The sequence below is a fragment of the Pinus tabuliformis genome, chromosome 5_1 (assembly GCF_031772625.1).
Source record: "Pinus tabuliformis cultivar Carrire ecotype Pingquan chromosome 5_1, CPIR1, whole genome shotgun sequence".
Lineage (NCBI taxonomy): Eukaryota > Viridiplantae > Streptophyta > Pinopsida > Pinales > Pinaceae > Pinus > Pinus tabuliformis.
Genome location: NC_142305.1, coordinates 757,361,008 through 757,433,096, shown reverse-complemented (window position 1 = coordinate 757,433,096; position 72,089 = coordinate 757,361,008).

Genomic DNA, 72,089 nt, shown 5'->3' with positions numbered 1-72,089 from the left:
CAGTTTCATCAATCTGTGCATGCTACATGATGAGCCCCAAAAATGGACAATTATTTGGGCTCATTCAACCTCCTAATTTGACTTAATCCACCATTCTCATTAGTTCATTGCATGTTTTTGATTATATTTATGTTAATAGAGTGAATTTGGTTAGTCATTATGCCAACAAGTCTAATGGCTGCTTTGTGTAGCCTTTTTGGTCAATTTGGAGACAAAATTGAAGGTCTTAATGAGCACTTGGCAGCCAAATTCGTGGGAAGACAAGCTAGAGGATTTGTAGGAAGGTGTCCCCTTCATTTATGGGCCCTTACCTCGAATTCTCCACCATCAGCTCGGAGTTCAAGGGCCACCGAATCAATCAGCACAAGGGCAGCCAAGCAAGTCAAGTAGGACTGCTGTTAACTCCAAGTTTTGGGCAGCCGAGTCCCTAAAGTTTAGGAGGACTGTTGGGTCCTCAATTTGTATAAATAAGAAGGTTTAGGGTCTCATTTTGGTTAGCCAGTTAGTCATTTTGTTAGCCAGTGAATGTTAGCTAGTTAGCCAGTAGATAGTAGCTAGTAGTTAGTCATTTCATAGCCTTGTTGTAGTCATTTTGTAATTCGATTTGTATGCAATAGATTAGCTTTGCTTTCAGCTCATTCTCAAGCTCTCCTTGTGGACAATTTTGATGTAACTCTTCATTCTTGATTAATAAAGATGAATTCAGCTTTGCACCAGCTCTAAATCTCTCTTGGGAGGCTGTAGCTCTTGGGGTTGGGCCCACCTCAAGCGCCCAGTACCTCCCCTGTTTATCTTTATGTGTGTTTGCTGCGTTCTTAAAATAAAATCTGCTCTTTAGATCTTGCTTTGTTATTTTGGTTGTTTTTGTTGGTTAAAGTAGCTTTTTATGTTAGGGAATCGATTGGTAGGAGTCTGTCATGCATTTAGATCTTTTGGAATGTTCTTGCTCACGTGATGTACATGGTTCTCTTTCCAAACGAGGCTGTTTTTTATTCATTTCATTGACAGTTAGATTAAGTTAGCTAGGACTTGGTTTGTTTGCAAGAATTCATTGATTCGGTTGAATGTGCATTGTGCAGGGCATCTCTATCACTCACTCACATGGTCAAACTTCATCAGAGCCATCTGATTCATCCCATATCTAGGCTTCTCGCTTCACACCCATCCTCTTGCCCACGTAAAGCTACCTTCTTCTCCATTGTTGTCTCAACTACCTTAAAGCCAAATCAGCCTTCCACATATCATCTCACCACTCCATCCATCAGTTCCTGGGTCACTTCAGACCCCCATCCTACCTCCATAACCATCCATGCATCTTCCATCAATCACCCATCCTCAAAAATCCCATTTCGAAACATCCTGTAGAAGAATTACAGAACATCCTGTAGAAACCCCTGCAGACTTCCTGTAAAAGTCCATAACCTCAGTTGCATAGCATCCAGACTTTGTGAAACTCTCGGAAAGAATGTTAGGGATCCCTTAGACCCTCTTTGTACCATCCCAACCTTTTCCAAGCATTCCTCCTCCTTGATCCATCCCTGCACAGTGAAAAGCCAGTTAAAAGCACATGCATGATAATTCTAATAACTTAATCAAAAATACAAAAAGATGTTTTTTCAGATAGTGATAACTTAGACACATGCATTTTACCTTCCTAGAAGTAATGGCATCTCTTTTCGTAGTTTGCATTCTCTCCTTCACATCAGTAGGACTAGCTGGTAGAATTAGGGTTTGCTAGGGTTTGTGTTTCTTTTTGGCTTTCAGTTTCTTTTTGCAATTAGATTAACTTCCTTCGAGTTAGCTTTCATCCATCAATTAAAAAGCTTCTTCTAAGATCTCATAGAAGTTGGCTTAAGCTCCTAGTGGACTTGTGCCAGCTGACCAATTGACAGCTGCGGCAAGAGCTAGTACTTGTGCATACAGCACCGTCGCTTCCAAGTTTGTTACGAACTACCGGGTTGATAAAATTAAAGAAGGGAGTTCCAGGAGTTGTAGAATTATTGCTACAATACTGTAGCCCACCATCTTTTTGGCGCCGTTGCCGGGGAAGCGTCAGAGTATTGGTGATTGTCGCTTTTCTTCTATTTTCCACTACAATCTTCTGCTAAGTATTTTATTTCATTTCCATTATGCAATTTCGTTTATGCAAAAGTAGATTAGCATTTCCCGCTTTCATAGATTAGCATTTCAATTCCGCAATTTCATTTCTGCAAGCGTAGATTAGCATTTCAATTCCGCAAGCGTAGACTAACATTTCATTCCTGCAATTTCATTTGAGAAAAATAGATTAGTCCTTTCCTGCTGTCATTTCAATTCCGCATTTTCATTTTAGCAAGATAGTTAGTTGCAGTTCAATCTATTTCAGTTTTGCAAGTAGAAGTAGAAAAAAGCAAAAATCAACCAAAAAGATTTCATTTCATGCCTTGTAGTAGAGATAAGTTAGAAAAATGATTGCACAACACCCCCACTGCTTCACACAGCCAACCTTCTCTCTCTTCTTCGATGGTTGTGATTAAAGAACCCTTAGGTGGACAGCAAGACATATTTGAAGAACCCCTAGGTGTTATAGACATTTTTGTGCCTCGCGACATGGAGCATGAAATGTCAATAATTACAGGGATCCTCAGTCCCTAAACATGTTGTTCTTACCCCTAAAAGAACAAGGTCATCAAACAACAGCACTTCCAATCAGTTCTCCACCTGAAAACACTTCAAAACAGGCTAATTTTGGATCATGTCAGCTGCTCCACTGAGCATCTGCGCTGGAATGCAACTGCTCCTCTTTGTACCTGTGCTGGAAGTCAAATCTAATGAAGGCTACCTGCGCTGGGCGAGATTGGCCAAGTGGCACAGTCATTCTGCAAGGTGTCAACTGCCCAGGAAGCTTCCAAACTGACACTTGGTTCATGAGATTCGCCCTGTGATGAGTAAGAGGTACTTGATCACCATGTGTAAGCAAGGATCTCCAAGTGGACTCAAGAACTGAAGATTAACTGAAGAGGGAGAGGACACTAGTCAGCTCTATGCCAGCCTCAAGCTGACTCATCCTCTCTTCTTCTCTCCTATATATAGAGCTCTTCTATGAGGTCTAAGGAGGCTGGAATTTTGTGTAAAGCAAGGAGGTGCTGTTGGTTTACAGTTAGAGCTATTGGGTGATTGTTTTACTAGAGGTGAAGAGGAGAGTTCTTGCTGCTGGGGAGGTGCTGCTGGATTGGAGCCATCATTGGTTGTAACCTTCTCAGAACCCTGTTACTTCTATCAATAAAGTTTTGCATGTTCTCCTATATACTTGTATTGCATTGATGTATTGTATTTACATGTATATTTGATTCACTCTAATCCATGTATCAGTTATGAGTACTTGTATCTTGTAGTTTGCTCTCTTGTTTTGTGCAGGATCTGTGTGTAGCTGGACCGGCAAAGAGAGCAAGGAGCTGGGAACAAGAGACAAAGAGAGAGGACGAGGATCGACTAAGCGAAAGACACCAGGTTGGTTAATCTTTCTTCATTCTCTCTGTACTTTCATAAAGGAAATCATCAAAACTTTACTTTCAGTTGTTGCTAAAGACTGTCACCTTTAGAGTAGGGATAGGGTCATCCGCATCGGATACTTTTCCCCACAACACTAGGGGAGAAGAAGAAGAAAACATTCCTCTGAAGTAAATGTCTACAAGCAGAAATGTTGGGAGCAGTCCCTTGTCCAAAGATGAATTTGAAAATCAGATAGAAGATTTCAAGAGTGATATGAGGCAGTGTCTTGCCATCCAACTGGATACCTTGCGGATCCAAAAGAAGCAAGAAGAAGCCAAGAGGGCTTTGGCCATTTTTTGTCCTAGGTGCACTAGAAAGCATCCTAGGAATGAATGTCCAATGCACTCCCTAGAAGTGTGTTTCATCTGTGAAGAATACCATCCTACAAATCAGTGCCCTTCCTTGCCTGGACTTAAAGTTGCATATCAGAGAGCCAAAGGAGCCACTGAACTACTCTATTACATGAACCAAAGTTGGCCGCATGGACCTAGATCTTACCAGCAGGAACTGCAAGGGACACCCGAGACCTATTATGACCCCTATCAAGCCACTTTCATGCCTTCTTGGGGTCCCCCTGCTCATCCTTCCTGGTTCACACCTCCTCCTTGTTCCTTGACAGATCCATATTATGCCCAACTAGCTTCTCATTCGTTTCACTCTTATGCTCAGCCACAGCCTCAGTGGAATGCACCTTATCAGGAGTGGAGGCCCCAGTACAACTTTCATCCCGCTCATTTTCCTCCACCACCTGCTCATCCATAACCATCGCCTCCTCCTCCACCAAGGCAACCCCAAATGCCTACCCAACCACAATGCCATCCATCTCCATCTCAATTTCACACCTCCACTCAACTACCCGTACCATTTCAAAAGCCATACAATGGAGTAGCTCAACCCAATTGCAAAGCTGAGGCACAACATGTGCAAATGACTCCTCTTGAGCTCAATGATCTTCACCATAGCTCAGGAAAAGCATTGCAAAAAAGAGATCATCTTGAAAACATTGAAGGATCACATCCAGCAAAAGAAGATTCAAAAGAGGAGATCAAAGAACCATGGGCTGCACTTGAAGAAGAGAAGAGATCAGAATCAGAGATCAAGAAAGCCTCCTCATGGTTACCATCAAATCTTCCATGTATTCAAGAGAAAGATCAACAAAAATAGGAAGATGAGAAAGTCATGTTAGAAGGTGACATGAAACATGATCCAGATCAGCAAAAGAACCAAGGATATCAAAGCCATATTGAGACATGGTTCAAGACAGTCACTAAGTTGCAGCAGTACTCTCTTCCTCAGCTATGTTTGATCCCTTCAAGGTCAGATCATTTGGTCTCTGAGATCTGGATACCTATCCAAGCATGCATTTCGAGCCTCCACATCATCTTGTCTCTAATCTCGATGTGCACATGGCTCCATTGGAAGTTTTCTTATACTTGAGAATGATTTTGTTTTTCAAGTAGGGTAGGGTAGAAAAAAGAAAAAGAAAAAAAAATGAAAATAAGAAGAAAATAAAAATCTAAGGTGAAAACCTCCTCAGAGGTGCTTTAGATTGGCTCATTGATTGAAAACCTCCATGAGGCGGTCAATGGGTTGGAAAAAAAAAGAGAAAAGAGAATAAGATCTTTGGGTGAAAACCTCCCTTGGAGGTGCCCAAGGCAGGCAATTAGGGTGAAAACCTCCATGAGGCGCCCTAGTTGTTTTTCAAAAAAAAAAAAAAAGAGAAAGAGAAAAAGAAAAAGAAAAATAAAACTAATTTCCATTGGCTAATTGCAGGTTGCAAGAAGGATGTTTCATGACAGGAGGAGCACTCAAATCAAGGTTAAAGGAATTTTTCTTGTGCCTTCTACAGGAAGCTTCGTATTTCTACAGGAAACATCCTGTAGAACCTTTGGACGAACCAAATTCAAGTTTAAAATGGAATCTGATGGTGGGAATCTATTGATTAGGCCTACAAGCACTTGTGTGTCCATCCCTTGCCTTTCTCCATCATTTTTTCCACCTCATTGTGCTTCTCATTGTGCTTCTACAGGAACTTCCTGTAGAAATTGTGGGAAACTAGACATGGATTTCAAAAAGTGGTTTGGCGAACATGGTAGCTTCCTCAAGGGTTCAGAAGCCCTCATGCAATCTTCCAACTCCTCCTCCATCATCTCCATACCTGCATCACAGCCCAAGCTCAGTTTTTCCTTCCATGCAAACACTTGCAAAAGGCCTTGAAGCAAAAATACCTAGAACAAAATTTGTTTTTGCCATAACTTGAAAACCATGCATCCATTTGACAAACCGTTTTATGGGGAATTGTACAAGGTTGATGACAACATGCCTGAGCAGTTTCATGCAATTCCGGTGCACGGTTTCCAAGAAATCAGCCTCCATCACCATCAGCCATTTTTGCATTTTCTCCATATCCGTGCATCCATTTCAAAACCTGTTTCATGGGGATATGCATGTGAGTGATGGTAACCTACCCAAGCAGTTTCAGCCGATTTCGATGCACGGTTTCCGAGAAATCGATCTCTGAAATCTTCAGCCATTTTCCATTTTTCTCGAAATTCGTGCATCCATTGATCACCATTTTGCTATGAGAGATGCATCATGATGATAGAAACATGCTCAGCAAGTTTCAGATCAATCCGTTTTACCGTTTGGGAGAAATGGCGAAAACAAGTTTTGGTTTTGTGACCATACAGCAACAACAGCTTGAAGGTGCAGATCTGAACGTGGAAACAATTGCATGCAGCTCAGATCCGGCCAGAGGACACCTGCACAAGGAAAAGCAATCAAAAATCATCAGCCAAGCCCTCATGCAATCAAAGGATCCAAGGATGCAGCAGCAGAATCAGAGCATGCAGCAGCAAAAAGCTTCACAAGCAGCCGTTCGACTTCCAGGTACGTGACTGAAACTAATTCCTTTGTTGCATGAATGTAATTTAAGAACTGCGTGAACAGTGAGATGGTTGTGATTAAAAAATCGGTGGCCAGCTAACTGGCCACCCTCATCCAGTTCAAACAGCGCTCGGTGGGTGAATACGACACGTGTGCTCAGCCATCTCAGGAAGAAAACTGGAAACAGGTAGTAAAACTCCAGCGTGATTGATGGCCATGATTACAGGCAAAGAACAAACAGTCTGGTGAACGTGATGGACGTGATTAGTGGTGGTTGTTTAAACGGTCTGCATGGGGCTAACGTGCACTGGGCCAGCTCACCCTCCATCAACGGAAGTCTCCATAAACAGCCAATCGAACTCTCACCTCCGTTGTTTCCAGTTTATCATCGTCCTTGCAGCTGCAACAAGCTCCATACCACCTCCATAGTAGCAAACCAATCTTTCTCGGCCTTTTTTCAGAACCCTCCTGCTTATCGGCATTCTACAGGGAGCACTGTTTCGTTCTACAGGAAACGAGAGCCACCTACAGGAAGGCGTCTACAGGAAAGGCAGAGAACAGCCCTGCAGAAGGAAAACCCAGAATTTTCATTGAATTTTGAGCTCCAGACGAGGTAGGCTCGAAAAAACTCCTCTATGCATGGTTTGTTTGTGCAAGGTGGTGAATTAAACATGGCATCGGATTGGACAATTAGTGAAAATCTTCCTGTGTATTGGAAATAGAAATTTTGCCTGTGTGTTGCACTGAGTTTCTCAGTTGTGTCTGCATCAAGATTCTTCTCCACGTTTCCTGTTTCTAAAATTCTCTTAAGGAAGGCATATGCAGTTGTGAGAGCCAGCCTGAGGATGAAACTTTTAAAATTTGCATATCTGAATGTGCCCTAAGAAGAAAACTTGGTCTCTATCCTCTGTCTGTAGAAGAAAAACTCTTCCTTTCATAACCAGATCGCTGAGAGCTGAGTCACGACAGTATTGAAACCAGCATTCCCTATTTTCTTCTTCAGTCACTGGTTGAATGTGGGACAAAAATGAATGAAGGGATTCCAGACCAGATGGCCCATCATGGGCTCATCAAATTATTAGTAGAAGATGCCCTGCACACCTACATTGTCCCCATATCATGGGAAATCTTCCAAAACATGTCTAGGGATGACAATATCAGAGTTTTGGCCAAAGATATCACCCCATCCAGCAGTGAGGAAGAAGAACACATTGAAAAAGGTGAGAAAATCGATGGTGAAAAACCGCAAGACATCCAGGCACAACAGGAACAAAGAGGAAAAGGAGAAATGGGCCAGATTGCTAAGCCTAAAACAGGGGAAGAAACAACAGCAAAAACACCAAGGGAAAAGAGGATGCAGCGCAGAACAAAGAAGGCCGAGAAAGTCCAACTGAAGAGTGTCACAGCCAAAGAAACCACACAAAAACAAAAGGAGAAAACACAGTCAGCAAAACAGGCAGAAACAGGCACAGGGATTTCTACAGGAAGCGGGGAAAAAGAGCAGCAAGAGGAGAAATCACCCGAGATATTGGCTAGGGAGGCAGCAACTGTGCTTGTTGCCCTAAGCACATCTCTGAAGCAAAAAAGGGAGGCGAAAAAGGGGAACATCCATGTACTTTAAAGAAAGAAGGAGCACACGGATAAAAGTGGGCAGACCCCAACCACAGTCAAAAGAGCCAATTATCATTGAGGACGCCACAACTAAACAAAAGGAGGAGTCTCCCCCAAAGATATCCATCACCTATGAACGACGGAGCCCGAAAACATCCACCTGGAGAGAAAGGATGGACTCAAAGACAGCTCTACAGGAAGCTAGGATGGTTCTACAGGAAACTCTGGCTAAGCTGAAAGAGACAAAGTACAGGAGGAGAATGAGCTGCTGAAACAGTAGTTACAGCTATAGGGAAGTCATAACGAAGATAGGCCCTCCATTTTGGGAGAACAACAGCAGCAAGAAGGGCCTCCAGCAGACAAGGAAACATCTGATGAACAGCAGAGAGAGGACAAGCAGGCTAAGACAGTGCCGACTGTTTCTACAGGAAGACAAAGAACTGTTAGCAGACTGTTTCTACAGGAAGTTAGCAGACTGTTTCTACAGGAAGCTAGCAGACTGTTTCTACAGGAAGCCAGCGAACTGTTTCTACAGGAAGTTTGAAAAGAGGGAAGCCAAAGGAGAAATCAGCCGAGATGTTATCCAAACAAGCCACCAGGGCCATCAAAGACGAGGAGAGAGATTGGTTGCTCAGAGGATGAGCAACACTTCAGTAGGGGGGTGATGATGAGCCCCAAAAATGGACAATTATTTGGGCTCATTCAACCTCCTAATTTGACTTAATCCACCATTCTCATTAGTTCATTGCATGTTTTTGATTATATTTATGTTAATAGAGTGAATTTGGTTAGTCATTATGCCAACAAGTCTAATGGGTGCTTTGTGTAGCCTTTTTGGTCAATTTGGAGACAAAATTGAAGGTCTTAATGAGCACTTGGCAGCCAAATTCGTGGGAAGACAAGCTAGAGGATTTGTAGGAAGGTGTCCCCTTCATTTATGGGCCCTTACCTCGAATTCTCCACCATCAGCTCAGAGTTCAAGGGCCACCGAATCAATCAGCACAAGGGCAGCCAAGCAAGTCAAGTAGGACTGCTGTTAACTCCAAGTTTTGGGCAGCCGAGTCCCTAAAGTTTAGGAGGATTGTTGGGTCCTCAGTTTGTATAAATAAGAAGGCTTAGGGCCTCATTTTGGTTAGCCAGATAGTCATTTTGTTAGCCAGTGGATGTTAGCTAGTTAGCCAGTAGATAGTAGCTAGTAGTTAGTCATTTCATAGCCTTGTTGTAGTCATTTTGTAATTTGATTTGTATGCAATAGATTAGCTTTGCTTTCAGCTCATTCTCAAGCTCTCCTTGTGGACAGTTTTGATGTAACTCTTCATTCTTGATTAATAAAGATGAATTCAGCTTTGCACCAGCTCTAAATCTCTCTTGGGAGGCTGTAGCTCTTGGGGTTGGGCCCACCTCAAGCGCCCAGTACCTCCCCTGTTTATCTTTATGTGTGTTTGCTGCGTTCTTAAAATAAAATCTGCTCTTTAGATCTTGCTTTGTTATTTTGGTTGTTTTTGTTGGTTAAAGTAGCTTTTTATGTTAGGGAATCGATTGGTAGGAGTTTGTCATGCATTTAGATCTTTCGGAATGTTCTTGCTCACGTGATGTACATGGTTCTCTTTCCAAACGAGGCTGCTATTTATTCATTTCATTGACAGTTAGATTAAGTTAGCTAGGACTTGGTTTGTTTGCAAGAATTCATTGATTCGGTTGAATGTGCATTGTGCAGGGCATCTCTATCACTCACTCACATGGTCAAGCTTCACCAGAGCCATCTGATTCATCCCATATCTAGGCTTCTCGCTTCACACCCATCCTCTTGCCCACGTAACCCTACCTTCTTCTCCATTGTTGTCTCAACTACCTTAAAGCCAAATCAGCCTTCCACATATCATCTCACCACTCCATCCATCAGTTCCTGGGTCACTTCAGACCCCCATCCTACCTCCATAACCATCCATGCATCTTCCATCAATCACCCATCCTCAAAAATCCCATTTCGAAACATCCTGTAGAAGAATTACAGAACATCCTGTAGAAACCCCTGCAGACTTCCTGTAGAAGTCCATAACCTCGGTTGCATAGCATCCAGACTTTGTGAAACTCTCGAAAAGAATGTTAGGGATCCCTTAGACCCTCTCTGTACCATCCCAACCTTTTCCAAGCATTCCTCCTCCTTGATCCATCCCTGCACAGTGAAAAGCCAGTTAAAAGCACATGCATGATAATTCTAATAACTTAATCAAAAATACAAAAAGATGTTTTTTTCAGATAGTGATAACTTAGACACATGCATTTTACCTTCCTAGAAGTAATGGCATCTCTTTTCGTAGTTTGCATTCTCTCCTTCACATCAGTAGGACTAGCTGGTAAAATTAGGGTTTGCTAGGGTTTGTGTTTCTTTTTGGCTTTCAGTTTCTTTTTGCAATTAGATTAACTTCCTTCGAGTTAGCTTTCATCCATCAATTAAAAAGCTTCTTCTAAGAGCTCATAGAAGTTGGCTTAAGCTCCTAGTGGACTTGTGCCAGCTGACCAAGTGACAGCTGCGGCAAGAGCTAGTACTTGTGCATACAGCACCGTCGCTTCCAAGTTTGTTACGAACTACCGGGTTGATAAAATTAAAGAAGGGAGTTCCAGGAGTTGTAGCATTATTGCTACAATACTGGAGCCCACCACTACGCCTCCCGTTGTCTTTCCCTATTGCACTTTCATCTCCTTCCTGCGTAGCTCTTGTTCTTGCCAGAGTTGCTGCTTCAAATCTTGCAACTCCTTCACTATTTCCTCCATCCTCTGTTTATCTATCTACCTTTGTATGTTCCTCTTTTCGCGATGTCACCACTTCACCTCTATCTCCAAAGATGATTTCTCCACAAGTGGGTATGCTTTGAAATTTCAACTTTGTTCTACCTCTGCATTGTCAACAATCTTTCTCTTACCTTTGTCATGCACATATATGTTACCCTCTGTTGTTATTAATGACGGTGCTCTCCTAGATGCTGCTTCACGCTACTTCGCAAACCATTCCATAGCGATGTCGACTAGTTCATTGGACCTGGAGAGGCTTTGAAAATATCTCCATGGGTCTTCCTCAACCCAATGACATGCCCCATGGATCCAAGGGAATTGCAATCTCGTACATTGATCCTTTACAAAGCAATGTGGGTCGTATGGATTGAAGCTTTTGGAGCTGAAAGTAAATCTTTTGAACTCTTCTATCTTGACATCAACATGATTGAGATTCTATATCTTGTACAGCCTGATCTACAAAGGAAGAGTGGGTCAGGGTGCCTTCTTCTTTTGATGCAGTCTAGCTGACATTCCTGCCTAGATGGACGAACTTGTCCATGGAAAACTTTGGTAAAACATGTAGAGGCTTCTCTGTGTTGTACATCCACATGAAGGTGCCAAAAGGTGAGGCACACCAATCTGTTATGTTGATTAGTGCCTCCATTGTTTCCTTCAACATGCAAGGTGGATCCTACTCAAATATCATCTTGTACACTGGGGTGAAAAAATGGTCTCACAACTATGTGATGACTCTGCGGAAGTTGCATTTAGAAAACAACTTGCAATAAGTATGTACAGAGGCTTCCGTTGATGTCCATGACCACTTCAAGCCTGGGAATTTATGATGGGCACAGATTGCATCAAGAATGTGTGCGAACATGTAGATCTCTTCTTGCTGACCTTTGGGTGGCTGTGGAGCTCCTGTTACCTATTCCTTCAGCTTCTGAGCCAACATGTCAAACCAGTTGCATGGTTTACCTTCAATGGAAAGTTGGTACAATGTGATCAACCAACTCTACAGGAAGGTCTCTGTGCTCTCTTGGTCATATAAGCAGCATGCAAAGATGACCAAGTACTGATATTCCTTCTGCAGTATCTTCCTCTTGTAAATCTAGTTGGGTGTCATCTTCAACATGGCTGGTTCCTTCACCCAGCTCTTCAAGATATCCCTGGAGTTTGCACTACTGCTGGGTATGTTCAAGGTTGTCTCCATTATGATCACTGAATTTTGCAAGTGGTACATCTACTGATAGTCATGTGCCCTGAAGGTAGCAATCTCTGTCCTGCTGACACTGTTTAACACCATCGTCTCATGATCAGTGTGCGAGATGATCCAATGTATCATGTCCGTGCATGTTTATGTGGGATACTTGCATGCAATCCAGTACAGACCAAACTTGTGAATTTTCACATAGACCCTGCGATCTTCAAGATCTTCCTCAAATGTGCCTGAGAATGTGTCATTGGTGTCTTGCCATTTCATCTCAATGACTTTGTCTACGATAAGCTTGGTTTCTTCGTAAATTGGCAAACTCATAGATACCTACTCAACTGCTTCTCTAGTTGCGCTTTCGTCGATGTCCTTTGACCCTGCTCTCTTGGAGTCCATCAAACCTGAGCCGCTGAGAGATAGATGAACACTTGCTATACCTGGAAACATGGTGACATGCATGGAAAGCAATCTGTCAGTTGAAAACAAAGCAAAATCGAGGACTGGCATGCAACATACATGGGATACTGATGGCAAGGATTGCACAATTTTCACTGGGAGGCCAGGAGACTAATTACCGGAACTACGCAAAAGGCAGTCTGGACTATCAAGAGGTTGGTTTACTGCTAGAATTACGCAATGCGCAATCAAAACTAACCTACTGGGTGTTGAGATTGCATAATGCACAATTTCAGTAAGCAAGGCATGCAGGCCCAGTGACTATATTGCACAATTTTCTGGGCCAGTAGATCACTACCTCTCATAATTTTGCAAAGCAAGCCTAGAGGACAGTGTCTGGCTGTTGGCTTGAGGGGGCTTGACCCAGGTTCAACATTAATTAGCCAAAAAAATCACTACATTATTGGCCCTTTCGGCATCAGCCTGCGAAGCACGGATCGAAGTCTCACCCGAAGCAGTATGGGGGGATGCTCGAACCAAGTTTCCACACCCTGAGATGGTTGTGATGTCATTTGATTTCTTCTATCCCTGCCTTCGCATAGGTGATCCCGTTCTATGGCTTGTAAGACAAACCCTCTATTCTCGCTTTCAATACCTTTGTGAAAGTATACGATCGACCTTCGCGCAACCCTAACCTAGGGCTCAAGTAATTTCACACTGTTATGGAAGCGCACCGTGCAGATTCCTCAATTACCCTAAGTGATTTTCTTATCTTGTCCAATACTTAAAGTTATCACCACGTAATCAAATATTCATAATTGCATTTAATTATTCAATGTAACTGTATTCATTTGCACATCATGGAAGCATAATAAAGGAAATTCATACACAAAATATATAAACCCATCAACAAAACAAGTACACAGAAATTGTAGAATAACTCGTTTTATTAATATCTTCCAAATGTTACAAACTCTGTCCACCCTGCGCACACAGCTGTAGGGGTCCGCACATTCAACTGCAGACTTCTACCCTAGGCCTCTGTGCACTCAGCTGCAGAGCCTTTACCTACACTACAACCCAAGACTTAGACTTCTTTCTCTAAAGCTATGACTCTCTTACATGTTGTCTCCCAAACTACTTAGAGCTTAGCTCTTTTTATACAATCCCATGGTTTGCAAACCATGGGTATATATATTACAGTCGACTTTACTTTACAAAACTAAGAGTGGACTACCCTTTATGACACATAAAAACTTCACGCTCCATGACCACAAAATGCAGAGTCTTGAAAATAATATTACAAAAATTGACTTAAACATGGGTTTTTAGCCCCAAAACTACCCTTAGGGGATCCCCCTCCCAATAGTCCCCCAAAACAAACAGCGTGACTCACCCTCGAGTCACTCGGTAGGTGTGGAGATCTTTGCGCGAAGCCCATCTAGCTCGACCCTGATGACCACAACTTCAGCTGTGCACTGAGCTACTGCCTAATTCGCATCTTTGACTGTCTTCTTGGTTACTGCCCCTGGGCTGTCATCCAGAAGCTGTTGTTGTGTCGCTTGCAGAGTCACAAGCTTGCCTTCAATGTTTCCTGTGACTCCACAAGCTTCCTCCAACCAGGGCTTTAGTCGCGTCTTCAGCACTGCTTCCTTGTACAGCACTGTGTCCACCTGTTCTTTTAGCTGCTTGGCTTCCTGCAGCTTGACTAACCTCTGTGTCAGCATGATGGTTCACGCTATGCCCTTAACTTCATCATAGTGTTGTTGGAGTTCGCACACTTCTGTCTTTAGCCTTTGGATGTTTGGGTCCTCTTGCAAGCCGATCAAGACCTCAAACAATTGTTTGAACAACTATGTGCAGTTTTCCACTGCACTCTCCACTACCGCAACTACTTCTATGACAGTGGTCGCCCACTGTTCCTTTATCTTTGGTGGTGTTGAAGGCTAAGCCCTCAACTAGAGTTCTGTAATTTGTAGGTTCAGCTCCAACTGAACCTGCACCATCTCTGTCTGAGTGTCACGCACCCCTGTGGCCAATTTACAGATGTGGACCTCGACTGGATCCTCCTCTGGAATGGAAAATTCCGGGACCATTCTACAGGCCTCCTCCACGACCTGTATGTTCTTCTTGCTCTAGCTAGTCGCCTCGACCTCGACGGTGATGGAAGCATTCCTCTGTAAGGCCATCTGATCATTGTTTATTTTCTGTTCACTGATCACCTAGAGGGCACGGTGCTCACAAGCCCTCAGCTCTGCAATGACTCCATCCTACAAGAAGTGGAGTGCTTCACGCGGGAGCGCTGCCAGGTTCAATCCCACTCCCTTCAAGGCACTAACAGTGGGCCTGTCAACCTCATTTTCTGTTGTCAGTGCTCCATCCAGTAGCACTAGCGCACTAGAAGCCTTCGTGCGCAGCATATCGGAAGCCTCTGATGTGTCGATAGCCAAGATGGTAGACACCGTAAAAACTTGCGACGCATGGGTCTGCAACTCCTGTAGTCTTATCTAGATGGCCCCTAGGATGATCTGTTGTTGCTTTTTGAATTATTGTACGGCCTCCCCAATGACATGTTGAACTTTGTCAGCGATGTCATATAAGTCACTCTCCATTAGTGTGATAGGGTCCAGCGAGGTCTTGGTTGCCTTGGATTTCTTTCTAGACCCTCCCTTCTCTAGCTCTCTCGGGTTCTTAATGAAGTTGGACATCTCTTGAGGGTTCGTGCTGTGCTGCTCTGTGTCCTCCTCTTTAGTTTCAGGTGAAGACGACTGTGTGCCTTTGTCAGAGCCCCACTCTGCGCCACCTATCTTTTTTCCTACCTGTTCCACCTAGGCCTTCTCAGCAGCCTCCTTTTTCCTCTTTTCAACCAGCTATGCCATCTTCAGCTTTGCCTCTTCCTTCTTCTTTTATGTGGCGGACTTTCTTCCACCCACCGCTAAGTCTGTCGAGGTGCACCACTCCACCAACCATTTATCCAACATTGCATCAATGGCATCATCTATGGTTAGGTATGGAAAATCGTACCACTTTTGTGTAGGGTCCTTCCACACCTTGATCGAAATTCGATGGAAATCAACCTTAAACTCAACATAGCCTTGCAAGTTAGCATATAACGTGGGCAACAATCACGGCTTGCGATTGATAGCCATCCTGATATTCATTTCCATCAAGATCCATAAGATCTTTCTGTCTTGAACGCACTCCGCATCCTTGGTCACCCACAGCGAAGCGTACTTCACTGCTTCATGAAGGTCAGCATGACTGAGGGGAATTGGATCTCCTCAGGTAGCTCCCATGCTATGAGCACAATCGACAGCAAGAGCCACGCGTAGTGGAACATCTTGCTTTTCTCTTATGCTTCGCGACAGTTTGCCAGGAACTCTTCGCGAAGGTATTCTGACCAGTTAAACTAGACTCCTTCCACGCACTACTGTACGAGCGTGACGACAGGTGCTGATACCTCATCTGTGTGGCACTTCTGCATCACTTTCCCTGTAAGGATCTATGTTGCCACCTTCACAGTGGGGTCGCAGATGCTGGAGATAGTGTACCTGCGCAGCTTCTTGATCAGCTTGAACTTTTCTTTCATTGATTATTTGAGCACCAACTCACCACCCTTACCGCCAAAGATCATAGCTAGATTTTGGCATGCATACGGAAGGCGCGTTATGTGGTGAATCAACATATCGGTGATGGGTATCAACTCCTCCAGCCACAGACACCCATCATGCACCAAGCACAGCAGGTGCTTGATGACTAAAACTGTCACGGGGTTGCGGTTATAATACGACACCCAGAGTAGGTTGAGTAATCCTGCCTTCTCTACTCCACTAAGCCACTTCCGCGCCTCTAGTGTATTCATCCCTGTATTTGTGTCTATGATGTGGCACATCAACTGTTTGGTCACCAGGTGCGGGAACTTCTCATGGTCCGCCAAGTCCCAGTCTTCGAGCTTCAAAATCGGCACCCGTGCCAAACGCAGACCGTCGAAATTGATTTCATCTCATAGCAAAGGGGTTTTCATGGGAGTCTTACTTTCATCAACTTCCTTTGGGACCTTCGAGTTAGGCTTGCACAGAGGGACATACTCTGACAACGGTGTAATAGTTTCCGCGCCCTAGGCTTCAACCTCCTCTATTTCCACTCCCACATCCTCATCGTCCATGGTGATGTCTTCAATATCCTCGTCTCCTACTTCTAGGTTTATAACCTCGCCTTTCTCCTGGGCAACGGGCTTTGGTGGGCTTTGTCTTGGCGACACGTGCACTGGTATGGCAGGATGCATGCCCTTCTCATCTTTCATGGTCTCCTTGGTTGGGGTTTTCTTCGATCTCGGCATTCTCGGGGATTTAGGGACCTCCGCCAATACTTCGGCTACTTCCGGGGCAGCTACTTCGGCCTCTCCCTCCATTCCCTGTGTTGGCTCCTCTACTACTTGCTGTGTATTGATAAGTTTTAGGGGCGCGGACATGATCTTCTGCAAGAATTCTTGTGTGTCTGCCGACAAAGTCGAAAATACCCCAGAAACTATTAGAAGCTCATATTGCTCATGATTCATATGCGCTTGAGAGCTCAACTGCTGAATACTCAAAATGCCAAGTGTTTTTCACTATGTATCCACTTGTAATTTATAGGGCAATTTGAATTCAAGCTGACCGTTCCCCCTAAAATCGGTTCATTAATGTTGGATTGGCAGCATATTTTCAAGGATCTAAGCCATAAATTTTGTCTTAAATGCCATCCGCCCACTCCATTTGGCCTCACTTTTGTCTTCTTTTCATGAACAGTGACTTTAATGGTCACTTTCCAGTTGACCTGCATTATTTCTCCCTAGGTAGTGCAGCTCCCTCCACGCTGTCGCAGACCCAGTGACACATCCTCACTCCACACCGTCTTCCAATCATGAACCTCTCCAAACCGGGCAGTGTAGTTTATAGTCCTGTGCCTCCTTTCAGCTGCCTGGGGTGCTAAGACTGTGCTACTTTCATTTAGTCACATGGCCGAACCGCCAGTGTATGGCTTCAAGTGACTGCCATTCACCTTTCCTAGGAAGGATTCTCCATTTAGCTTGACCAGCTGTACCACTCCTTCGTTAGTAATCTCCTTAATAACATAAGGCCCTAACCAGTGCATCCTGAATTTCCCTGGAAATTTATCAAACTTACTATCATAAAACAAAACTAGGTCATTTACCTTAATGTGCGTAGCTTGATGTGTTGATCATGCCATGCCTTCTCACACTACTTTTGGACTTGCTGGTGAAATCCAGCCAAAAATATTTCCTCTTCAAGCTCATCTAGCTACGCGAGCCTCTCTTCCATGGCTCCATGATCTGTCATACTTGTGAGCACTGCTATGTGCAGACTAGGCATGATGTATTCCATAGGAATTACAGTTTCCACACTATAGACAAGCCTAAAAAGGGTTTGTCTCGTTAATTTCTTACATGTAATTCAATAAGCCCACAATACTGAAGGTATGTGTAGGTCCCAATCACTTCGTTGAGCATTGCAAACCTTGGTCAATGCATTTTCAAGCACTTTGTTGAATGCCTCCACTGTCCCATTAGCCTATGGGTGATACAGTGTGCTCTTCTGGTGATATACCTGAAATTCCTCCATTAGTGCGTTGATCGTCTCATTCAGGAAGTGCGTGCCATGATCACTCATCAAGATCCTTGGACATCCAAATCACGTCAGTACATGCTCAAATATGAACTTTATGGCTGTCGTACCTATGCAATCCTTTACCAGCTGCAGTTCTGCCCAACGAGTCAAATACTCCATCGTAGTGATAATGTACCTTCCTCTAGTCTTCCCTTGTGGCTGAATGGGTACTACAAAAGCTATCGCCCGCTTCTCGAAGGGTTGCAACATCATTTGTGGATTCAAAGGCATTTCATCCCTCCACGATGGCCTACCCGTTCTTTGACATACATCACATGCCTTGCAATATGCTTTTGAATCCTGATGAAGGGTTGGCCACCACAACCTTGTGCATAGAATCTTCTGCATGGTTGATCTCCCTGCATAATGTCCTCCCACGACACCCCCATGAGAGTCTGTGAGGATGCTGCTTCTCTTGAACACAAGTACATATTGTCGTAATATCTCATCAGTACCCATTTTGTACAGATGCCCAACAATGACAGAAAAATCTACCATGTGCACCACTAATTCCTTCTTTTGCTGGACAGAGTATCCTTCTGGTGTAGTTCCTGTTGTTAGGAAGTGTATTATATCCTCAAAATGACCATCCATGACACGTACTGCAAATAGCTCCGCGTCAGGCAATCCTTCTTCCAAGTTAGTAGGTTTTTCCCCTGTTTCGATGCGCGACAGATGGTCTGGTCCCATGTTCAATCGTCCAGGCTTCACAATAACTTCAAAATCATACTCCTGGAATAATAAGAGCCATCTGTAGATTCACCCCCCCAACATAGGCTTATTGACCAAGTACTTTAGCGTGGAGTGATCCGTATACATCTTAAAATGACCTCCTAGGAAGTAGTGCCTATGCTTCTGGAGCGCATACACCATAGTTGGCCCCTCGCACTCAGTGGTAGAATAGTTCTTCTCTGCTTTGGATAACCTACAGCTTGAGAACATGATAGGATGGTCCAAATCCTCTCTGCCAGCCTGTGTTAGTACTGCCCCCAACACTATACATGACGCATCGACATGTACATGAAACTCTTTCTTCTAGTTCGGGAAGACTAGAATCGACGCGGTAACCATATTTTCTTTCAATATATCCAAGCTCTTCTTATAGTCATCGTTCCAGTAGAACGTGACATCCTTCTTTAATAATTTTTCCATAGGCGTGGTGATCTAGGCATAGCTTTTGATAAACTTTCTGTAATATCCCGTATGTCCCAGAGTAGCACACAGTTGTTTCACACTCCTTGTCACTTCCAAGTTCAGTATCACCGCGATCTTCATGAGGTCTACCATCAGTCCTTGTCTGCGAACCACATGCCCCAATAGGTTCCCAAAAGGAACGCAAAACAAACACTTTGTGAGATTGAGCGTGATCTCGTATCTTCGACAGGTATCTAGCATCAGGTGCAAGCTTGCTACATGGCGCTTAACCAACCCAAATACAGTCCAGTCATCAAAATATACCTCTAGGAACTTATGAATAAACTCCTTGAATGCCGTAACCACCACGCATGAAAAGATTGTAGGTGCATCCTTCAATCCAAACGACATTACGGTGTATTGAAAACAACCCAACTCAGTCGCAAAGGTGGTCTTGCTCCTATCCTCCGGTGCAATTTTGATTTGGTGGTACCCAGAGAACCCATCAGTGAAGGAATATGCTTCCTGGCTACCTACATTGTCCAACATTTCATCCGTGAATAGAGTCGGGAAAGGATCATGCAGACAAGTGTCATTCAGTTTTCTGAGATCCATTCATATCCTTATCTCATCCTTTTGCTTCCTCTCTTGCACCACCATTCGGCTTACCCAATCAGATTCTTCTACAGGCTCAATGATGCTTGCCATGATCATCTTGTCTAGCTCTAAGCGGACCTTCTCCTTATATTTCAGATTGAGACGGTAGGATCTTTGCTTAACTGGATTTGCGTCATGCTTTAACGTGATTTGCATCATTCCTAGGTCCCCGATTATTCCTTTTAGATCCTTAAACTTGGTAGGGAATAAGTCCTGGTATTCGCAGAGCAATTCAGCGACCTTATCCAATGTCGCGTCATCCCAGAAGTCTCCAATCTTTGTGAATTTGGGTTCTACCTCCATACCAATGTTCACTTGTTTCGTTCTCAATGATGCGGTTATATCAAGGTTCTCAATCTGTGGTCCTTAAACCTCACGGTGGCCTTTTGTTTCTGGAATGTTAATCTTCTGTGGATTCTCATCCTCTTCTTCAGCAGTTACATTATAACATTCGAGCGTGTGACTCAGTTGAGTAGCCCATTCAAGCTGACTCAGGTCTAAAGGATCCTATGATATCCTAAAGATAGCTGCTTTCACCTCTTATAGCGCTTCATCAATGCTGTCAAACCCATCCTCAAAATTGAATGTCATCATGAATCCTTCACGTAGGATATCCCATTCGCCTGTCCCATGGCGCAGCTCTATTTCTATATACCAATTCATTGGGATAACATCCAGGGTATGACAGAATAGGTGCACCCACTCAGGTTGGGGTTTTTCTCCATAAGCCTACGTCCATTTTTCTAGATGCGCACACGAATCGTTATGCCCATCATACTTGTCTGCCAGTCGTAGCGTAGGCTTCCCAAATCATGTTTTCATCATCCTCCTACATTTGTTCCAATCATCAAATCTTCCCTTGGGCGTACCCCACCATCTTGCGGGTGTAGCACGCAGTGCCCAGTCCAAGGCCTAGAAGTGTTGCTTTTCTGGTACCTCCCTTTCAAATGCATCCAAAAATATAACCACCTCATTCAGACCATCATAAATAGGTAGATTTCTTACCTCTGATGACACACAGTGCAGCGACTAGGTCATCATGTTGCAATTTAGCGTAGTTACTTCATGTAACCAATTCTGCCAGTGTTCTATTTCTTCGTCAGAGTCCGAAGTGCAGGAACTCTCACGATCCCATGTAATCCATCCATCTACGGTGGGATTCACCCAATCTTGGTCTCGCACTGCTATGTTATAGATACAGTCTAGGTCATCATCACTCATAATCGCAGACAAGTTCAGTATGGCGTGATCCTTCAGCAGGATCAAGGGGTACTATTATGCGCAGCGATTTCTTCTCAAAGATCATCTTTCGCTTCTTCAGATTGATTACCCCGTTCATATGAGTAGCTGAGTCAATTCCCATGAGCACTAGATAGGGATTGTTTTCATCTACTATCTCTATTATTTCAAAGTCAGCGAGTGGACTCGCTCCCTCAATATCCATGGTCACCCGCTACAGCCGCCCCATGGGGATGATTTTCTGTGGATTTTCCATCCTTAGCTGAATCAGAGACCATTGCAGCGCAGGTCTCCCCATTCGCCCCCAAGTCTGGTTTGGTACGACATTCGCATCTGAACCCAGGTCCAAAATGACCTGATCCATTTCATACTGTCCTATTTGTGCGGTCAATCTCATCTCCCGTCCCGTCCTTTTTTTATTCTTTCCAATCTTTCGTATTACGCGCAACTCACCTGGCGCGGTTCTAGCACATCTATTGATGAGTTCTTGTAACCCTTTCACAGCCTTACTGTCACGCAGTAACTTCATATAGGTTTCCAGGAAAGTTGTGAGCATAGAAGGGTCCATCTTCGGATTAGGCTTATCCTTGCTTCCTGAGGTGGAGGCCTCAGTGAAGCTCTTCTTAGATTCTATGAAGGCTTCATGAGTGCACTCCAAATTGAACTCAGCCTCCTTTTCCGAGGTTTTGTGAACCCATGTACTGTCTTCTAGTTGTTTCCCTTGTCATATCCTATCGTGGATCCACTTTTGAGCACTATATTTACATTTGGATCTTCCTCGCATGGCTCATATCTCATCATATGCAGGTTCTGAGTCAGCGGAGGTGGTAGCGCCCCTTTGTCATGTATCCTAGCTATTAACCTAGGACAGTATTTTGTTTCATGATCAAATAGTGTTCAATACTTGCACGACAGACACGTTGGATTAGTGTAATCGCGGGCATAGTGTCCTGGTCCTTCGCAATTGTAGCAAATAAATTGTCCTCAACCTCTGCCAGGTCCTCCTCTACCTCGGCCTCATCTACGCCCTTGAAATCCTATCTGTGCCATTCCTGCATTCTGGTCAAGGGGTCACATTTCGACCTGAACCCTATAGGCGGGAGTTCTATCCATCATTAATTCATAGTTCCTGCAAGAATGATCATCATGTCCTACCGACCTACAAAGGTTGTAGAACATTTGTTGCGGTGCTTGTACATACTTCTGTAGCAAGTGACAATTATCCATGGCATGTTTTCCGGCTACCTGACAGATAGCGCACCATAATGCAGGCCCCACGCTAGGTCCTACTTGAGCTTCTAGCCTTGAAGGCATCAGTCCTCCTCCTGCATTGTAGTTTGCAAAGACTTGGCAATGGTCTTTGTCATGACTATGACTCTTGCATTTCAAGCACTATACCTCCTCACGTACCTCTGGTCGGACCGTCCTATCCTGCTTCAGAATTTGCATCTCAAGGCACAGATTCTTTAGCTATGCATGGATCTGCTGAAATCCTAGATTAGGATCTTGCATCAGAGTCTCATGTAGTCTCATGGCAATCTCCAAGGCCTCTTCTTGAGTTGTTATCTTCTACTGCGACAGTGCACTCCTTAAGTGTGGTAGTAGCGAAGCCACAAACCACTCGCGATGTTGTCCATTGGTCAAATTCATGTTGGCTTCATGGATTGTGCATTTCAGCCTCTGATCTAGTTCCCAAGGCATCTCTTCTAGTTGCATCATGATCTAGGCCTACTAAATTCCCTATTTAGTGCTTCCTGGATGTCTGTTACTCCAGCATTCAGGTTATCGTTAGAGTACTTAATATACCAGGGTAGTGTGCAATCTTGCAGAGCACTAACCAATGTTGCCTTCTTTATATGATCATCTGTAACACCTTGAGCTTCCCATATAGCCCTCACAATGAACCAAAATTGGTACGGGTCGTCATTTCCCAACCCTTTGAACAAAGGCAACTTCGTTGTATTTTCCACGCTGAAACGTGGTGGAGGTGGAGGTGAGGGTGGTAAAGTTTGAGGTGGTGTGGGTGGAGGTGGTATTCACATGAATCCTTGTCTTATTAACTGAATAGCACTTCATGGAGAAACCTTCGCTATTCCTTCTTTATCACTTCACGGAGTTGAAATCAAAGGGCTATATTCTGGACACTTTTTCCCTTCATTCCTGTAAGTTTTTCCACTTCGCATAGCTTCAAACATTAAGGTAGCTGCATAACCTGTTTTTCACACAACAACATTTTAATCCAAGTATTCAAAGATTTTACGTACTTGCCTCGTGGTCCTTTGAAAAAGTGTCGCTCCACCTCTCTATAGCTGACTGAGGTGTCAACCGTGAATTCAATCACAAATCCTCATATGACACGATCGAGCCAATGATCAACAACACGGGAGATCTTATCCTCCGATGCTTCCAACATTTGCACTAGCTCTAAGGTCCACACAATAGGACCTTCAAGTTTCCACCTTCCTTGGCTATCTTCTAGCTTTGTGATCCACCTATATAGCTTGATAAGGAAGGGAAAGAAAAATATCTCATGGATCTCTATATATAGGTATCTGTCTAACCACTATTCTTTTGTCAGTCATGGGTTTCCGTTCTCTTGTGCCACGAGTTCGTGGATTTTTCTATCCAACCAATCCCTAATCTCCTTCTTAGTTGGATTCCAATGATACAACATCAAACATCTCTTATGCAGATACCGGTCCTGGCAATGGAACCATTTGTTGGCTTGAGGTGGCTTGAACTAGGTTCAGCATTAATTAGCCAAACAAATCCCTACACTACTGGCCCTTTCGGCATCATCCCATGGAGCGCGGACCGAAGTCTCACCCAAAGAAGTATGGGGGGATGCTGGAACAAAGTTTCCGCACCCTAAGATGGTTGTGATGTCATTTCATTTCTTCTATCCCTACCTTCATGCAGGTGATCCCATTCTAGGGCTTGTAAGACAAATCGTCTATTCCAGCTTTCAATACCTTCGCGAAAGTATATGATCGACCTTTGCACAACCCTAACCTGGGGCTCAGGTACTTTCACGCTGTTATGGCAGTGCACCGTGTAGATTCCTAAATTACCCTAAGTGATTTGCTTATCTTCCCGAATACTTAAAGTTATCACTGCATAATTAGATATTCGTAATTGGGTTTAATTATTCAATGTAACTGTATTCATTCACGCATCATGGAATCATAATAAAGTAAATTCATACACAAAATAGCCAAACCCATTAACAGAACAAATACATAGAAATCGCAGAATAACTCCTTTTATTAATATCTTTCAAGTGTTACAAACTCTGTCCACCCTGTGGACACAGCTGCAGGGGTCTGCGCACTCAGCTGCAGACTTCTACCCTAGGCCTCTCTGCACTCAGCTGCAGAGCCTTTACCTACACTACAACCCAAGACTTAGACTTCTTGCTCTAAAGCTATGACTCTCTTACATGTTTTCTCCCAAACTACTTAGAGCTTAGCTCTTTTTATACAATCCCATGCTCCGCGAACCATGGGTAGATCTCTTATAATCAACTTTACTTTACAAAACTAAGGGTGGACTACCCTTTATGACACATAACACCTTCACGCTCCGCGACCACAAAATGTGGAGTCTTTACAATAATATTACAAAAATTGACTTAAACATGGGCTTTCTGCCCCAAAACTACCCTTGGGGGATCCCTCTCCCAACATTGGCCAATTCTGCGTATTTTCTGGGAGGAAGGTAGATTCTTCCCTCTCAGAAATGTGCAATGTTGTCCGGGCAAGGTAGGGCCCAGGCTAAGGTTCGACAGACCCGCCAATGAGCGACTGAAAACATATGAAGATCTAAATACATGGAGAAACTGAGTGTAAGTGATAGCGAATGATCATGCATGCAAATAGTGAATGCAAGATTCATAAAACGAGAAAACATGCATTTGTGTGTAACAGGTTACTGAATTAGTGACTGTCATTACAAAAACAATGTCGTGCATGCGACAACAGTGAGATGAAAATGAAAACTGAAACGGTGCTTGTATAGACTAACATGCATGCAACTGACAACAACCGTTCACAAAAATCAAGCAAACAACACTCGCACAAGCCAAAACACAAAAAGCGACAAAAATGCTGCAAAAGACATGTGAAGCGGACTTACCCAGAAATAGCTGAGCTGCATGTGTCGAAGACTCCTAAATGTGTTGTGGGATGTCAAAGCTCCAAGATCAATGTGAAGAATGAGCTCTGTAGCATCAAATAAATAAGTTTTAGGCTCGTGACACGCATACCACAAATCTAGGAAAAAGCGACACTTGGAGGGAATTTTTTGAAACGATCTTTGCATGTAACCTCTAGCTGCTAAAAATAGATCCCTAAAATCTAGGGATGCTTTTTACATGTTTCCTTTTGCTATTTCAGGAAAAGCGGCTCATGCATGCAAATCAAGTTTGCTGGGTCCCAGAGGGAACTGGTCAACTTGAAGGCACATGCAACAACCTGCAAGAATGGGAGAGGGATTTATGCAGTTTTTGGGCTGAGCTAAGCTGGTTGTCCTTGAGGGATTGCACAATTTTTGGGCTGAGATGCAGTGCTAGGCCAGATTGCGTAGTTTTCTCTGGGAAGCTTGTCTGACTATTCTGCGCAATTTTGGAGCTTAGCAGGCTGCCCAACATATTTGTGCAATTTCTGGAGGGAATGCTGGTTCCCCTCCAGAATTGCACAATTTTCTAAGGGAGCTGCTCAACCAGAAAATAGCTTAAGTTCAGAATGGTAGCCTGTGAAGGGAGTGAAGCAAGCTAACATGTAGAGGCTGGCAAGCCACTAAAAATCAGCTGAAGCCTATGTACTTGACATGCAATACATGCTGTGAATGTTGGTTGGTAGGGAGGCTCCAAAATGAAGCTAAGGCAAAATTTTGGAGGGTGGTTGTAGCCGCTACAACCGGATGATGTATAATATTACCCTCCTCTATTATGCTCTCTAACCTCCCACTCCCATATGTTATTCTCAAGTATGGAACAAATATAATGACATTGAATGAGATTCCTTCTCCTGCTAATAACCCATTATTTAACATTTTTCAATAGCCATCTAGGGGTGAATTTTTTACTTCCTTAACCCTCAATTAGAGGTACAATTTCATACCTTCTAAAATCTTGTTGAAGTACACACATGGATAGTCCCATATACATGAGTAACAAGGGATAGCATGACATCCTGTCATACAATGATAGTCAAAACAATAGGCCAACTTGGTCGAGTCATAACCTTCCATATGAACTCTAATTGATGTAATTCTTGCATAATTGGAAAGGTGTCTAAGTGTAGATCAATGTAAAAAGGTCTAGGATAAAGCGATGAAAGTTTAGACCTAAAAATATGACATTTGATGCCTCAAATGGATCAAAAATTTTCAAAACCCAATTTTTCAAATTGGGACCTGCTATAAAATGACCTTACAAGTTGATTCCTCCAATTTTGTCCATTCTAAAAGTATCGAGATAGATAAAAAATAACATAATGATCCAATCCATAACACAAATTATATGCAATATAATAATTTAGTGCAACCCAAATAATATATTCAATGTAATAACTGAATAAATAATAAATTGGAAAAATAAAATAAAAATTTATTATGTATATGACATAAATACATTATAATTCACATATTACATTTCATATGAAAGGTATGGTAATGAGGCCCAAGGGGCATAGAGAAGATAGTCATAGGGTGTTTTGTTGAGGTACTCTATGGTGTAAAGGTCATCAGTTCGAAACTTCATGCGCAAAAATATAGCCATGCTAAGGGCTAGTGTGGCCCAGAATAGGTGTGATTCCTGGGTGATTTTGATGACTTAGATACCCCTAGGTCGCAATTACTCAAGCCGCAAGTTAGGTGTGTGAATCACATTAGGGCTCACATTACCTAGAAAAAAAAGTTATTGTAATGAGATGGAAGATGAGAAATACTCATTATTTATTAATGCATTGAAACTATACATGTAATGTAAAACAACATTGAGTTACTCTCTTTTATTAACATCAACGTAAAACATTTACATAAACCAAGAGAAAAATTACTCACATAATGGCATTGTGTTGTATCAAATTACTTTTAAGTCTTATATCTGCAAAAAAAATCTTGATAATGCAAAATTGACAAACAAAATTTGCAATACATTTTGTGAATTTAGAAAAATCTACAACATAATATAAATAACAACAATATAGTATATAATTATCACCAACACAAATCCATCTTAACTCTAAATCTCTCAAACATCAACAAAAAAGAAATCCCTAAAAATATAAACCTTTTTAATAAGAAAACCTAATAAAATTATATATCTCCACGCATCTAATCCTTTCGATAATTTACCTAAATTATAATTAAATAAATTTATTTTAATATAACATACACAATACACATCAATCTAAATATAAAAATCCACACAAATCTTATAATTTACCCAACTTAATCTTATATCTTACTTCAATCCTCTTAAAATAGTATTAAGATGAATACATGAATACTAGCTTATGCATTTATTATATATAATTAGTTACCTATCAACATATAGAAATGCACAATAAATCAATAAATAAATAACGGTTTCTCAATTAATAAAATTTTCCATGAATTCTCAATTTAAAAAAAAATCCCATCACATTAAGGTCAGTGAATTTTGACTTTAACCTTGTAATCCATTGTCCTTTACATGTACAGTCTCTGTAATCCATTCTCATTTACATGCACACTCGACACGTGAAATGTGTTGACAATTTACAGTACACAAATCCTGGAATACATTGCTTGTCCTTAGGGAAGTCTATTAGTGAATCCATTGATGTATGTGATTACATACATCAATAAAATATATTAATATTAGTACTTTTCTACAGTATGTCTCTCTACTTTGACAATAATAAAAATTATTGGTACTTTTAATTTCTTTTCTTCTCAGCTAATAAAGAAATAAATATTAAATATTATTAATTGTAATAGTACTTAGGAAAGTTTCAAAAATGATTAAGCAATAATTAATTAAATGTACATAGTTTTAAAAGTGATTATATAGCAGTTAATTAAATATACATATTTTTATATCTTAAATAAAAGAATTTATAAAATTATTAATTATCTTAATCATTAATTTTATGATTCACATATTTTTATATGTTATTTGTAAAAGTGGAAATATGTAGGATTAGCAATTATTGAACTCCATTGAATCAGGTATATTAGTTTTAATCATTAATTTTAATAGATTAGATAGTGGTTAATTCAGTACACATATTTTCATATGTTATCTATAAAAGTGGAAATTTATAGGATTACTAATTATTGAATTCCATTAACTCATGCATTTTATACGTGTGTTGTAGTACATTTATTATAAAAACAAAAACCTATAAATTTATCAAACATATTAGTCTTAATCGTTAATGTTCTTATATAGGATTACCAATTATTAGTATTAATCATTAATGCTCTTATTTAGAAAAATGCACACAAATGATTTGAATGAACAAGACTCCATTGTCATTAAGTATTACTCATAATAATGATGTGTGAATAGAACACAACATAGATAAGGCAAGTGTGACCTCTTCCTTTTTGTTTTTCATTTTACCTGTCCCATTCACACTTGTTTGGTTGCAAACTTTTCAACACTTTTAAGCAACATAATATACTAATTTATTATATTAATGGGGAAAATGTAACAACAAAGCTTGGAATTGTGACATAATTGCATGGATTTTAAGGATAGCCTATGCACATCTGTACAAAGAATAGCTACATCATATTACCATACTTTTTAGAGGAGTAACATATTCCTTTAGGTAGTTTCAATCAAAATGTCTAAGAAACATCACTATTAAGTAGTTTCAATCAAAATAGCTAAGAAACATCACTATATATAGGATCTAGTATAATTACCTATAGTATTTCATTATTCATGAAACTAATTCTTCAATAATAATGTCATAGCTCTAACAATTTATTATCTAAAATTTCCTCATGAATTTTACCTAACCCTCATTACAAAAAATGATCTAGTAATATAAAAAGGATGATCCATGAAAAGTGAATGTGTTTATGGGAAATAATAAAATCCCCATTTTCCCAACCAACTATCCCCAGTAACAAGGTGCACCACATCAACTTTTGAGAATCAATACCACTTCATCTTAATGTGTGTTTGAACCCTTTTCCTTTATAATATTGTTTTTTATAACAATGTATCATTACAACATGAAATGTCACATATCAAGCATTTTTAACAACAATCAAATTAAAATGGTCTTTCTTAAGTTCATAAATAAGTTCTTTTAGAATTTAACTTACTTGTGCTGACCTCATATGTTCATCCTAGCCCTTTGCGGTTTTTTAATTGAGAATTTATAAAGTCGTGTACTTCATAAGAGGATGGATCTTTACCCTAACACACTATACATTTTTTAATGAATACAAATACATAATCCTATGAAATTATGTATTTTTAATTTTTGTATTTACACAACAAAATCAAAACCAATTTTATTTTACATATAATTAACACTTATGATAAAAATCTTAGAAAACAATGATACCCATGAGTAGAGTCTTAGAAAACAACCAAAATGTATAATTATAATTAGTTGTATGATTATAAATTTACTGGAGTATATTTGTAGTGTATACTTAAGTTATTTTCTTTTTCTATTAGGTCTAACTCAAAAGGGTTTTGATTAGATACATGAAAAAAGTTATTTAAAATTCGATCTCTTCATTATTTTAAAATTCTTTTTAACATTTTGAGAATCTTTGAATCTATGTATAAACTTAATAACATGTAAAATACTTTAAATTTAATAAAATTGACTTTTTTATTATTATATGTTATGATAAGAAAGTCATTTTTTAGCTTTTAGGGTTAGTTCAATTGGTCAAGTCATTTCCATTAAAACACATTTGTTATTGAGAGGTTACAGGTTCAATTCTCTCGGTATTCTCGGGGTCATGTGAAGTGATCCATTTGGGTTGGATTGATGCACATATTCTATGTGATCCCTTCGAGTGGATCTTCCTGATGTTGATCCACATAATCTGTGGGGGTGGATCTTCCCAATGCACATATTCTATGGGATCCCTTCAGGTGGGATCTTCCTGATGCACATATTCTATGAGATCCCTTCGAGTGGATCGATGAACATAATTTGTGGGGTTGGATCTTCGTGATGCACATATTTTGTGGGATCCCTTTGGGTGGATCTTCCTATTCTTGATGCACATATTCTATGGGATCCCTATGAGTGGATCTCCCTGATTCTAATGCACATAATTTGTGGGGGTGGATCTTCCCGATGCACATATTTTATGGGATCCCTTTGAGTGGGATCTCCCTAATGCACATATTCTATGGGATCCCTTTGAGTCGGATCTCCCTAATGCACATATTCTATGGGATCCCTTCTAGTGGATCGATGCACATTATCTGTGGGGGTGGATCTTCTTGAGTCTTGACGCATATATTTTGTGGGATCCCTTCGAGTGGATTTTCCTAATGCTGATGCATATATTTTGTGGATGTAGAAGTCATTGATTTTCAGGTTCATGAACCATTTAAAAAACATAAAATTAAAAATAAATAAATAAATAAAATCATTTTGTAATAGATTTCAAATACTCCTAAGTTGTATTTTTAACATTACATTAAATAATTAAAATTGTAACCTATCCCAAACCCAACATTCCATCACATGAAACTACTAGAAATATTTTTGTAATTGTGCATAACACTTATTCATTTCAAAGGGGGAAGAGGGATCCCGACTTATTAAGAGAAGGAGAGGTTGTTACTTCAGAGAAGTAGTTTGTAGATACCTCTGACATGCTTGTTAAGGTTCCCCCCCTCACCTTACTCTACTTCACTAAGCTGACAAGGATTAAGCCAAAACAACTAACTAGAGTAGGTGATGCTAGTTAGCATGCAAGCATTGTGTTTTCACCAAGTTTCACTACAAACAACACGTATTTTCCATTGATGTATCATGGACTGAGGACAACAAGTTCTTCATATAGAGAGAGTACAACATATAACCAAGTATTGATAACTACACAAGTCCTCTTGTACTTTACCTAGCTTGTTTCAAGAGTCGCACACGATCCATGTGAAACTATCCTACGAACATAAACAAGAAAACAAAATTGAAAGCAAAGAAAAAGTAGAAGTAAATACACAAGAAAAACAAGTAAGCAAACAAAAAAGCAAGCAAGCAAATGAACAAAGTAAGAAGCAAACATGCATGCAAGCAAACAAACCAAAAGAAAACACTACTCCTACTCCTAAGCTAATAGTGCATGGGTCTGCTCACATGAAGTGATACTTAGAATGCAGTCGTCGGTGCATTGGTCGACCCATGTTGGCGAAGGCATGGTTCGTGAATAACACAATTGTGCGAACCAACAAACATGAAAGATATAACGATGAAGACAGACACACTCCAAGTTTAAATGCATCCATAGAACAAAAGTGAGTGAAAGTGCATGATATGAAATTCGTGGACTTACCATGGTGTTGTCAGACAGTGTGTGCAATATCTAAGCATATGCATACTCTTGACTGTGACATGCAAGTAAACAAAATAAACAAAGAAAACTTGCATCACGCATGTGTGCTTGCTATGTCAGATTCCTCCAATGCATGAGCGAAGGGATCGTGTAGTTCGAGTGGAGAAAGTATAATCTATGTGTGAGATTAATCTTCAATGCATACAGATGAGTGATGAGGAGCCTTGGGCGTTTCAACAATTTCCTGATTGAAAGTGAAACCAACCTCAGGATACTGAGGGCCTGACATAACCATCAGCTTGGGCTGAAGTGCCTCGATAGTCTGCGGGTTTTCGACTTCGTCGATAGATAGATCATCATAAATAGGTGGCTTTGAAAAATCAATAGCGACAAAATCATCATTGTAATCGAATACGGGGCAAATAGATCATGACAACTATGATCATCAAAACCAATTATTTCGTCGGCATCCTCATGATCTGATGAATCAAACATAGGGGTAGATGAAAATCAGAAAAATTCACCCTTTGCGTTTCTAAAAAAGTTAGATGAAAAATCAAGTGGATTTTCAAAGAATGATTTGTCTTCTCCATTGTTAGATGATGGACTGACACCAGGTGTGCTCTACAAATTATCAACAATGGGTGCATCCGTAGATGGAGATACACATGCAGAATCAGGGATGGAAGAATCACCAAAGATGTCAGGGAAAAACGGAGGAGGCGCAGACAGAAGGGAATCATCCTTCACCGCTAGTTGATGCTTAGGCTCCCAGTCATACTCTTCATGAATGAAAATGTAGGTTGTTTGTGCAAAACCAACTCCATCGATAGCTTGATCCTCGTTCACAACAGGTGTAGAGTCTAAAATGGAAGAACACAAAACAGTGCAATCTAGAGGATCAATAGAAAACAAAGATAGAGGTTGATGTAAGACATGCATGTGACAACCCATGGGCTTCGCAACCAAGTTTGCGTGAAAATTGAGAGAAGTGATGTTGGGAGGATGTGACAGTTGAACAGATGTGTGTACTTGTTCTCCCACATCACTATGCGATGGTGGAGTTTTTTGGTGAGGGGATGGAGGAAAGTCACTTGTGACAGTGACCATGTTCGTCTGTGATTGCACAACTCCATCAACAAAGTATGCTAAGAAGGGCTTGAGCTTGAAATTCTTCTTGGGATTGACAAATTTCGTAAGACAATATTCAAATCTTTCCATGAGATACTCGAATTTCATCTGACTTTTTAGAGCTTGACACTGTAATACACGGAAGTGGTCCCAAAAATCCATAGGCAATTCTTACGGGGTCTTCCGTTGTTTTAATAGTTTTTTGTCAAGAGGTTCTGGATCAAAATGATGGAACGTAGATTCAATGAGATAATAGACCTGCTCAAGTGAGTGTATGTTGCCGGGTGGCAGACTCCAACAACACCATTGTGGGGATTCACATAGTGTGTATGGAAGTAGCAGGCTAGCCTCTACATCAGAGAACTTAGAAGTCATCTGCATCATCAAGAAATGCATAGAAGTGTTGTAAGTACGTAGGCTAAGCCACTTCGCCTTCACCATCATATGTGAAATCGGACAAGAGATTAGAAAATTCACTCGTGATTTCGAGAGGTTCAGCATGCGAAAAAAATCGCGAAGGGATGAGTATGATAGTATCCATAATAGATGTACGAAGATTCAAAACAAGATGAGAGGACATAACTTGTAATCTAGACCTCCTTCTAGCATCAGAAATTTTGATGGTGTTGGACTCGCCAACATGTCAGAGGATCTCCCTGGCAAGAAGTCCCAACTATACCTCAGACCGTTTGGTGTAGGAATCCCAATAGTGGCTTGTACGGTATTGCCTTGGCCGCGGTTGTGCACAGAGCAAAGCAAGATGTCCTTGTTGGTAGCAAGGGTGTGACATGTCCAACATGCTAAGGAAGTTGCATGAATGGTTCTAACACACGGAAGGTGTTATGAGTGTACCCCTTGGAAACCTATGTAAACACGCAGCATGGAAGGGAACACATGAGCAAATATGCATCACAAACTGGAAGGCAGGTGAACCAATAGTCTAAAGTGATGGTTAAATCAACAACACATCTCAGTAAGATTCATGCATACATATACAAAAAGAGTCTATAAATACATGTGTAAGAAAATAGATACATATATCATTAGAGTAACCAAGTTAACTGAAATACAATAAAAACATATGCATGAAACTTGTTGGCTTTGTTATATTAAGAAGTGAGAGTTCCAATCATACAGTACAACCATGACCAAAAAACTTGTCCCAATAAAGGAACGTTACAGTCACTGCCGCCTGCTCCTCCAAAGAGATGTACTAGCTCTATACTGTGAAGAAGTTAAGGCTCGTTACAATACTCTCCAAGCTTTCTCTAAGATACGCCTATAGGAAGCTTGGCTACCCAAAAGCCTCTACAATGAGTTATGAGGTTTTGTAAATAGCAAAGGGTGGGGTGACCCTTGACATTCCCCTTTGTGATTGTTCACCTACCCACATGACTCTTCAACTACTCTATGACTATTACGTTCAACTATCGACACTTGGACTTTCACTTACAAGATGTTACATACAATCTGCACATGTACCCTTGTGAGACAAAATGGGCTTGAGAAATCCATGCAAGACATCACTAAGACTCAGACAACTGTGTGAAGACAAACTCTTTTACATCCTCATGATGGTCGATGATGGCGAACTGATTCTAAGCTTGGTAATCTGTGATGGTGTCCATGTACTTTATGGTGACATCTTTCTAGAAATGAATTCTTTCCTCCAGTTGCATTCGGGTACATTGATTTGGATCCTCTGTCCAAATCATCTAATAGCGTGTGCATCATTGTCTTGAGTGCAACCTGATAAACAACATACCGATGCATAGTGTCTGCATTGATCGCCAAGTCTGCGCTAGTGGATATGCACATCAACTCGTCAAAGTACGTGTCCAGCTCTAGTCGGACTTGATTCTTTGTCTTTTCCTCGGTGAGTGTCCCAATATGGGATCACATGCGCATGCACAACAACATCCATGCTTCCGAACACATGTGCATGTGAAACCTGCAAACAAGTGATGAGCTACGGGAGTTCCTCATAATTTCGGACCTAACTCTAGATGCGTGCCTTCAACTCAACCACCTTGGGCTTCATCAACTTGGGAAAATTTAATGGGGCTCCCTTGTATCTTATTTTCCATGTTTTCATGTGGTCAACAGTAGTATGTAGATTTGATAAGGTACGTGTTCTCCTAGCATAGCGCTGCTGCCAACCGTTGAGATGGACAACTGCCTTATGCACGGTACCAAATCTAGAATACAACATCCTTATGACTGTCTCATGGGATGATACTTCATCCAATATCACCTTCTTCAACTCTGCTCTGGTGGATGCTATGACGTGTTCTCCTCCCTGCTTGGTCGTTTGTAACTCCTTGGCCATTCTCTCCTTCTATCCTATCAAGAAGTGAACACTCATGCTGGTGGCTTTGGTATATGCTCTGGTAGTACCGACCAATGCTGCTAGATGCTTGCGCACATCAGATATAATTGCTCATTACTCAAACTGCGCATGATATGTGTGGACATCCGGAGTAGACACTATGCTCAATTTCACAACTCTATGTTGCGACTTGTCCAATGATATGGTGTGCATATTTGCTTCCGGATTGTCTCCAAGGATTTTAGTATCTCCTTAGTCACTCAGGACTTGCTCTACTACCGGATTTAGTGAAGCTGGTGGGTTGACCTCTTGGTTGTAAGGCATGAGGTCAATGTCTTTTTCTAACTCTTGCTGCTCCATCTCCATATCCATCTGCTCAATTATCTATTCAATCTCTTGAGCGAAGTCCTGGTCCTACGACTGCTCCCCCTGTCTGCTCTGTGCACACTGCTCGGATGAGTCTACCACCTGTATGGGTGCAGTTTCATCAATCCATGCATGCTACACCTCCTGTTGTCTTTCCCGATTCCACTTTCGTCTCCTGCTTGCGCATCTCTTGTTCTTGCCAGAGTTGCTACTTCAACTCTTGCAACTCCTTCACTATTTCCTCCATCCTCTATTTATCTATCTGCCTTTGTGCATTCCTCTTTTCGCGATGTCACCTCTTTGCCTCTATCTCCAAATATGATTTATCCACAAGTAGGTATGCTTTGAAATTTCAACTTTGTTCTACCTCTGCATTGTCAACATTTCTCTTTCCTTTGTCATGCACAGATATGTTACCCTTTGTGGCTATTAATGATGGTGCTCTCCTAGATGATGCTTCACGCTACTTCGCTAGCCATTCCATAGTGATGTCGACTGGTTCATTGGACCTGGAGAGGCTTTGAAAATATCTCCATGGGTCATCCTCAGCCCAATGACACGCCCCGTGGATCCAAGGGAATTGCAATCTCGCACAGTGATCCTTTACAAAGCAATGCGGGTCGTACGTTTTGAAGATTTTAGTGTCGAAAGTAAATCTTTTGAACTCTTCTATCTCGACATCAGCATGATTGAGATTCTGTATCTCGTACAACCCGATCTGCAATGGAAGAGTGGGTCAGGGTGCCTTCTTCTTTTGATGTAGTCTAGCTAACATTCCTACCCAGATGGATGAGCTTGTCCATGGCAAACTTTGATAAAACATGTAGAGGCTTCTCTGTGTTGTACATCCATATGAAGGTGCCAAGGCACACCAATCCGTTATGTTGATCAGTGCTTCCATTGTTTTCTTCGACATGCAAGGTCAATCCTAATCAAATATCATCTTCTACACGGGGGTGAAAAAATGGTCTCACAACTATGTGATGACTCCACGAAAGTTGCATTTAGAAAATAACTTGCAATAAGTATGTACAGAGGTTTCTATTGATGTCCATGCCCACTTCAAGCCTGGGAATTTCTGATGGGCATAGATTGCATCAAGAATGTGTGCGGACATGTAGATCTCTTCTTTCTGACCTTTGGGTGGCTGTGGAGCTCCTGTTACCTGTTCCTTCAGCTTCTGAACCAACATGTCAAACCAGTTGCATGGTTTACCTTCAATGGAAAGTTAGTACAATGCGATCAACCAACTCTACAGGTAGGTCTCTGTGCTTTCTTGGCTATATAAGCGGCATGAAAAGATGACCAAGTACTAATATTCCTTTCAGAGTATCTTCCTCTTGTAAATCTAGTTGGGTGTCATCTTGAACTTGCCTGGCTCCTTCACCCAGCTCTTCAAGATATCCCTAGAGTTTGCACTACTATTGGGTATGTTCAAGGGTGTCTCCATTATGATCACTGACTTTGGCAAGTGGTACATCTACTGATAGTCCTGTGCCGTGAAGGTAGCAATCTCTATCCTGCTAACATTTTTTAACACCATCGTCTTGCGATCAGTGTGTGAGATGATCCAATGTATCATGTTCGCGCATGTTTATGCAGGATACCTGCATGCAATCCGGTACAAACCAAACTTTTGAATTTTCACATAGACCCTGCGATCTTCAAGATCTTCCTCAAATGTGCCTGAGAATGCATCATTGGTGTCCTGCCGTTTCATCTCAATGTCTTTGTCTACGATCAGCTTGGTGTCTTCGTAAATCAACAAACTCATAAACACCTACTCAACTGCTTCTCCAGTTGCACTTATGTCGGTGTCCTTTGACCCTGCTCTCTTGGAGTCCATTGAACCTGAGCCGCTGAGAGATAGACGAACACCTACTATACCTGGAAACATGGCGACATGCATGGAAAGAAATCTGTCAGTTGAAAACAAAGCAAACTTGAGGACTGACATGCAACATACATCGGAGTCTGATGGCAAGGATTGTGCAATTTTCACAGGGAGGCCAGGAGGTTGACTATCGAAACTACGCAAAAGGCAGTCAGGATGATCAAGAGGCTAGCTGATTGTTGGAATTACGCAATGCGCAATCAAAAATAACCTACAGGGTGTTGAGATTGCATAATGCATAATTTCAGTCAGCAAGGTATGTAGGCCCAGTGACTGTATTGCACAATTTTCTGAGCTAGCAGATCACTGCCTCTCATAATTTTACAAAGCAAGCCTAGAGGATAGTGTCTGGCCCTTGGCTTGAGGGGGCCTGACCCAGGTTCAACATTAATTATCCAAACAAATCCCTACACTACTGGTCCTTTCGACATCAGCCCACGAAAAGCAGACTGAAGTCTCACCCAAAGAAGTATGGGGGGATGTTGGAACGAAGTTTCCGCACCCTAAGATGGTTGTGATGTCATTTCATTTCTTCTATCCCTACCTCCACGCAGGTGATCCCATTCTAGGGCTTGTAAGACAAACCCTCTATTCTAGCTTTCAATACCTTCGCGAAAGTATACAATCAACCTTCGTGCAACCCTAACCTAGGGCTCAGGTACTTTCACGCTATTATGGTAGCGCACTGTGTAGATTCATTAATTACCCTAAGTGATTTTCTTGTCTTGTTGAATACTTAAAGTTATCACCGCATAATCAGATATTCATAATTGTGTTTAATTATTCAATGTAACTGTATTCATTCACGCATCATGGAAGCATAATAAAGGAAATTCATACACAAAATATCCAAACCCATCAACATAACAAATACATAGAAATTGTAGAATAACTCCTTTTATTAATATCTTCCAAGTGTTATAGACTTTGTCCACCCTATGCACAAAGTTGTAGGGTTCTGCACACTTAGCTACAGACTTCTACCCTAGGCCTCTGCGTACTTAGCTACCGAGCCTTTACCTACACTACAACCCAAGACTTAGACTTCTCGCTCTAAAGCTATGACTCTCTTACATGTTGTCTCCTAAACTACTTAGAGCTTAGCTCTTTTTATACAATCCCATGGTCTGTAGACCATGGGTATATATCTTATAGCCGACTTTACTTTACAAAACTAAGGGCAGACTACCCTTTATGACACATAAAAACTTCACACTCCGTGACCACAAAATGTGGAGTCTTGACAATAATATTACAAAAATTAACTTAAACATGGGCTTTTAGCCCCAAATCTACCCTTGGGGGATCCCACTCCCAACAGTCCCCCAGAAGAAACAGCGTGACTCACCCTTGAGTCACTCAGTAGGTGTGGAGATCTTTGTGTGAAGCTCGTCCAGCTCGACCCTGATGATTGCAACTTCAGTTGTGCACTGAGTTGCTGCCTAATTCACATATTTGACTGTCTTCTCAGTTACTGCCCTTGGGCTGTCATCTAGAAGCTGTTGCTATGTCGCTTGTCGAGTCGCAAGCTTGCCTTCAATGTTTCCTGTGACTCCATAAGCTTCCTCCAGCTAGGGCTTTAGTCGCATCTTCAGCACTGCTTCCTTGTGCAACGCTGCATCCACCTGTTCCTTTAGCTGCTTGGCTTCCTACAACTTGACTAACCTCTGTGTCAGCATGACAGTTCACGTTGTGCCCTTAACTTCATCATAGTGCTATTGGAGTTCACACGCTTCCATCTCTAGCCTATGGATGTTTGGGTCCTCCTGCAAGCCGGTCAGGACCTCAAACAATTGTTTGAACAACTGTGTGCAGTCTGCTACTGCACTCTCCACTACTGCAACTACTTTTGTGACAGTGGTTGCCCACAATTCCTTTATCTATGGTGGTGTTGAAGGTTGAGCCCTCAACTGGAGCTATGTAATCTACAAGTTCAGCTCCAACTGAACCCGCGCCATCTCTGTCTGAGTGTCATGCACCCCTATGGCAAATTTACAGATGTGGACATTGACTAGATCCTCCTATGGAATGGCCAATTCCGGGACCATTCTACAGGCCTCCTCCATGACCTATATGATCTTCTTGCTCTAGCTAGTTGCCTCGCCCTCGGTGGTGATGGAAGCATTCCTCTATAAGGCCATCTCGGGTGCTTAATGAAGTCAGACGTCTCTTGAGGGTCTACACTGTGCTGCTCTATGTCCTCCTCTTTAGTTTTAGGTGAAGGCGACCACGTACCTTTGTCAAAGCCCCACTCTGCACCACTTGTCTTTTTTCCTGCCTGTTCCACCTAGGCCTTCTCAGCGGCCTCCTTTTTCCTGTTTTCAACCAGTTGTGCCATCTTCAGCTTCGCCTCTTCCTTCTTCTTTTATGTGGCAGACTTGTTTCCACCCATCGCCAAGTCCATCAAGGTGTGTGACTCCGCTGACCATTTATCCAACACTACATTAGTGGCATCATCTGTGGTTAGGTATGGAAAATCATACCACTTCTGTGTAGGGTCCTTCCACACCTTGATCAAAATTCAACGGAAATCAGCCTTAAACTCAGCATAGCCTTGCAGGTTAGCATATACCATGGGCGACAATCGCGGCTTGTGATTGATAGCCATCCTAATATTCATTTCCATCAAGATCCAGAAGATCTTGCTGTCTCGAACACACTCCGCATCCTTTCTCACCCACAGCGAAGTGTACTTCGCTGCTTCAGGAAGGTCTGGCATGACTGAGGGGAATTGGCTCTCGTCGAGTAGCTCCCATGCTATGAGCACAATCGATAACAAGAGCCACGTGTAGTGGAACGTCTTACTTTTCTCTTGCGCTTCGCGACAGTTCACCAGGAACTCTCTGCGAAGGAAGTCTAACTAGTTAAACTAGACACCTTTCGTGCACTGTTGTGCGAGCACGACGACAGGTGTTGGTACCTCATTCGCACGGCACTTCTGCATCACCTTCCCCATAAGGATCTATGTTGCCACCTTCACAGTGGGGTCGCAGATGCTGGAGATAGTGTACCTGCATGGCTTCTTCATCAGCTTGAACTTCTCTTTCATTGATTATTCGAGTGCCAGCTCACAACCCTTGCCACCAAAGGTCATAGCTGGATTTTCACATGTATACGAAAGGCGCGTTATGTGGTGAATCAACATATCAATGATGGGTATCAACTCCTCCAGCCACAGACACCCATCATGCACCAAGCACAACAGCTACTTGATGACTAAAATTGTCATGGGGGTGCGGTTATAGTATGACACCTAGAGCAGGTTGAGTAATTCTACCTTCTCTACTCCTCTAAGCCACTTCCATGCCTCTAGTGCAGTCATCCCTGTATTTGTGTCTATGATGCAGCGCATCAACTATTTGGTCGCCAGGTGTGGGAAATTATCATGGTCCGCCAAGTCCTAGTCTTCGAGCTTCAAAATCGGCACCTGCGCCAAACGCGAACCGTTGAAATTGATTTCATCTCATAGCAAAGAGGTTTTCAGGGGAGTCTTACTTTCATCAACTTCCTTTGGGACCTTGGACTTAGGCTTGCATGGATGGACATACTCCGACAACCGTGTAATAGTGTCCGCACCCTGGGCTTCAACCTCCTCTATTTCCACTCCCACATCCTCATCATCCATGGTGATGTCTTCAATATCCTCCTCTCGTGCTTCTAGGTTTATAGCCTCACCTTTCTCTTGGGCAGCAGGCTTTGGTGGGTTTCATCTTGGTGACACGTGCACTAGTATGGCAGGCTACTTGCCCTTCTTGTCTTTCATGGTCTCCTTGTTTGGGGTTGGCTTTGGTCTTGGTGTTCTCGAGGATTTAGGGACCTCCGCCAATACTTCGGCTACTTTTGGGGTAGCTACCTCGGCCTCTCTCTCCATTCCCTGTGTTGGCTCCTCTACTACTCGCTGTGTATTGATAACTTCTGGGGACGCGGACATGATCTTTTGCAACAATTCTTGTGTGTCCGCTGGCAAAGTCAAAAATACCCTAGAAACTATCAGAAGCTCATATTGCTCATGATTCATATACACTTGAGAGCTCAACCACTGAATACTCAAAATGCCAAGTTTTTTTCACTGGGAAGCCACTTGTAATTTATAAGGAAATTTGAATTCAAATCTGATTATTCCCCCCAAAATCGGTTCATTAATGCCAGATTGGCAGCATATTTTCAAGGATCTAAGCCATAAATTTCATCTTAAATCCCATCCACCCACTCCATTTGGCATCGCTTTTGTCGTCTTTTCATGAACAGTGACTTTAATGGTCACTTTCTAGCTGACCTGCATGATTCCTCCCTGTTATAGACATTTTTGTGCCTTACAGCATTGAGCATGAAATGTCCATAATCTAAGGGATCCAAAGTCCCTAAACATGTTGTTCCTACCCCTAGAGGAACAAGGCTAACAAACCACAACAATTCACGGAAGTTCTCCACCAAAAACTGCTCAAAACAAGTCAAATCAGGATCATTTCAGTGGCTACACTAGCTGTTTGCGCTGAATGTCAAAGCCAACACTGGCTACTTGCGTTGAATGTAAACTGGAACACTGGCTACCTGCGCTGAACGAGAATGGACAAGTGGCAGGCTCATTTCTCAAGGTGTCAAAACCCAGGAAGCTTCCAAAATGACACTTGCCTCAGGGAATTCGACTGGTGATGAGTAAGAGGTTCCAAATCTCCAAGTGGAAGCAAGAACCTCGAAGTGGACTCAAGAACTGATAGAGGGAGAGGACACTAGTCAGATCTCAAGCTGACTCATCCTCTCTCCAAACATCTATATATGGATCTCTCCTCCATGAGATCTAGAGGCTGGAATTTTGTTATTGCAAAGAATTGCTGTTGGTTTGAGATTGGAATCATTGGGTGCTTAATGCTTTGAAAGGGGTGAAGATAGGAATTCCATTTGCTAGGAAGGAGATGCTGGATTGGAGCCCTCTGGGTTGTATCTCTTCCTGAACCTTGTTATTCATCAATAAAGCTATCTTGGTTTCTCCTATATGCTGATGTATTTTTGATGTATGAATGCATTAGTATGTTTAGTTTATTTCTAATCCTAAACTAGTTATGAATGTGAATATCTGTCTTTGTGTAGTGTTCTTCTCTTGTCGCAAGTAGCTGTTCTCTTGTGATCTTGCAGGAACCCGTTGAAGCTGGACAAGCAAGAAGGCAAGTAGCTGTGAACTCCCAAAGAGAAGAGAGACCGGATCGAGGGACAAACGGAAGACACCGGTAAGTCCATTTATCTCTCTTCTTTCACATTTCATAAAGGAAGAAACCAGAATAGCTGTCTCTATTTGTTGCTAAGGCACTATCACACCTTAGGTGGATAGGATCGTCCTGCATAGGCATTTTTCCCCACAAAAAATTGGCGACTCCACTGGGGAGATCTGTTTAGTCATTTTATTTGTGTCTCTATCATTGTTTGTTTCATAGACTTGACAGCAACAATCGAACTGCATCTTTCCCGGATGCAAAGTAGACAGTTGCTGCTTTGATCCAGTTACTGGACTTGTTATGATCTGAAAAATGGACTCACAAATGATTTGATGATCGTTGTGATAGATCTTAGTAGCCCCTCAAAGCGTCCCTTTGATTGTACCTTGCTTGTTGCTTTTATTTGGCCTGAAACAGTGAATTAAATAGCAATCTATGACCCAGAACGTGAGGGAAATGAGAGTTTCTCCTTCAGCGCATACCCAGTGAAGGGATTCTGCATTTCAACGCAGGTCCCGTGAAGGCTACCTGTGTTGAATGTCAAAACCCCTGTGTTGAGGTTGTGCTGAACCAGTTTTGCCTTGTGCAGCTGGGGTTCTCTGCTCTGTTTTGCCTTGTTTTGATCTCTGATTTTTGCAGTCTGTAACCAGCATAGGTACCAGTCTGATAACTCCTTTTCTCTGCTTAGATTCCGCCTCCTTTTGTACAAAAAGACTGTGAGTGTTTTTATGTGTTTGTGGCGTCATTTACAGTTTTCCTTTGCATGAGTGAAATAGTCATCCTGTAGCCCTTGATTCAGATCTGTTGATTGTGATCTTAGAAGAGAGTTCATTGGCTGTTTGCAAATTGATTATACATTTACTTTTGCTTATTGGTTTGAATTTGTCTCTTTTAAGTGTCAAAACAAGTATTCATTTCGAAAATCGTTAAGTGTTGTAATCTCTTCTACCCTCTCTGATTTCGAAAAAGTAAACTTGTTTGTATTTGTCATTTAAAAGCAAATTCAAAGTTGTACAAAAAGCTTTCTTTGTAGGCATCAATACTAAGAAAGCGGAAAACAAACACCTGCATTGTGCATTTGCATTTTGATAGTTTGCATGTTGGATTTAGGAAAAGTGCATTAGAGTGTGCTGATTGCTCTTTGAGAAAAGATGGTGTCTTTCTTTTCCCTTAGTAGCTAGGATTTTCAAAGTTGAAAAGATATAAAGCTTGCTTATCATCTTTAGACTGCATTTAGGAATTGTATCATACATCTCGTGGTGAACCTTGAAAGGCAAACTTCTAAAAAGATCAACCTAAAATAAATTGAATGAACTTAACAAAGCTTTGCAACATAACGCACAACATAGAGGTCTAGGCTAGAGACGTGTTCCGGCGTCGTTAAGCCTGGTGACTGTCGATCTCGTGGATGGTGGGTGATTCCTCCTGAGGGACGATAGCGCCAGTACGGATTGTGCTCCCACGTACCGTCGTGTATATATTGGGAGACTCCTATAGGCATAAAACTTTTATCCTTAGGAAGCCGTGTCTGCCGCCCTACTGATCGCAATGCACTGAACACAACATTCAGGAAGATCGACCGCCCGTACCCTAAAAAGTATTCTGCGGTTTTGCGAAAAGTTTGGCACACCCTCTGCCTAGAACTCCAGAGCAGTTCCTTTTGGCCTTTTTCAGACTCTATAACGGAAAACGTCCATCCGAGCATTTGTCACTTCGGGCTCGTTAAAACATCGAAGGAGACTAGAGTCATCTTTAGCTTTTTCTTGACTCTTTAAAATTGAAAAAGCAAGTTGTGTCTAAAGCGTCGTTAAAATTTATTTTAAACGGAACAATCACCCCTATTCCTGCGTTGATCTTTAGGTTGAAAAAATGGAGCACACCAACCAAGGAATTCCCCTTGGTGGAAATCCTAGTCCCTTCTCCTCTTGGGGAGATGTTGGTGCGCCCCACATGGCCACATTGTCGCTTCCAGGACTGACAATTGGCCTGCCAGTCTGGTTCAATGTCGTTCAGAACACCACCATTCCTGAACAGTCGAGTCAACAGTTAGACCAGACCAAAGTTGCCCACCAGCCTTCTACTTCATCTTCCTCTCCTCCTTCCTCTTCGCTTGACGGAACTGGTAAAACAAAAAACCAAGTTCCTAAGGAGAAGAAGGAAAAGAAGAAGAAAGAGAAGAAGAAGAAGGAGCCAAAGGCGACTAGGGGCAAACAAGTGTCGTCTGACAAAAATCCACACACAACACTGACCAGGCCTAAATCGCCATGTGTCATATGCAAGGGAGACCACTTCCACAGAGATTGTCCCTGTATCCCTCGGATACTAAGGGACTGGTCTCCCCGTTTGCACAATTCGGTAGCATCAACCTCTGATAGCCATGTTGACTGCTCACCATTGACTAGTGAAAGTGAAGTCCCAGGACAGAAAGGGAAAGCTAAATTTCCCTGTAAACTGTGTGAAGGCAACCATGCCATCCACCGTTGTCCCTTCTTAGACGAGGCTAAAAGAGTTCTGGAAGATCGCCCGATTTTACGAGCGCAACTTCCTCCTGGATATCAAAAACTCCTGCCAAGTCCTTCACTAGTCGAGAACCCGGCTGGCCCGCCCAGGTGGTTAGCCGAAGCACCTATCATTGAAGATGAACCATCTGGATCCATGCCTGACGAAAGTCAACAGGTTGATACGGCAGTTGACCCGGTTTTGCCTTCAGAGGCTCTATCTTCGAATGATACCATCACAGAGGAGAATAAAGACGACACCGTCCAAATTCTCTTCATCAACACTGACTCTGATGAACAAGGGGGCAATGCCCCCATTCCTTTATCGCAGGAAGGAAGTTCGTCAGAGCGATATCCGGCCGTCTATTCAGTCCCACCAGCAAGCAACCTGATTGTGTCCTTTGACTGGAACCAACTAGGCAGACCCCGGTTGCCAGCAAGCATACCATTCAAAATTATCGTTCAAATATACAGAATGGTAATGGCTGGCACTATCGTTGATGAGGGGGCATCTGTGAGTATCCTTTCCTCTATTGCTTGGAAAGCGCTTGGTTCGCCAGCGCTTTTTCCTGAAATGAGAAATCTATCAGGCTTTGATAAAGGAACCGGTCGACCTTTAGGGATCCTCCCCAATGTGCCTATAACATTGAAATGGAAGACCGTTCAAATGAACGTGATGGTCGTTCAAGGACCCTTGGATTATAACCTACTCCTTGGATGAGACTATATATATTGCATGGGAGCTATAGTCTCCTCACTCTTTAGAGTAATGTGTTTTCTGCATGAAGGAAGAATGGTCAAGCTCGTGGACCAACTTTCATTTCCCGGATCACGCATCGCAAATATTCATGTACCATCCCTAAATGGTCTATTCATGCAAGAAGTGTCTCAACCCATGGTCCGTCCTCCTGATGAGCGCGAGTAATCCGGGAGGATATGATTGGAACCCAGGGGGCATGCGTCCTGGTTTGCTTCGGTAGGAAAACTTTGGGTATGAGGTAGGTTTCCGCGGGAAAATATGACTAGTCCGTACCCCGTCCGTGGTTGGAAGAGGGGTTGTTCTGGAATAAGATTCTCTTGTCAAAGTTATGTGAGCGGGCGGGTCTCGTCACTCACCTTTGTTTATCTCGGTAGACATCGCCGAAGAAGTGTTTTGTTGAAAGAATAACAGAACAATCTTTGGGTAACCTGAAAGAGGTAGGCCTCTCCCGATAGAACGAATGTTTTATCTGCAATTTGAGGGGTAACCTTGAAATTGTACTTTATGCCTGGGGGCATGCAAACCTTTTGGAGTGCAAGCAAAGAGCGGTTATTTATCTTTTTTTTGGGTTAGTCGTTTCCTAACTTGCATAAAGAAAGGATGCGGGGCATAGCTTTGGTAAGGTGCAAGCTCCATAAAAAATGGAATCTTACATGAGACATTCTTATCATATGACTGGGTAATCGAGCAGTTTTAGCACAAAGTTCATGCTCGTTAAAAAATAAACGCAAGATCCGAGCAGTTTTAGCACATAGTTCATGCTCGTTAAAAAATAAACATAAGATCGAGCAAATGTTTCCACCCGCGTTTAAGCTCGTTAAAAAATGAACTATCCCGGTAAATAACCACTGTGAATGTAATATCATCAGCCATTAAAGCCTTGGTCGTGTTTGCACCGTCACCTCCACTTTTCCATTGGCCGATCGTTCACCTCCATATGATTGTTTACCCATTTTGAGGAAAAGCTGTGAAGAGTGATTTCACCTAGCCATCCTTGTGACACTGCCGTGATTGGAAAATTCCAACCTGTACCTGGAATCAGCTGCTAACCCTGTTTATCACTCGTTCCTCAAAAGACGAGTCTTCTTTAAGCTCTTTTCATCTGACTCGTAAAATATGAAAAGATTGCCGAGTCCTTGGCCTTCCAGCTCGTTAAAGGGACAGGAAGAGCTATCCCTCCTCTAGATTTTAATATTTTTGGACCTGAGGGATTATTGCACAAAAAGATCGAGCGCTTGTTTTATTCGGCTCGTTAAAACTACTGAAAACTCATCCCTTTTGTATTGTTTTATACTTTTTCGGACTTAAGGGATTAGATGACAAAAAAGGAATTTTGGAGTTGACTTTATGTACCTTTTCAGACTCTCTAAAAATGAAAAGGACCGAGTTATCCTTGTCGTTAGACTCGTTAAAATCATTAAATAGCGACAAACTTGTCTTTAGACGAGAACGAGTTTCACTATCGCTAGGCTCGTTAAAACATAGCGATGGGCTTGCCCGAAGGGCAGGTTATAGAACAAGCATATGTTATCCTCCTCAAGCTTGACAAAAATAAAGAGGTACTGGTCAGCAATGACTGGGGAAAATTTGGGAGAAACTAAAGAAAACTTTGATGGTAGCAAGTTGCTCTTGAACATGACACTTTTCCTCCGTACCACAATTAGGTTGGGTTGTTTCATTCACCGGTCACATCCATGGTCTCGCCATACCATCCATATTTGGGGTAATGCTACCGATCCATCGTATCAGTGTCGCCATATGTTCAAGAGAAGTCGTTTAGAAAAATTCAACCGTGTCCCATCCACTGCCATACATTATCCTTCATCCTTTCATGACCGCCACCTTGAATCATATGTCACAGATCGTTTTCACCTCCATTAAAATCATTAGCTCCGTTCCGTGTCACTGATGTGGGATTCAGTAAGGCCCTCCTTTGACGGATCGCTTCTTGTCGACATCAGCTCATTATCCAAGAATTTGATCTAGGAACAACCCCTTCAGTACTTTGAAGCTTGCATGCCTCAATGGCAAGTTTCTCACTTCCGGCGACAGGTATACATCAATGACCTTCGACTGAAAGATTTTGCGTGGTGTTCAACGCCAAGTCTTTTATTCACACCACGTGAATTGTACTGCAGTACCTTGAGGGTCATTATCATTATCGGTGATTCCTCTCGCGCTTGTTAACGGTTTACATCATTGACCGATAATCAAGCGATGTCTTTCCATGTTCGACTTCAGAACATTTCTCACATGGATCGACTTGTACTTAGAGTGAAGATCGAACGAGTTTGAAGACCCCGGATCTAGTTTCATCCATCCGGGCTGCGATATATATTCAGGAAAGATAAAGACATTGACATGTAAATCATTGCAGCAGATAATCATCCTACTCAAAGGATGATAATTTCATCAAAATTATCAGTCTACCATCAGACGATTGCCTGTTCTATGGACAGAAAAATGAGTTTATAAAGCTGAGCATGGGAATGCCCGCCTCAGCTAGATCATGAAAGCAGTATGAAAAATAATGTATTGTATTGTATTTTATTACAGGTCTCCTCTCAGCATTGGATGAACTTCGGATCCCCCTGATAAAGCATTTCACTTGATAAACAGCCTCATACTTTAGGGGGCAACTGTTATAGACATTTTTTTGCCTTACAGCATTGAGCATGAAATGTCCATAATCTAAGGGATCCAAAGTCCCTAAACATGTTGTTCCTACCCCTAGAGGAACAAGGCTAACAAACCACAGCAATTCACGGAATTTCTCCACCAAAAACTGCTCAAAACAAGTCAAATCAGGATCATTTCAGTGGCTACACTAGCTGTTTGCGCTGAATGTCAAAGCCAACACTGGCTACCTGCGTTGAATGTCAACTGGAACACTGGCTACCTGCGCTGAGCGAGAATGGACAAGTGGCAGGCTCATTTCTCAAGGTGTCAAAACCCAGGAAGCTTCCAAAATGACACTTGCCTCAGGGAATTCGACTGGTGATGAGTAAGAGGTTCGAAATCTCCAAGTGGAAGAAAGAACCTCGAAGTGGACTCAAGAACTGATAGAGGGAGAGGACACTAGTCAGATCTCAAGCTGACTCATCCTCTCTCCAAACATCTATATATGGATCTCTCCTCCATGAGATCTAGAGGCTGGAATTTTGTTATTGCAAAGAATTGCTGTTGGTTTGAGATTGGAATCATTGGGTGCTTAATGCTTTGAAAGGGGTGAAGATAGGAATTCCATTTGCTGGGAAGGAGATGCTGGATTGGAGCCCTCTGGGTTGTATCTCTTCCTGAACCTTGTTATTCATCAATAAAGCTATCTTGGTTTCTCCTATATGCTGATGTATTTTTGATGTATGAATGAATTAGTATGTTTAGTTTATTTCTAATCCTAAACTAGTTATGAATGTGAATATCTGTCTTTGTGTAGTGTTCTTCTCTTGTCGCAAGTAGCTGTTCTCTTGTCGCAAGTAGCTGTTCTCTTGTGATCTTGCAGGAACCCGTTGAAGCTGGACAAGCAAGAAGGCAAGTAGCTGTGAACTCCCAAAGAGAAGAGAGACCGGATCGAGTGACAAACGGGAGACACCGGTAAGTCCATTTATCTCTCTTCTTTCACATTTCATAAAGGAAGAAACCAGAATAGCTGTCTCTGTTTGTTGCTAAGGCACTATCACACCTTAGGTGGATAGGATCGTCCTGCATAGGCATTTTTCCCCACAACACTCCCTGGGTAGCGTAGCTCCCTTTGCACTGTCGCGGACCCAGTGACACGTCCTCAGTCCACACCATCTTCCAATCATGAACCTCTCAAACCCAGGCAGTGTATTTTATAGTCCCGTGCCTCCTTTCAGCTGCCTAGGATGCTAAGACTGTGCTACTTTCATTTAGTCACATGGCCGGACCGCTGGTGTATGGCTTCAAGTGACTACCATTCACCTTTCCTAGGAAGGATTCTCCATTTAACTTGACCAGCTGTACCACTCCTCCGTCTGTAATCTCCTTAATAACATAAGGCCCTAACCAGTGCATCCTGAATTTCCCTGGAAATTTATCAAACTTACTATCATAAAACAAAACCAAGTCATTTACCTTAAATGTGCGTAGCTTGATGTGTCTATCATGCCATGCCTTCTCCCACTGCTTTTGGACTTGCTGGTGAAATCCAGACACAAATATTTCCTCTTCGAGCTCATCCAGCTACACAAGCCTCTATTCCAGGGCTCTGCGATCTTTCATACCTATGAGCACTGCTATGTGCAGACTAGGCACGATGTATTCCATAGGCATTACGGCTTCCACACTATAGACAAGCCTAAAAGGGGTTTGTCCCATCAATTTCTTACATGTCATTCGATAAGCCCACAATACTGAAGGTATGCGTAGGTCCCAATCAGTTTACTGATCATTGCAAACCTTGGTCAGTGCATTTTCAAGCACTTTGTTGAATGTCTCCACTGTCCCGTTAGCCTATGGGTGATACAGTGTGCTCTTTTGGTGATATACTTGAAATTCCTCCATTAGTGCATTGATCTTCTCATTCAGGAAGTGCGTACCACGATCACTAATCAAGATCCTTGGACATCCAAATCGTGTCAGTACATGCTCAAATATGAACTTTGCAGTCGTCACACCCGTGCAATCCTTCACCAACTATGGTTCTGCCCAACGAGTCAAATACTCTGTCGCAATGATAATGTACCTTCCTCTAGTCTTCCCTTGTGGCTAAATGGGTCCTACAAAAGATATTGCCCACTTCTCGAAGGGTTGCAACGTCATTTGTGGATTCAAAGGCATTTCATCCCTCCGTGATGGCCTACTCGTTCTTTGACATACATCACACGCCTTGCAATATGCTTTTGAATCTTGATGAAGGGTTGGACACCACAACCCTGTGCGTAGAATCTTCTGCGTGGTTGATCTCCCTGCATAATGTCCTCTCGCGGTGCCCCCATGAGTGTCTGAGAGGATGTTGCTTCTCTCGAACACAATTACATATTGTCGTAATATCTCATCAATACCCATTTTGTATAGATGCCTAGCAGTGACAGAAAAATCTATCACGTGCACCACTAATTCCTCCTTTTTCTAGACAAAGTATCCTTCTGGTGCAGTTTCTGTTGTTAGGAAGTTTATTATATCCTCAAAATGACCATCCGTGACACGTACTGCAAATAGCTCCGTGTCAGGCAATCCTTCTTCCAAGTTAGTAGGTTTATCCCCTGTTTCGATGCGCAACAGATGGTCTGGTCCCGCGTTCAATCGTCCAGGCTTCATAACAACTTCAAAATCATACTTCTGGAATAATAAGATCCATCTGTAGATTCACCCCCCCAACACAGGCTTATTGACCACGTATTTTAGCACAGAGTGATTTGTATACATCTTAAAATGGCCTCCTAGCAAGTAGTGCCTATACTTCTGGAGTGCATACACCATAGCTAGCCCCTCGTGCTTAGTGGTAGAATAGTTCTTCTCTGCTTTTGATAACTTGTGGCTTGCAAACATGATAGGATGGTCCAAGCCCTCTCCGCCAGCCTCTGTTAGTACTTCCCCCAGCGCTAGACATGACGTGTCAACATGTACATAAAACTCTTTCTTCCAGTCCGGGAATACTAGAATTGGCGCGGTAACCATATTTTCTTTTAATATATCCAAGTTCTTCTTACAGTCATCATTCCAGCAAAACATGACATCCTTCTTTAATAATTTTTCCATAGGTGCGGTGATCTAGGCATAGATTTTGATAAACTTTCTGTAATATCCCATATGTCCCAGAGTAGCGCGCAGTTGTTTCACACTCCTCATCACTTCCAAGTTCAGTATCACCATGATCTTTGTGGGGTCTACCATCAGTCCTTGTCTGCAAACCACATGCCCCAATAGGTTCCCAAAAGGAACACAAAACAAACACTTTTTGAGATTGAGCGCAATCTCGTATCTTTGACAGGTATCTAGCATCAGGTGCAAGCTTGCTACATGGTGCTTAACCAACGCAAATATAGTCCAATCATCAAAATATACCTCCAGGAACTTATGAACAAACTCCTTGAATGCTGCAACCACCACGCACGAAAAGATTGTAGATGAATCCTTCAATCCAAATAACATTATGGTGTATTGAAAACAACCCCACTCAGTTGCAAAGGTGGTCTTGCTCCTATCCTCCAGTGCGATTTTGATTTGGTGGTACCCAGAGAACCCATCAGTGAAGGAATATGCTTCCTAGCCACCTACATTATTCAACATTTCATCCATGAACGGAGTCGGGAAAGGATCATGGACACAAGTGTCATTCAGTTTTATGAGATCCACGCATATCCTTATCTCATCCTTCTGCTTCCTCTCTTGCACCACCATTTGGCTTACCCAATCAGATTCTTCTACAGGCCCAATGATGCTTGATGTGAGCATCTTGTCTAGCTCTAAGCACGCTTCAACATGATCTTCATCATTCGTAGGTCCCCAATTATTCCTTTTAGATCCGTAAACTTGGTAGGGAATAAGTCCTGGTATTCGCAGAGCAATTTAGTGACCTTATCCACGATCACGTCATCCCATAAGTCTCCAATCTTCGTGAATTTGGGTTCTACCTCCGTACCAATGTTCACTTGTTTCGTTCTCAATGACGTGGTTATATCAGGGTTCTCAATTTGTGGTCCTTAAACCTCATGGTGGCCTTCTATTTTTGGAATGTTAATCTTCCATGGATCCTCATCCTCTTCTTCAGCAGTTACATTATAACGTTCGAGCACGCGACTCAGCTGAGTAGCCCATTCAGGCTGACTCAGGTCTAAAGGATCCTGCAGTATCCTAAAGATAGCTGCTTTCACCTCTTGTAGCGCTTCATCAATGCTATCAAACCCATCCTCAAAATTGAATTTCATCATGAATCCTTTGTGCAAGATATCCCATTCGCTTGTCCCATGGCGTAGCTCTATTTCTATATACAAATTCATTGGGACAACATCCAGGGTATGACAGAAGAGGTGCACCCACTCAGGTTGGGGCTTTTCTCCATAAGCTTGTGTCCATTTTTCCAGATGCATAAGCGAATGGTTATGCCCATCATACTTGTCTGTCAATCATAGCTTAGGCTTCCCAAATCATGTTTTCATCATCCTCCTATATTCGCACCAATCATCAAATCTTCCCTTGTGCATACTCCACCATCTTGCGGGTATAGCATGCAGTGCCCAGTCCAAGGCCTGGAAGCACTGCTTTTCTGGTACCTCCCTTTCAAATGAATCCAAAAAGATATCCACCTCATTCAAACCATCATAAATAGGTAGATTTCTTACCTCTAATGACACACAATGCAGCGACCAAGCCATCATGTTACAATTTAGCATAGTTACTTCATGTAACAAATTTTGCCAGCATTCTATTTCTTCGTCAGAGTCCGAAGTGCAGGAACTCTCGCGATCTCATGTAATCCGTCCATCTGTGATGGAGTTCACCTAATCTTGGTCTCATACTGCTATCTTTTAGATACAGTCTAGGTCATCATCACTCTCATAATCACGGACAGGTTCAGTATGGCACAATCCTTTAGCAGGATCAAGGGGAACTATTACGTGCAGCAATTTCTTCTCAAAGATCATCTTTCGCTTCTCCAGATTGATTACCCCATTCATATGAGTATCTAAGTCAATTCCCATGAGCACTAGATAAGGATTGTTGTCATCTACTATCTCTATTACTTCAAAGTCAGTGAGTGCACTTACTCCCTCAATATCCATGGTCACCCCCTGCAGCCACCCCATGGGAATGATTTTCTACTAATTTTCCATCCTTAGCTGAATCAGAGACCATTGCAGCATAGGTCTCCCCATTCGCCCCCAAGTCTGGTTTGGTAGGACATTCGCATCTGACCCCAGGTCCAAAATGACCTGATCCATTTCATACTCTCCTATCTGTGCGGTCAGTCTCATCTCCCGTCTCATCCTTGTTTTATGCTTTCGAATCTTTTGTATTACGCACGGCTCACCTAGTGCAGTTCTAGCACATCTATTTATGAGTTCTTGTAACCCTTTCACAGCCTTACTGTCACGCAGTAACTTCATATAGGTTTCCAGGAAAGTTGTGAGCATAGAGGGGTCCATCTTCGGCTTAGGCTTATCCTTGCTTCTTCAGGTGGAGGCCTCAGTGAAGCTCTTCTTATATTCCATGAAGGCTTCATGAGTGCGCTCCAAATCGAACTCAGCCTCTTTTTCTGGGGTTTTGTGAACCCATGTACTGTCTTCTGGCTGTTTCCCTTGTCATCTCCTATCGCGATTCCATTTTTGAGCACTATATTTACGTTTGGATCTTCCTCGCACGGCTCATACCTCATCATCTGCAGGTTCTGAGTCAGCGGAGGTGGTAACGCCCCTTTGTCATGTATCCTAGCTATCAACCTAGGACAATCTTCTGTTTCATGATCAAACAACGTGCAATACTTGCATGATGGACACGTTGGATTAGTGTAATTGTGGGCATAGTGTCCTGGTCCTCCATAATTGTAGCAAATAAATTGTCCTTGACCTCTGCCAGGTCCTCCTCTGCCTCGGCCTTGTCTGCACCACTGAAATCCTGTCCACGCCATTCCTGCATTCTGGTCAAGGGCTCGCATTTCGGCTTGAACCTTATAGGCAGGAGTTCTATCCATCATCAATTCATAGCTCCTACAAGAATGCTCATCATGTCCTACCGACCTACAAAAGTTGCAGAACAGTTGTTGCAGTGCTTGTACATACTTCTGTAGCAAGTGAAAATTCTCCGTGGCATGTTTTCCAGCTACCTGACAAATAGCGCACCATAATGCAGGCCCCGCGCTAGGTCCTACTTGAGCTTCTAGCCTTAAAGGCATCGATCCTCCTCCTGCAATGTAGTTACAAAGACTGGGCAATGGTCTTTGTCATGACCATGACTCTTGCATTTCAAGCACTATACCTCCTTGCGTACCTCTGGTCGAACTATCCTGTCCTACTTTAGACTTTGCACCTCAAGGCACAAATTCTTCATTTGCGCATGGATCTGCTGAACTCCTAGATTAGGATCTTGCATCGGAGTCTCATGTAGTCTCATGGAAATCTCTAAGGCCTCTTCTTGAGTTGTTATCTTCTGCTGCGATAGTGCACTGCTTAAGTGTGCTAGTAGCGAAGCCACAAACCACTCGCGATGTTGTCCATTGGTCAAATTCATGTTGGCTCCATGGATTGTGCATTTCAGCCTCTGATCTAGTTCCCAATGCATCTCGTCTGGTTGCATTGCGATCTAGGCCTACTAAATTCCCTATTTAGTGCTTCTTGGATGTCTGTTACTCTAGCATTCGGGTTATCGTTAGAGTACTTAATATACCAGGGTAGCGCACGATCTTGTAGAGCACTAACCAGTGTCGCCTTCTTTATATGATCATCTGTAACACCTTGAGCTTCCCATACAGCCCTCACAATGAACCAGAATTGGTTCGGATCCTCATTTCCCAAGCCTTTGAACAAAGGTAACTTCGTTGTATTTTCCATACTGAACTACAGTGGAGGTGGAGGTGAGGGTGGTAAAGTTGGAGGTTTTGTGGGTGGAGGTGGTGTTCGTGGGAATCCTTGTCTTATTAACTGAATAGCACTTTGTGGAGAAACCTTCGCTATTCCTTCTTCGTCACTTCATGGAGGTGAAATCAAAGGGCTATACTCCGGACCCTTTTTCCCTTCGTTCCTATAAGTTTTTCTGCTTCACGTAGTTCCGAACATCAAGGTAGCTGCATAACCCATTTTTCACACAACAACATTTTAATCCAAGTATTCAAAGATTTTACATACTTACCTCGCGGTCCTTTGAAAAAGCGTCGCTCCACCTCGCTATAGCTGACTGAGGTGTCAACCGTGAATTCAGTCACAAATCCTCATATGACGCAAGCGAGCCAATGATCAACAGCACGATAGATCTTATCCTCTGATGCTTCCAACATTTGCACTAGCTCCAGGGTCCACACAATAGGACTGTCAAGTTTCCACCTTCCTTGGATATCTTCTAGCTTTGTGATCCATCCATACATCTCGATAGGGAAGGAAAAGAAAAAGATCTCGTGGATCTCTATATATAGGTATTTGTTTAACCACTATTCTTTTGTCAGTCGCGGGTTTCTGTTCTCTTGTGCCACGAGTTCATGGATTTTTCTATCCGACCAATCCCTAATCTCCTTCTTAGTTAGATTCCAATGATATGACATCAAACATCTCTTATGCAAATACCGGTCCTGGCAATGGAACCATTTGTTGGCTTGAGGGTGCCTGACCCAGGTTCAACATTAATTAGCCAAACAAATCCCTACACTACTGGTCCTTTCGGCATCAACCCACGGAGCGCAGACTGAAGTCTCACCCAAAGAAGTATGGGGGGATGCTGGAACGAAGTTTCCGCACCCTAAGATGGTTTTGATGTTATTTCATTTCTTCTATCCCTGCCTTCGCGTAGGTGATCCCATTCTAGGGCTTGTAAGACAAACCCTTTATTCCAACTTCTAATACCTTCGTGAAAGTATATGATCGACCTTCGCGCAGCCCTAACCTAGGGCTTAGGTACTTTCATGCTGTTATGGCAGCGCGCCATGTAGATTCCTCAATTACCCTAAGTGATTTTCTTATCTTGCTGAATAATTAAAGTTATCGCGGCATAATTAGATATCCGTAATTGTGTTTAATTATTCAATGTAACTGTATTCATTCGCGCATCATGGAAGCATAATAAAGGAAATTCATCCACAAAATATCCAAACCCATCAACAGAACAAATACATAGAAATTGCAGAATACCTCCTTTTATTAATATCTTCCAAGTGTTATAGACTCTGTCCACCCTGTGCACACAACTGCAGGGGTCCGCACACTCACTTGCGGACTTCTACCCTAGGCCTCTGCACACTCAGCTACAGAGCCTTTACCTACACTACAACCCAATACTTAGACTTCTTGCTCTAAAGTTATGACTCTCTTACATGTTTTCTCCCAAGCTACTTAGAGCTTAGCTATTTTCATACACTCCCATGGTCCACGGACCATGGGTAGATCTCTTATAATCGACTTTACTTTACAAAACTAAGGGTGGACTACCCTTTATGACACATAACATCTTCGTGCTTCGTGACCACAAAATGTGGAGTCTTTACAATAATATTACAAAAATTGACTTAAACATGGGCTATTTTCCCTAAAACTTCCCTTGGGGGATCCCGCTCCCAACATTGGCCAATTCTGCGTATTTTCTAGGAGGAAGGTAGATCTTTCCCTCTTAGAAATGTGCAATGTTGTTCGGGCAAGGCAGGGCCCGGGCCAAGGTTCTCCAAACCCGCCAATGAGCGACTGAAAACATATGAAGATCTAATTACATGGAGAAACTGAGTGTAAGTGATATTGAATGATCATGCATGCAAATAGCGAATGCAAGATTTAGAAAACGAGAAAACATGCATGTGTGTGAAACAGGTTATTGAATTAGTGACCGTCATTGCAAAAATAGTGTCATGCATGCGACAACAGTGAGATGAAAATGAAAACTGAAACGGTGCTTGCATAGGCTAACATGCATGCAAATGACAACAAGCATTCACAAAAATCAAGCAAACAACACTCACACAAGCCAAAACACGAGAAGCGATAGAAATGCTGCAAAAGACATGTGAAGCGGACTTACCCAGAAATAACTAAGCTGCATGTGTCGAAGACTCCTAAATGTGTTGTGGGATGTCAAAGCTCCAAGATCGATGTGAAGAATGAGCTTTGTAGCATCAAATAAATAAGTTTTAGGCTCGTGACATGCATGCCACAAATCTAGGAAAAAGTGACACTTGGAGGGAAGTTTTTGAAACGATCTTCGCATGTAACCTCTAGTTGCTAAAAATAGATCCCTAAAATCTAGGGATGCTTTTTGCATGTTTCCTTTTGCTATTTCAACAAAAGCAGCCGATGCATGTAAATCAAGTTTGTTGGGTCCTAGAGGGAGCCGGTCAACTTGAAGGCACATGCAACAACCTGCAAGATTGGGAGAGGGATTTGTGTAGTTTTTGGGCTGAGCTAAGCTGGTTGTCCCTGAGGGATTGTGCAATTTTTGGGCTGAGATGCAGTGTTGGGCCAGATTGTGTAGTTTTCTCTGGGAAGCTTGTCTGACTATTCAATGCAATTTTGGAGCTCAGCATGTTGCCCAACATATTTGCGCAATTTCTGGAGGGATGGCTGATTCCCCTCCAGAATTGCGCAATTTTCTGGGGGAGTTGCTCAACCAGAAAATAGCTTAAGTCCAGAATGGTAGCCTATGAAGGGAGTGAAACAAAATAACATGCAGAGGCTGGAAACCCACTAAAAAATAGCTGAAGCCTATCTACTTGACATGCAATACAAGCTGTGAATGTTGGTTGGTAGGGAGGCTCCAAAATGAAGCTAAGGAAAAATTTTGGAGGGTGATTGTAGCTGCTACAACTGGATGATGTATAATATTACCCTCCTCTATTACGCTCTCTAACGTCCCACTCCCATATGCTATTCTCAATTATGGAACAAATATAATGACATTGAATGAGACTCCTTCTCCTGCCAATAACCCATTATTTAATAGTAGCCATCTAGGGGTGAACTTTTTACTTCCTTAACTCTCAATTAGAGGTACAATTTCATACCTTCTAAAATCTTGTTGAAGTACACACATAGATAGTCCCATATACATGAGTAACAAGGGATAGCATGACATCATGTCATACAATGATAGTCAAAACAATAGGCCAAGTTGGTCGAGTCATAACCTTCCATATGAACTCTAATTGATGTAATTCTTGCATAGTTGGAAAGGTGTCTAAGTGTATATCGGTGTAAAAAGGTCTAGGATAAAGCAATGAAAGTTTAGACCTAAAAATATGACATTTGATGTCTCAAATGGATAAAAAAATTTCAAAACCCAATTTTTCAAATTGGGACCCGCTATAAAATGACCTTACAAGTTGATTCCTCCAATTTTGTCCATTCTAAAAGTATCGAGATAGATAAAAAATAACATATTGATCTAATCCATAACACAAATTATATGCAATATAATAATTTAGTGCAACCCAAATAATATATTCAATGTAATAATTGAATAAATAATGAATTGGAAAAATAAAATAAAAATTTATTATGTATATGACATAAATACATTACAATTCACATATTACATTTCATATGAAAGGTATGATAATGAGGCCCAAGGGGCATAGAGAAGATAGTCATAGGGTGTTTTGTTGAGTACTTTATGGTGTAAAGGTCATCAGTTCGAAACTTCATGGGCAAAAATATAGCCATGCTAAGGGCTAGTGTGGCCCAGAATAGGTGTGATTCCTGGGTGATTTTGATGACTTAGATACCCCTAGGTCGCAATTACTCAAGCCGCAAGTTAGGTGTGTGAGTCACATGAGGGCTCACATTACCTAGAAAAAAAAGTTATTGTAATGAGATGGAAGATGAGAAATACCCATTATTGATTAATGCATTGAAACTATACATGTAATGTAAAACAACATTGAGTAACTCTCTTTTATTAACATCAATGTAAAACATTTACATAAACCAAGAGAAAAATTACTCACATAATGGCATTGTGTTGTATCAAATTACTTTTAAGTCTTATATCTGCAAAAAAAATCTTGATAATGCAAAATTGACAAACAAAATTTGCAATACATTTTGTGAATTTAGAAAAATCTACAACATAATATAAATAACAACAATATAGTTTATAATTATCACCAACACAAATCCATCTTAACTCTAAATCTCTCAAACATCAACAAAAAAAAAAATCCCTAAAAATATAAACCTTTTTAATAAGAAAACCTAATAAAATTGTATATCTCCACCCATCTAATCCTTCTGATAATTTACCTAAATTGTAATTAAATAAATTTATTTTAATATAACATACACAATACACATCAATCTAAATATAAAATCCACACAAATCTTATAATTTACCCGACTTAATCTTATATTTTACTTCAATCCTCTTAAAATAGTATTAACATGAATACATTAATACTAGCTTATGCATTTATTATATATAATTAGTTACCTATCAACATATAAAAATGCACAATAAATAAATAACGGTTTCTCAATTAATAAAATTTTCCATGAATTCTCAGTTTAAAAAATAAGGTCAGTGAATTTTGACTTTAACCTTATAATCCATTGTCCTTTACATGTACAGTCCCTGTAATCCATTCTCATTTACATGCACACTCGACACGTGAAATGTGTTGACAATTTACAGTACACAAATCCTGGAATACATTGCTTTTCCTTAGGGAATTTACTATGAATTCATCCTTAGCATTAAACAAAGCCGATATTAATGCATCAACGTGTCCTTATCCTTGGGAGTGGAGTTATGTAATTCTTCATGTTATCGATGCTTCTGCATGTTATATGAAAGTGTTTTTATCCTGTGATCAAAGTGTCCTCCTGTTTAGCAACATAGTTAACGATGGTATCTTCAATATTAATATTAGTACTTTTCTACAGTATGTCTCTCTACTTTGACCATAATAAAAATGATTGGTACTTTTAATTTCTTTTCTTCTCAGCTAATAAAGAAATAAATATTAAATATGATAAATAAAAATATTATTAATGGTAATAGTACTTCAGGAAAGTTTCAAAAGTGATTAAGCAATAATTAATTAAATGTACATAGTTTTAAAAGTGATTATATAGCAGTTAATTAAATACACATATTTTTATATCTTAAATAAAAGAATTTATAAAATTATTAATTATCTTAATCATTAATTTTAAGATTCACATATTTTTATATGTTATTTGCAAAAGTGGAAATATGTAGGATTAGCAATTATTGAACTCCATTGAATCATGTATATTAGTTTTAATCATTAATTTTAATAGATTAGATAGTGGTTAATTCAGTACACATATTTTCATATGTTATCTATAAAAGTGGAAATTTATAGGATTACTAATTATTGAATTCCATTAACTCATGCATTTTATACTGTGTTGTAGTACATTATTTATAAAAACAAAAACCTATAAAATTATCAAATATATTAGTCTTAATCGTTAATGTTCTTATATAGGATTACCAATTATTAGTATTAATCATTAATGTTCTTATTTAGAAAAATGCACACAAATGATTTGAATGAACAAGACTCCATTGTCATTAAGTATTACTCATAATAATGATGTGTGAATAGATCACAACATAGACAAAGCAAGTGTGACCTCTTCCTTTTTATTTTCCATTTTACCTGTCACATTCACACATGTTTGGTTGCAAACTTTTCAACGCTTTTAAGCAACATAATATACTAATTTATTATATTAATGGGCAAAATGTAACAAGAAAGCTTGGAATTGTGACATAATTGCATGGATTTTAAGGATAGCCTATGCACATTTGTACAAAGAATATCTACATCATATTACCCTACTTTTTAGAGGAATAACATATTCCTTTAGGCAGTTTCAATCAAAATGTCTAAGAAACATCACTATTAAGTAGTTTCAATCAAAATAGCTAAGAAACATCACTATATATAGGATCTAGTATAATTACCCATAGTATTTCATTATTCATGAAACTAATTCTTCAATAATAATGTCATAGCCCTAACTATTTATTATCTAAAATTCCCTCATGACTTTAACCTAACCCTCATTACAAAAAATGATCTAGTAATATAAAAAGTATGATTCATGAAAAGTGAACGTGTTTATGGGAAATAATAAAATCCCCATTTTTCCAACCAACTATCCCCAATAACAAGGTGCAATACATCAACTTTTGAGAATCAATACCACTTCATCTTAATTTGTGTTCGAACCCTTTTCCTTTATAATATTGTTTTTTATAACAATGTATCATTACAACACAAAATGTCACATATCAAGCATTTTTAACAACAATCAAATTAAAATGGTCTTTCTCAAGTTCATAAATAAGTTCTTATAAAATTTAACTTACCTGTGTTAACCTCATATGTTCATCCTAGCCCTTTGGGGTTTTTTAATTTGGGGTTTTTCAATTGAGAATTTATAAAGTCATGTACTTCATAATAAGATGGATCTCTACCCTAACACACTATACATTTTTTAATGAATACATATACATAATCCTATGAAATTATATATTTTTAATTTTTGTATTTATACAACAAAATCAAAACCAATTTTATTTTACATATAATTAACACTCATGACAAAAATCTTAGAAAACAACAAAAATGTATAATTATAATTAGTTGTATGATTATAAATTTATTGGAGTATATTTGTAGTGTATACTTAAGTTATTTTCTTTTTCTATTAGGTCTAACTCAAAAGGGTTTTGATTAGATACATGAAAAAAGTTATTTAAAATTCAATCTCTTCATTATTTTGAAATTATTTTTAACATTTTGAGAATCTTTGAATCTATGAATAAACTTAATAACATGTAAAATGCTTTAAATTTAATAAAATTGACTTTTTTTAACTATATGTTGTGATAAGAAAGTCATTTTTTAGCTTTGAGGGTAAGTTCAATTGGTCAAGTCATTTCCATTAAAACACATTTGTTATTGAGAGGTTACAAGTTCAATTCTCTCGGTATTCTCGGGGTCATGTGAAGTGATCCCTTTGGGTTGGGTTGATGCACATATTCTGTGGGGGTGGGATCTTCTTGATGCACATTTTCTATGGGATCCCTTCACGTGGATCTTCTTGATGTTGATGCACATAATCTGTGGGGGTGGATCTTCCCAATGCACATATTCTATGGGATACCTTTGGGTGTGATCTTCCTGATGCACATATTCTATGAGATCCCTTTGAGTGGATCAACATAGTTTGTGGGGGTGGATCTTTGTGATGCACATATTTTGTGGGATCCCTTTGGGTCAATCTTCCTATTCCTGATGCACATGTTCTATGGGATCCCTATGAGTGGATCTTCCTCATGCTAATGCACATAATTTGTGGGGATAGATCTTCCCTATGCACATATTTTAATGGATCCCTTTGAGTGGGATCTTCCTTATGCACATATTCTATGGGATCCCTTCTATCAGATCGATGCACATAATCTGTGGGGGAGGATCTTCTTGATGCATATATTTTGTGGGATCCCTTCGAGTGGATCTTCCTAATGCTCATGCATATATTTTGTGGATGTAGAAGTCATCAATTTTCGGGTTCACGAACAATTTAAAAAATAAATAAATAAATAAAATCATTTTGTAATGGATTTCAAATACTCCTAAGATGTATTTTTAACTTTACATTAATAATTAAAATTATAACCTATCCCAAACCCAACATTCCATCACATAATACTGCCAGAAATATTCTATTTATTGTTTTAATTATACATTACAAGGTCATCTATTCAAAATTATATTTACATTAAAATTATACTGATATTTAGTATATTTATAATATTTAAATGATTCTGATTTTTAATTAAAAAATAGATATTTAACCTTTATCAAATTAATATTTCTTTTTCCTAAATTATAAATATATATATATATATATTTTTTTTTATAAATAAAAAAATGTTTATGATTTTAATATTAATAACTTTTTTCCTCATTTTATATTAATGAAATCTTCTCTTTTTCTCTAGAATGTCTAAAAAAAATACTTAACCATTGAATATAATAAAAAGAAGTGAGCCTATCACTTATAACCTTCTCATTAACATTATTTTTTAAACAAAGAATTCAACTCATTAAATTTATTATTAAACTAAAAAAAATATAAACAAATATTATAATAACTTATTGTTATGGTTACCATTGTAATATTATAATGTTTCTTTATTATTATCATGATTGTACCGTTTCCTTCTTAGTCAACATCTTTTTATTGTGTATATCTAGGTATCTGCAAAAGAGATCGTATGATAATAAGTCTCATATCTCATAATTGCAATGAATAATAACATTTCAAAATATTCAAAAGTTATACTTGACAAAATTTTATTTTGTATATTTCAGCTTTTAGTTTGATTAATAGTATTAATTTAAAATGGAAACTGTTTTTATTTAAGAGTTTGTTTTTAAGAAACAATTTAGCGAAAATTTTATTACTTATTTCAAGTAGTATGTTTTTTTTTTAATAAAAATAATGAGTTATTCTACATTGGTTAAGAATAACAGTATTTAAACTATTTTAATATCTAAATTAAAATAATTTTTTGATATATAAAAATATATAATTAAATAAACCTTTGATGATTATTTATAATTTTGAATCTCCAATCTCCACAGAATTTTGTTAAACAAATTACTGGTCATATCCAACATGTGAACTGACCTAACCTAAACTCAACAAAATAATATATTGTGTATCGTTTCATGTGATGTGCCTGACTTTCTCTCATCTATTTCTCCTGCAAGGTTCAACACTGTATTTCTCCTCCGATATTTCTTGTCTGCCAACAGTCGAGATTCGTTGCCAGGGATAATTCATCCAAGGGGCTCTCTGCAAGAATGACAGGGAATAAAGTTGGTACAAATTTCACTGTTCCCGAACGCCGCCATCCGCAGAGCATGGCCACGCGTTTTTTTTCACGTTGTCCATTACATCTCCTTTTTCACGTGCTCATTGAAACATTACGGTTAAAAATTTAAACATTGGAAGCATTTGTAACGTCGGGAAATTTTCAAAATGTATATTGCAAATCTCTGTATTACACTGGTTTTGCACAGGTTTTCAATTTCCACTGCTCCAGAATTGAGAGAAGAATTCTGTTTATGTTTGAATTTCGGAAACAAATACTGTTAGAGTTTCCGGATTCAAGTTTTTGTGATTCAATTTCCACTGCTGTAAAATTAAGAGAAAAATTCTGTTTATGTTTGAATTTCAGAAACAAATAATGTTAGAGTTTCCGGATTCAAGTTTCTGTGATTCATAATAAATTAAGGAAAAAAAATTTATAAATCACATAACAAAAATTTCTTATTACAAACTACTCCTACAAACTATAAGTAAACTAGCTAACTAACAATTGGAAAATGCAGCCAACAATCAATTCAACATACATAAACCATGTCGCTCTTATTTTGCATAATTCAATCTCGTTCAACATTCAAATAATCTTTCGGCAAAGGTTTTCAGTCTTTGCATTTATACGAAATTCCAAGTAATTTGTTGGTTGACGAGAAGCACTAAGTAATGAATTTATTTGAATGGAGAAACCGGAGACTAAAACTGAAAAAATATAAGGATTTCCGTTTATAAAGATTTGACTTAATTTACCATTGTTATTTTGCCCAGTAGTGAAATTTGGGATTTCTTTTACAGATATAGTTAAATGAAGAGCAATTTACATTGGTTTGAATATATCTTTTATAATATAATTATCTATATAATGGTGTAGGATGAAGCAGGGTGAACGTTATTATGCATATATATATTTACATTTATTATATGAAAATAATTCAATTATATGTAACTTTAATAAGTATTAATCTTCTATATCATTATTGTTTCACCGAATCAATATGAAGTGAATAAAGAAATGCGAGGTATCATTGTGGTCGGAAAGTTTTGAATAATTATTATTCAATTATAAGGTTTTTTAATTATTCAAATATAAGGCTTTTTAATTATTAAATTAAAAGATTTTTTAATTTTGAAAAAGTATTAGATGTTTTTAGATTTTGATTTTAATGATATGTCTGTGAATAAATATTTAATCTTTTTAGATCTAAGTTAATTATAAATTACGGATAGGTTTATATAATTTACGGATATGCATATATATATGAACTTATAATTTAAAGATTTTTATGTGGAAATGGAGGGGGTTTGTTGATTTTTGTTTTTTATTGATAATGGAATAGGCGGAAGAGCCAATGTGCCAAGCATATTCTTTGTCTTAGTGTTTACGTGTTATCGCACCTTCCTAATGTTGGCTCCTCATTAATGGCGGTGTAGAAGGTCAACGCTCCCGTGTGTTTCGCGGCATGTGCTTAAATCTAGCGATGTGTCTGTTTACTAACACCTACAAGTTTTGGTGTAAAGGCAATCGTGTTCTCCAACAAATGGTATCAGAGCCAGAGGTCTCGAGTTCAATACACACTGGGCTCGCGTTGGGGGGAGATTGTTCCCCGTGTGTTTCATGGCATGTGCTTCCCCGTATGTTAATGGTGGTGTAAAAGGTCAACACTCCCCGTGTGTTTCATGGCATGCGCTTAAATCTAGCAGTTTCATGGCATGTACTTAAATCTAGCGACAATCGTGTTCTCCAACACCCAAAAGGGAAAGTTAAAGACGAGACACATGGTAAGATTGACTTTAGAAGTGTTGCATGTAAAAGTTAGTTGATGAACTTTGTGGGAAAGGGAAAGAGGAGACACTTGGTAAGATCCACTTTAGAAGTATTGTGGTGTTAACACATCATAAAAGTTAGTTGATGAATTTTCACGAAAAGAGAAAGAGGAGACACATGGTAAGATTGACTTTAAGAAGTGTTGCGTTGTTAACATGTCGTAAAAGCTAGTTGATGAATTTTCTTCATTATTATTCGGGAGCTCCTCGAAGGGCAAAGGGAACGAGGAGACACCTAGTAAGATTGACTTTAGAAGTGTTGTCATGTTAACATGCCATAAAAGTTAGTTGATGGATTTTCTTTATTATTATATGGTATGGTGAAAATAATGTTGATTTAAATGTTGATTTAATAATTAAGGAGGATGCATTTAATAAATTAATTTAATATGTTAAAAAAATTAATCTTGATTTAATGTTGATTTAATAATTAAGAATGATGATTTAATAAAACTTGGGTCATGAAAGCTATTAAAATGAAACAACAAACATGAAATAAGTATTTCTTTTATATTTAGAAAATAAAATAATAAAAACATGATAGATTTATCATCAAAGTTATTAAAAGTTAAATAATTTGTCTTATTCTCACAAAATAAAATAATATCATAGATGAATGTTATTTAATAATGAAGCATGATGCATTTAATAAATTAATTTAATATGTTAGAAAATATATGTTTAGTGTTCGTAGAATGTAATGTATTTTAGTAGAATATATAATTTGAAAAAATAGATTGTCTACCACTCCTTCTTGTTTCTCGACTGAGATAACTACTTGTAGTTGTGGTTGGTGATTATTGTTTCTAGAATGTAGGCAGCTGCACAAGTGTTACTAGTGGTTGATGCTAAAATGGGTGGCATGGGGGTGGATTCTAAAATGGGTGCCATGGTGGTAGATGCTAAAATGTTATGCAAGCTTGCCCTGCGTTGTTGTTGTTTCTTGGACTTTGGTGCTGCAATAGAATTGTGTGGGTGGCGTGTGGTTGTTAAGGTTGGCGTTGCAGAGGAATAGTAGGGTGCTCATCTCTCCTGAAACGAGTAAGACAACTTGTCCACATTTTGTATTGAAAGTTTGAATTGTGATGTAAATTTTTAATTCCTATCCAAAGTCTTACTTAAAATTGTAACACGAGTTAGTGAACTATACAAGCTTAAATCAAGAAACACTTAAATATTTTAAACGATTTAATGGAAGCATTTAGATTTTAAAGTGTAAGAAAATGCTTAGAAAATTCCTTGTTTTTTTTGAAAAAAGTATTGAACATACGAACTCCCATATTTTTTCATTAAGAAGTAGGGAATGTTTGGGACAGAGACAAACAATCTCGGGTTAGGCCCAGGCTAGACCCAACTGCATGCATGTACTAGGCTGGGAAGTAAGTTAGTAATGAAGAGCAAGACTTCATAACGAAACTATGGGAGAACTTTGGTTAATTCCATAAGGGAAATTTTGAAGAATTGTCCAAGAGTAATCTAAGTTCAATTATGGAGAGGTAGGTAGCACAGCATGGGCAGAGAGAAACCCTACAGATATAAGGTGGCTACCCTGTCAGGAAATTGAAAAAAATGTAATATTTGAAGAAAATTGATTGAAAATCATAGTGTACATATAGAAAATAAGGTGAACAGATAATAGATAACTGCATATATTGACATTCATAATATATGCATTTCTTAAAAGAAAATTTGTTTAAACCAAAATTTGAGTAGAATTATTACATGATGAAGAAACCAAATGTGCAAAAGCTGAATTCCATAAAATAGTGAGTGTATTTCCTTAAAAGTTGACGGGCGAGGAAGCCCACAAAATTAGGAAGAAAAAATTAGAGTTGGAAGGAGTTAACGAAACTCCCACATCCATTAATACTGTTAAGTAAAAGTTGTTAACGACATATATATATTGTCAACTGTACATGGGACGATAACCCTCACGAAGGGTATAGACAAATCATGTTCTTTTTTAAAGGAAAAGTCTTTGTGATGAACGCCTAAGAGCTATCACATATTTAGTTGTTGGTGGAAGAAGGAGGCATTTAAAAACCCGATATCGCTATGACTGAATCAGTTCACCAAGGTTTCGAAGTCCACTAGAGGCATTAAGAGTCTGTTCCTGTATCCCACAATTTTTGGAGTAGTTATCTCCGAAATAATTGTTAAGAAGAAGAATAAAAAAAGTTATACATTGTAAATGCTAAGAGGGAACCTCGAGCCTTACCTCTAAAGTCCATGCAAGCCCACTGGTGAAGGGCTTAAGCTGTTGCATTTCCACTTTCCAAGAATTTGAAACTCTATCAAAATAAAGTAAGTTGGGTCAGCTATCAACCCAAGTAAATGTATTAATATGGTAATAAACTTTCACATACTTTAATCCTAAAAGAAGAGGGAAAACCTAGACTGAGCCACTGTAGTGTCTCAGCTAATATGTGGTTCCCACTAATTTGTGGAAAAAATATCTTGTAAGTAGTCGAAACTCCTCCTTGCAAGAGTAGGAAGGTCAGATTGAAGTCTTGGGGATCAAAGGTAGCAAAACATCCACTTGGCATGGTATGCTTGCAGTGATAACACAACCCCTTCGATAGTTGTAGGTAAACCTTCAAGAAACATTTTCTTGATAAACAATATGTAAGGATTGAAAAGAAAAGTGCAATTACAAGAAACAAGCTGAACAAATTACCACAGAGAGCAAGATGTATAATATATTCTATTGAAAAGGAAATTGTACATTACTTTAAGCCACCCTTGTACTCTTTTTCTGAAATTCTAAAATGATATTTCCAACTTCATATCCAAAACCTTTAAAATGATTATCAATTAATGAGAAAAGTAATCAATTTTGTTTTTTTTTACTTATTTTTTAATAATTCTTTTCTTATATTAATAATATCATTATATAAAAAATAGTATAAAGAATAGTAAGAAAACTTTGTTATCTCATAATGAATCCCCTCATGAAGAGGGCAATCAATAAAAAAACATTAACAATAGCCTTAACAACATCGAAGGGTTAACATTAAACCTTAAGGTATAAACACATAAATTATTAACTTTAATTTAAATGGTTTATTAATTATTATTTTATAGCTTTTTTAAATGGAAAAAAAAAATCAAAATATAGATAATGAGTTTTTCAAAGATAAATTAATTTGAAATGAATATTTTTTTAAAATAATCTATCACTTTATTATTATTTTATTTTCATAACAAAAAGAACTTTCTTAATGTGAGGATCATGGGATCGAGTGTATAATCTTACTATGTTAAGAGAAAACCAAAAATTTATTGTTACAGGATGTATGTTGACTAGTGTATATTCTTATTATGTTAAAGAAAATGATATGACATGTTATCAAATAGATGTTAGTTTAACTGGGAAAGAGGAACTATAATCAAAGAATTGATATTTGTGCGTAAACCCTTACAAGTCCAAAAAAATGTAGGAACCCTCAAAGCTCCTAGTAAAAAATGTTTATGCATTGTTGTAAAATAAACAGAGCTCAACAGAATTAGGGTAAGGACCCTCGACAAGAAGTCAAAGAGTCAAAAATTAAAAACCTTGAGCTAAGAAAATAAACTAGCTCTCTTATATAACCTTAGCAACATTGAAATATAAACACGTAAATTATTATCTTTAATTTAAATGTTTTATTAATTATTATTTTATAGCTTTTTTAAATGGAAAAAAAAATAATCAAAATATAGATAATGAATTTTTCAAAAATGAATAATAGATAATGAATTTTTCAAAGATAAATTAATTTTAAATGAATATTTTTTAAAACAATCTATCATTTTATTATTAATTTATTTTCATAATAAAAGACTTTGTTAATATGAGGATTGTCAGATCGAGTGTATAATCTTACTATGTTAAGAGAAAACAAAAAAGCTATTGTTACAGGATGAATGTTGAGTGATGTATATTCTTCTTGTGTTAAAGAAAATGGTATGATAGGTTATCGAATAGATGTTAGTTAACTCCCTTATGCTAAGGAAAGAGGAACAATAATCAAAGAATTGATATCAGTGTGATAAACCTTTACAGGTCCAAGAAAATGTAGGAACCCTCGACCGTGCTAGTAAAAATTGTTTATGCATTTTTGTATAATAAACATAGCTCAATAAAATCAGCGTAAGGACTCTTGACATGAAGTTAATTATCGTATTGAATTCAGGAAATAGAGGACATGGATTTGGAACAAGCAAAGTGAGCATTTGAACAATGTCAGGATCAAGGATATCTAGGATAGATAAGTGGATGTTGGTGAAATATTACCCTCTGGAAGCTGTTTAAGTTTCCTTCCAGAACCAATTTCCCAAACAAAGAGAAATTATCTCCTTAAGATTAATAAGTACCCAAAGTACCAAGGTTCGGGTGGAAAAAATCCCAACGAAGGTCAGGTTTCTTCCACTCTACAATAAGAGCAATTTCACTAGAAACGTTAGCATAAACCCTAACACAACACTCATTAAAGAATTATTGTAATTAAGAGAATTTCATGCCAACCAAAAAACTAATCTTTACTTAAGAAAAACAAATATAGCTCATATATATATATATATAAAGAACACGGTCGAACCCCGATGTCAACAAATAGAGGAACCTTTCGAGCCAATAATAAGTAAAACAAAAGAAGAAATAAAGAAACAAATTATTATTGATATTTAAAGTTTGATATAATCAATGTTACTATAGTTATGACATCAAACCCCAAGTCTAGGGTTACCACAATGCAACTGTGCATATAAAGAAAAAGTGTTACATATCTGGGTTCACGAGAATCCCTGGAACCCCAGTCTATATAAAGCCTCAAGAAATGCACCAACCCTTGAAGGGTTTTATGTAAAATATAAAAACAGAGTCTAGCTTGGCATTACATCCGTGAATAGGGAAAGCAAAAGAAAGTAAGGGTAAGGCTCGTGGCCCTAATTATTCGAAACCCTTTGAGCATCAAGAGAAGAAAATTCATGAGTTTCCCACCTTGGCATTTTCAAACCCTGCGCACACCTTCCTCTCTTGGTTCTCAGGGCCTCCTGCTCCCGAGGCCTGCTATCCCACGGCTGGCTAGTGATGGCCCTTCTGGAATCTCCCCAGGAGGGTGGAACGATCCCTGCTCCGCTTCCTGAATCTTCTGCCCAGATGGGTGAAAACACAACAACTTTTTCCTCTCTGATCTCTTCCCTCAGACCGTCTCAAAATAGGCCTTCAATTTCCAAGTTTGTGAAGAAGATTGATGAAATCCCTGAAATTATCCTCCCCCCTTCCCTCCCTCGATGCGTAGCTCTGTCTCTTTCTAAGCGTGGGTTGGTCGGTCAATTTACTAGGCTCTGGCCCTCTCCCTAATCGGTTCTCAAATGGGTGGAAAGAAACTGGGCCTCCTCCATCTTGGGGAAAATCTCTATCAGATTATGTGGAAGAGGTTATTTCACCTTCCATTTTGAAACAAAATAGGATAGAGACTTAATCTTCAGAAATGGACCATATTTCATGGACTCGAGAGGGATTTATTTAAATAGATGGACCCCAGACTTCGATCCAGAGTTGGATGTGCTGAATGCAGTGCCAGTGTGGGTAAGGCTCCCACATCTTCCTCTACATTGTTGGGGAGATGAATCTGTTAAAGAAATAGGAAATGCAGTGGGGAAATATATTGATAGAAGTGAGCCAAAGGAAAACATGCATGCCTACACAAGAATATGTGTGGAAGTCGATTTGGGGAAAGGACTACCGGAAGTAGTCAAGATCAAAGTTGATAGCTGGGTTCACATCCAACAACTGGATTATGAAAAAATTCTATTCAAATGCAAGGTATGTCACGAATATGGTCATTTTACAAATAGATGTGCTAAAAAATAGGAAACAAAAGAAACAAAAAACCAAGAACCAAAATGGGAACAAGTCAAAAAGAAAAAGACAA